Genomic DNA, 72,089 nt, shown 5'->3' with positions numbered 1-72,089 from the left:
CATATAGGAGGAGCAAGGTACAGAGCATACACCCTCTTCAGAGGAGGAGCATTGCTGTCTGGAAGGCCAGGGATGGCCTCATCATGGACAGATTTACTTAAATTCCTGCATTACACCCATATGGCTGCCACATGCTGTGACAGGTTCTTTTCTCCACCGCCCCGCCACCAGCAACACCATAAAGCATCCCTGCAATCACCAAGCCATTCCTTTCACACTGACCCCCATTCCTGGAGGTAACGTTATGTCTCTCACCATTCACTTCAACTCACTAAGCCAATTCCAAAGTAGCAGACAAAAATGGGCATGAACGGAAAGTGGTGAAAATAAATAGTTTTATATATGTCATTAACGGAACCTTACGGATAACACCCGTGTGCTTCCCCATGTGCTTCTACGTCTGTGTCATTTTTTGTTTATGCGTGCTTCTACGAGGTGCAACCCCTGTGGCTTCAGCAGAGGTAGAGGCAGGCTGCTCACTTCCCTGCTGCGACTGTATAGACACTTTTGGTGGACATCCTCTGGGTTTTGGAGCCTGTGATGGCCCTGCCAAAGTCTGTTGCTCCTGCAACTGTGCAGGGGCAGACTTGGCCATCACGATCCCAGGAGGCATCTGGGGCTCTGACTGGGGTGGGGGGCCAATGTAAGCGCTTTGAGAGAAGCCCCACTTCAATGTCCTCTCTTACCATCATCCCTCTCATAGGCCACTCGCACTTCCCTGCTAGCAAGGAGAGCACCTTGCTGCACAGCAGTGGGGCCATGAGGACTCCAATTAATGTTTACATTTCTCTTAGAGAGGTCTATGAGCCTCTACCATCTGCTCTCCATAGATAGCATAAGCTCATGTGAGTGGCGCATTCGCTGCTCCATGCAAGTGGCCACCTTTTACCTGGAAGAGCATACCATCGCCATCGTCTGTGAAAATGGTGGTGCTCATGTTCGAGGTGAACTCCTCCATTCTCTGCACATTTGCAGACATCGCAGCTGAAAAACCTGACAGAGCATCCTGCACTACTTCCTGCACCTCCAGGATCGCCCTTTTTCTCGATGGCGCCTGATACTCAGTGCCTGCATGTAGCTAAGCAGAGATGGTGCTTTTCCCTTTTGAGTGTCCGACAGGCGAAGCCTAAGGAAAGGAAAGTGGGAAGCCGGGAATGCTCCTCCCACCTCATTTGCATTTGTACATTCTGTGCCTACTCCAGATGCCAGCTCAGTTACTTGAAATTAAGGAAGTCCTGGAAATCCCAGGGCTACTTTGTGAGGCTGGCAACCTCACACAATGGACCTCCACCCCATCTCCTCTTTGCTGCATCAAGCACAACAAAGAGGAAATTCTGGCACCCATCACCCCTGTGCTCGCTGACCTACATTGGCTCCCAGTTAAGCAACACCTCGATTTTTGAAATTCTCTTCCTTATTTTCAAATCCTTCCAAGGCCTCGCCCCTTCCTATCTTTGTAATATCCTCTAGCCCTACAACCCTCTGAGATATCTGCGCCGCTCCAATTCTGGCCTCTTGATCATCCCCGATTTTAATCGCTCCACCATTGGCGGCCGTGTCTTCAGCTGCAAAGGCCCTAAGCTCTGGAATTCCCTCCCTAAACCTCTCCACCTCTCTCTTCTCCTTTAAGACGCTCCTTAAAACCTACCTCTTTGACCAAGTCTGCCCTCATTTCTCCTCATGCGCATTGGTGTCAAATTTTGTTTTATAACGCTCCTTGGGACGTTTTACTACTTTAAAGGCGCTATATAAATATAAGTTGTCGTCGTTTCAGAGCTGAATTACCCTTTCTTCTTCTATTTGCAGTTGTAATCTTGTAATAATGTAAACAGTAATAGAAAATTGATGAAGTACCCATCATGCAGTTAACACATTCCTTATATGCATCCTTGAAGAAAAGTTATTTATTTTTTATTCTGCTTTGCCAGTGGCGTTAAAAATATGGCACCAAAAAAGACTCTCTGTCCATGTGACCAGTCCCAGAGCTCTCTCTAATTGTTCTCCTTCTGGGTTATGAGAGTAGAACAAGTAGGATTTGAACCTGGAATATCCTGGTTGCCAAGCCACTGCTTTAGCCCACTCTGCCCCACATCAAGCCTGTATGATATTGTTGAAATTATTAGTCTCCCACAGTTTTTTCAGCTTCTTGCTCCCTGGTGTGATAGAGAACAAATTTCAATTGATTACCTTTTTCTGCTCCTCTTCCCATATGTCAACTTGTTTTCCATTTGCTTATCTGTTTTGTCACACCAATAACATTGCAGCTTGTGCCTGGAAGGCATAGGTCTTTAATGTGATCTTGAAAAATTCAAATGGTTCAGAGAGATATTATTTTATACATTTCAATATATAAACTTTTGACAACTGTATTTCCAAGTAATATTGTGTAGAGAATTCTGCTCATTAAAATTGATGTGTATTACATACACAAACACCATTGCATTCACTACGATACAAATCAAAACAATCCAAACTTAGTCCAGCTAAAATGTGCTTTTGTTGCTGAAGCATAAAGTTAAAATGATCAACTCGGGCTTGCACTTCAGCTGCACAGTTTGTTTGTAGCTTGTGGAAAGTGGCATTTTGCCAAGATGTCTTGAGTCTTCAGAGAAAGAGTATATCATGCTTAAGCTCCGATTATGATAGTGTGTCTTTTAAACGATTCCCTCCCCCCATTCTCCAGCATGGTCTTTGAAAACCTTACATTATAGAGATGATGATTGGGTAGATCCACAGCTCTCCAATTTATTCAGTTTTCATTATTGTGGTTTTAATCTGCTTTACAGAATAACACAGAAAAGCTAAACATGCTTCAATGTTCTTTCAGTTTAACAATTCCGAAAGGGTACTATTCTGCAACCTGCCAATAACCAGTTCTGAGTTACAGAGATTGTTATGAATTTTTTTAACTTGTTTTAGCAGCCTAGTCTAGTTTCCTTTCTACTTGCATTTTACCCAGTGGGAGTAAGAATTGTCTGAATGGTGCGTTCATGTATCATTCACAGCATCAAGTGTCCTAGACCTTGTGAAACATGAGCTTTTGAATTATTCACAAGATCATTACGGATGAGAAGGATATTCAGTTCGTTCATCCCGAAGCCCCCTACAGTACCCTATTGCCGAATCTCGTCGTTTCTTAAATCCATCCAGGAATTTTGCCTTCACCACTCTACCGCAAAGTCCATTCCAAGTGTTGATCACTCTGTATGAAGAACTTCCTGATGTCAATCCTAAAGAATATTAATCTGAGTAATTTTGTATTTTAGTAATATTTTTGTTTGAAGTGAGGAGTGTTATAATATGGCTAGTTGACAGGTTACATTTAAAAGCAGGGAATTGGCAAAAATAGGATCTGTAGTGGAAATAATGTAGCAGTATAATGAAGAATCAGTCACAAGAGTATATCGGAGTTTGAAAGAAAAGAGATTGCCCATTCCATGGCAATTGGATTTGAGAGCAGTGAACTGTAGTTGAAGACCTGATTGAGTTACTGACGCTATTCAAAAAATCCCCTGAGAAGATGAGCGACAGAGCCATTTCCTCATCCAAGTCAACCTCATTCTACAGATAATGCAGTCTTGGATTAAAACTGCCTATATCTCAGCCAGCTCTTCTTATAAATCCTTCTGGGCCATTTTAAGAGTATTTAAAAAGTGCAGGCTCACAAAAATTGAGTTTTTGAGCTATACCCTTCCATCCACCAATTTCTGATTTCAAATGTTAATTTTAAACAAGTATTTTTTTTTATATAGTTTTTGTTTTAAAACTTACCAATAGTAGTCATGGGTATCAAGGTGATTATGCCAATCCCCCAGTCCCATTCTTATGTTTTAAGTATTGTAAAATAGTACAGAATGTCAAAGGGTGTGAAACATATTACTGAGTGACCCTCATATTTCAGCACTGGTTGAGCCAGGTGCTGACTAAGTAAAATGTTATTTTTATCAATAAAGAGCTATCCCAGTAGTCATTCTTTTTATTATATTCATGAAATACATGCTTCATGACCATTACAATTGGTATTTCTAAACCATGTCTATTTATAGCTAAATCTCCATCTATCATGCTATAAAAACTGTATCACTGCATGCATTTCTTGTGGCAAACTTTGGATTGGCCTATGAAAATTTCATCCGCTTGGCCAAGTTACCTCCCAGGTGGTGAGGTTGAAAATGATTCCCTATTTTTTTTTAAAAGCAGTGAGGAAAATCTACCAATAAATAAAGCAGAACTAAACCAATGGAAGCACTCAATTCTCGCAAGTAATCTGTGCAACACCCTGAAACGTGTCTTTCCTCAGGCAAATGAGACCCTTGGTATGTTTGCCAGTAAGATAAATTAGCTTTACCCTGTGGATACTAGTGATAATTTTGCACATCTCAGCAGCCCCTTTGCAGCAGTATAGCCTCTGACTCTCCATGATCTGTGTCAAAGGATATCTGGTATTCATGAAATATTGGGGGAGAAAGCAGTATATTGCAAGATATGAGATATTGAGGCCACTTTTCAACATGGTGATCAGATTTATTTGGAGTGTGTTCATGTACAGAGTAATTTCAGTCGAGTCACGCTTGTACTTTGTAAACTTGCATGCTTGTCACCACTCTATGATCTACCTGTATTCAGTGGTGACAAATGTAGACCATATAATTATATGCCAAAAGGTTCTATTGATTTAAGTTGACAATGTACTGTTATTGCCTGACTCACCCAATTCTTATGTGCACATAATAGGTTGTCGCCTTACTGAAGGAAAAGTGAAATCCAGTGTAAGCTCCAAACTCTATTGAGACAGGAGTTTGGCAAGGGAGCAAGGGCTAAAAGCTTTTTTTCTTAGATAAATTTGACCTTTTGTCAACCATTGTAATATGAGAATTGATCCATGCTTCCCTTTTACTGCCAAAAGTGATCAGTAATCACACTCCAATATTTAATTATATGAGTGATTAATATACATCTGGTGGCTCTTGCCATCCAACAGGAAAATTATTGTTTTAGCTACAGCCCATTGATCCAGATCTTTGCATCTATGTATACTTGCGTCGCCTCGGGGAGGGAGGGACAGAAATTGCCAAGTTAGCTATTGATAAAATAAACTGAATGCAAATTAAAGATAAAACTATATTTTTGAGAGTATCCATCTAATTACAATTCAGGATTCAAAGTACAAAAAACCCATCAATAGTTCATGCTCTTTTGTGCACGTTTAGAGGTTAAGAAAAAATGTCAAATTTATATCTGTGTTTCAAGAACGTTTTTGATTGCTCTAGTAAACATGCCTATGGCAATGACTGTTATCAGTTATTGTAATATATCCAAAATTAATTGCAGTTAATTACTTGCCAGCAGTCCCAGGGGATGGATGGGGGGAAGATGGTACAAACATAATTACTCTTTGCAAGGCTTGAATTTGTGAAAATGCTTTGAAGGAACATTTTTTTATAGTGTGATCAATATTTAAATCACACCTTCAGCATTTGTGTAGATTCAGATTTGTTCTACATTTTAAAAAGCTCTCTAAGGTGCATTTTTTCTACAGGTTTAGTGTCTGTATAAAGTGGTTTTGCCTTTGTGCCAATACTAAGCTTGTGTAGAGCAAATCCAGTATTAAAGAGCAACCTGATGCTAGAGTGATGCAGAATGAGACTCTCTCCTGCAGGAGTGAGAGTCCACTTTTCTCGATGTCTGATTGGGCCTTGACTCTGGATTTAGGCTACATGTACTGATTAGATACATTTTACAAATGCAAGTTCCCAGCACAGGGTCTTGTGCATGCATATTGGGAAATTGCGTGCGTCCCCCCCACCCCCCCAGGATTTTTATTATGTTAAAAATAATGGTGCAAAAATCATGGGGCGTGTCTGCACAAATTCCCATTATCACCTCCCAGCAGACTTGGCCTGGGATAAAGATCTGTAAAACTTGCCCTTATAAATGTAATACTGATGCACCGTGAAACTGTAGCGTCAGTGCAAAACAATTGTAGTGTGAATGCACACCGTGCACTACATTATATATCGGAAGCATGTGTGTATTGCTTTATAGTAAACATATGATTCTATGGAATACTGCATTGCACTATGGAATGCTGATGGTCTACTTGGGCTCAAAAAGCAGAAATGTTTTTGCATGCTTGTGCAGCATTATATTTCAAAATAAAATACAGGACAGTTATTTGAATATTAAATGAAATTGGGGCTGTCAACTGATTGCACAAAATAAATCTCGTAATTAAATTTTTAATCTCAATTAATCTTGGTTTTAATTGCATGTTTAATTGATACCGTTGTCACCGCCGTTACTTAGTATGTACGTGCTACATTTACGATTATGGTTTCTGTTGGCTGTCTGTTCTGGCCTGTGTGCAAATATGTCCATCTTGTCTTTACTGTTAGCAGGGGATGATTTGTCTGCCAAGAAAAAGGTTGATTATAAGCTGGATAAATTTGTCCAAGGAGTACTGGGGGTTATACAGAGACAGTCGGAAGTACAGAAAATCTCTTGCCTAAAAATGAAAGAACAAGTACAGTAATAGCAAATTACTTTTCAAGTCATTCCCAGTCTTTGGTAAAGGTAATGACTTCCTGAGTTGAATGATTGATGTAACTGAGTGGATGGCATCTGCTCAACCCTGGACTCCATTATGTTTGAAACATTACAACAGTTTCTACGCTTCAAAAGTACTTCATTGACTGTAAAGCGTTTTGGGTTGTCCTGAGGTCGTGAGAGGCACTATATAAATGAAAATCTTTCTTTCTCCTCTTCCAAATGGCACAGGCTTTCCTGTCCCTGCCCTCGCCCTGCTGCCCCCCTCTCTCGGGGTTTCTTTCCCTCCCCGTATCCTCGCCCTGCTGCCCCCTCTCTCTCAGGGTTTCTTTCCCTCCCCGTACCCTGTCCCTGCCCTCTCTCAGGGTTTCTTTCCCTTCCCATACCCTGTCCCTGCCCTCGCCCTGCTGCCCCCCCTCTCTCAGGGTTTCTTTCCCTCCCCGTATCCTGTCCCTGCCCTCGCCCTGCTGCCCACCTCTCTCAGGGTTTCTTTCCCTCCCAGTATCCTGTCCCTGCCCTCGCCCTGCTGCCCACCTCTCTCAGGGTTTCTTTCCCTCCCCGTACCCTGTCCCTGCCCTCGCTCTGCTGCCCCTCTCTCTCGGGGTTTCTTTCCCTCCCAGTATCCTCGCTCTGCTGCCCCTCTCTCGGGGTTTCTTTCCCTCCCCGTATCCTGTCCCTGCTTACTGCCTGCTCCCCACATAACTTCCGTCAATGACATGCTAAAGAAATGAATCACCATTAAACTTAACGAGTTAATTGCAGAAGTTAACTGATTAATTGACAGCCCTAAATTGAATCCTACGTTATTTATTCATATAGTTACAGAATGCTGTCTGTTTGGGGAGGCTGTGAAGGATCTTTAACATCTGATGCTTTAATCAGCCTTTCTGACCCTGATTTCTGACAGCTTGCTACTCATTTTGTTAAATGCAAGTTGAATTTTGACAGCACGACTCACTCAATGACCTTCTGGATAACGTGCATTGTTATGTTTAAGTTCTAATTTTGATTTTTTTTTTAGAATCTTTCCATTTTGAGTGATGAAAATTGTTCTGGCAACAATTTAATGATCAAAGTCTGAGGCTTCAAAAGGTGTGCTTGCCAATAAAAGAAATGACCTTTACCCTGTGAATTCCAGTGATCATTTTTCAGCTGTTGGAAGTGTTTGAAGAAACCAGCTTGGAGTTGTTAGTCAGGCCAGAGATGGCGTCATCAGGATATGACTCTGTAAATTAAATTAAGCCCTTGCTTCTCTGGGGTGGGCGGCCTTCCCACATCTGACTTCAAGCTAGTTAAAATGGTCAGGAGGGAGGCGGGAATGCATCAGGAAGAATCCCCCACCATGTTAAGCCCCACCTACATCATTCCCGCCAAGCAGGCTGGGTCAAAGTTGACCCTGTTGTCTCTGTGCCAGATATCAGAATTCTAGACGCAGAGTCCATCGCTTATAGATTTATTAGAAGAAATGATACCTGCAGACCTCCGTTACAGTTGCTGAGCTTAGTAGCAGCATAGCTCACCCTCAATCTTCTTTCCTTCACAATACAATGGTATGGTTATATCATCTGCTGCAGGCCATTACATCATACACTTCATGACCTTAGTTTACATTAACTTCCATAAGCTCAGCAGTCCAGAGAATGGCTGTCTCTAAGGTAGAGATCCACAACCTTCACTCATAAGTTGCCTCTATAACTATATCTAGGGGAAAGTTAAAAGCAACTCCTTATCTACCAGAAGGTCAGAACTACACAAAGAACAAACAACTACCTTTATGTACCAGCCACAAAAGGTTCTTGAGGGTCTGAGCTGTTCTGGACATTTTCCAAATACTACCTGCTGCAACAGGTTTCTCAAGACTATGGGCTAGTAATTCAGCTCCGTAGCACTCGATTTTTTGGCACTATGGGTGAAGTTTTGTGCCGAAAATGGCGTCTGGGCCGCGCATGCACACTTCTGGTGTGTGCCGCGCTGGGCACCATCTTGGTCAGGGTGGTCGGGTGGGCGTTAGGAGCATGTGCCAGAAGAATGCAGAGTGCACAGATCATGACGTCAATTAGCGTGCAACACTGATTTGATGCCAGCACTGCCATTTTCATTGTCAACGCTGGAGCTAATGCCCCGTCTTAACCTTGCACAGCTGAACATGCATTAGCATCAGCAGGGACCCCCCCCACCGGCATTATTTAGAGATCAGCAACCACTCTAAGGTTAGTTGCTGATTGATCTCTCCTGGCTCTGTGTAAGTTTGTGGAACTGTTTGGAGCTTTCTAGAGTTGTTTAAAGTTGGTGAGATGACAGGGAGTGGTGCTGCAAGTGGGGAAGGCCTAACTTCTGACTTCTGGTCAGACTACTTGCTCCAAGTCATGGGTGCTCTAATTGTCATCCCCCTTGGTCTGCAGCATGATGGGGAGATGGAGCAGAGGCAGCGAAGAGGAGGACAAGCTGCTCGCAGAGGAAGGAGGGGTCTGAGCAGGAGGCCTTGCCCACCTAGGGTCTTCCGAGAGCAATTCTCTTAGCTCAGCCTGAGCCAGGAGCAGTGTGTACGGTGCCTGAACTTTACGAAGGAGGTGCTCACTGAACTCTGCCACCTCACAGAAATCACAGAAACCCCACAGTGCAGATAGAGGCCATTTCGGCCCATCGAGCCTGCACCGACACATATCCCACCCGATCCCCGTAACCCCTACACCAACACATGTCCCACGCTATCCCCACGTCTTTAATCCCCCTAACACTAAGGGTCAATTTATCATAGCCAATCAACCTAACCCGCACATCTTTGGACTGTGGGAGGAAACCGGAGCACCCGGAGGAAACCCATGCAAACACGGGGAGAATGTGCAAACTCCACACAGACGGTCACCCGAGGCCGGATTCGAACCCGGGTCCCTGGCGCTGTGAGGCAACAGTGCTAACCACTATGCCACCGTGCTGACCTCTTGCAATTAGACTTGCAGTCTCACACCAGGGCAAGGACAGCACTGCCAATGACTGCGAAGGTGACTGTGGCCCTGAGTTCTTTGTGTCGGGATCCTTCCAGGGTGGAACAGGCGACATCTGTAACATTTCCTAGTTCGTTGTCCACTGCTGCATAAGAGAGGTGACAGACGCTCTTTATGCCAGGAGAGGGGACTCCATTATCTTCCCTCTGAACAGGGAGAAGCAGGTGGAGTGTGCATGTGGCATTGCCAGGATCACAGACTCCCCCATGGTGCAGGTGCCATTGACTGCACGCACGGGGCTTTGCGGACGCCGCATCTAAATGCTGAGACATAGCGCAGCCACAAAGGTTTCCGCGTGTTGAAAATGCAGTTGGTGTGTGACCATGCTCCGCATATCATGATGGTGAAATAACAACAGAAAGTGCTGGAAGCACTCAGCAAGTCAGGCAGCATCGAGGAGAGGAGAAACAGCGTCAACATTTCGGGTCAAACCCTTTGTCAGATGAAGGGTTCGACCCAACACGTTGACGCTGTTTCTCCTCTCCTCGATGCTGTCTGACTTGCTGAGTGCTTCCAGCACTTTCTGTTGTTATTTCAGATTTCCAGCATCCCGCAGTATTTTGCTATTGTATCATGATGGTGAATGCCTGGTGTCCTGGCAGCAGTTATGATGCTTTTATTCTGCGCCAGTCCACTGTTCCCTCAGTCTTTAAGCCACCACGTCAAACCAGAGGCTGGTTGCTGGGTGACGAGGACTATCCCTTGGCCACCTGGCTCATGACTTTGCTCCAAAATCCAACCACACGTGACCAGCATGCGTACAATGAGAGTCATGCTGCCACACGAGACATCATAGAGCAGACCATTGGGGTGCTGAAGCAATGGTCTGCTGCCTGGACTGCACTGGATAAGTCCTGCAGTACTCACCCGAATGAATCTCAAGATTCGTAGTGGTCTGCTGCATGCTGCATCACCTCGCCATCCTGAGGAAACAACCCTTGCCACCAGGCACATGGCGACCAGCTGAGGAGGTGGAAGAGGACCAAATGGAAGGGAGAAGGCAACCCAGATAGCCCCTTTCTGCCCAGGCTGTCCATGATCGACTCATCCGACTGCGGTTCCAGTGAACGCAACCCCAATTCCAAATTCAACAATAATCCCACCCCTTACCATCCCTCTGATACGGACCATCACAGCGTCCTCTTGTCCACAATGCTGAAATGAAGACCACCACAAAACAAACATTCCAATTCAACTTTATACATCAATCCATCCAATATTACATAAAAAAGTCAACTAATCACCCTTGTGCTTTCCCTTAGCGCCTGTCTTCAGTGTGGTTTTGCCTGTCCTAGTGCTCCTACGCAGTGGTGCCCCAGTGGCTGCACCAGGGCTGGTGGAAGGCTGCTGACTTTCAGTGGGGGAGACTGCAGATGGCCTCGCAGGATGACCTCGAGCAGCTCTGGGCTTAGAAGGCCCGGCTGTAGACTGCACCACCTCGGCATGGGCAGCAGCAGTCTGGGCTGTCTGGCTTACGGACAACAGCAAGGGCACTGGCGGAGTGGCAGTGGTGGAAGCACGAATGCTGTCATCCTGAGAGAGGACAGCAGATTCGTGCTCCATGGAGCCACTGCCACTCCCCCGGGGCAGCGCCTCAGCAATCCTAGTTGGACAGATTGCTGGACTGATGTAACACACTGCAAGCTCCTTTCCACACTGGTAAACGCAGCCACGATGGCAGCAAGCTGAGCCTGCATGAGAGCAATCTGAGCTTCCACGTCAGCACTCAGACATTGGGTCACATCTGCCTGTGCGGCAATGGAAGCTGAGACATCGGTCATCAGATCCTGCATCATGGTTGGGTCCACAAGTGCGGTAATAGAGCTGGCCATCAATTCCATGCTGGAAATCATGGTCTCTAAGCTCTGTACCAAGGTTGGTGCCGGACTCCTCCATGCTCCTTGACATTGCACGCAGGTTTTCTGGCAGGCCTGCCAATGCACCAAGCATTTCATTGTGCATACCCATCAGCCTTCTTCTGTAGGCTGCCCCATTGAAGTCCTCATCTGAGTCCTTTGCAGCAGAACTCGTGCAACCTTGCCCTATGGGGAGCTGGCACCTGCGCTACCTTTTTCCTCTTCCCTGGCTGCAGGCCACTTGTGCACACTGTCACACCATGTGCAGATCCCACACCGAACCTAATCTCTAAAGTACCGTGGAGTGTCAGTACCTGAGCTAGTGGCTGGGAGTGTGATATCTAGTGTCTTCCTGCTCTTCCACCAGTGCCTGGCCAGGTGGCAGTTCTTAGCTATCTGAAAGGAGACAGGCACAAGGGTAAGGTTATGGTGTGGGGAGTATCGGGGTGGGGGAGGGAGGGGAGCAAGAGGTGCATGTTTACACCTTCTGCAGCTTGCAAGTCAGAAGAGATAGTGGGATGAGGGGGAAGGAAGTGGGATGGGAGAAGGAGGATTAGGTATGAGGATACCGTCATCTTTGACTGCTTCAGCCCTGCTGCTGGCCACAGGTTCAGCAATTGCCCTCTCGAATGGCCAGCACCATCTCCATGGGGGTGAGATTATGCAGGTGTGCCTGTGCCCCTTCACTCTGATTGTGAACCACCCTGTTCTGCAAGAGAAAGGACAGTGTGCCAGTGAGTGTGGTGCAATGTGTTTGGGTGATGTGCCTGTCATGGTTGAATAGGTGACAGTGTGCGCAAGCTGAGAGTTGTGGTTGAGAGTCTTGCAACAATGATAAGTGTGTGAGGGTGAGGTGAAGCTATGAATGTTAGGTATGAGTCATTTTTGGTAAGTGAGTGATGGGGGTGTGGTGCATTGAACAGTGTGTGAGGCTGGTGGTGCAGATGGTGGCATATGGCATTTGAAGATTAATTTACTGACCTTTATCTCTCTCTTCCTTTCCACCTCTGCACCAAGGCCTCCAGTGCTGCATCAGAGAACCATGGTGCACACATTCTTCCTTGTTGTGACATCAGTAGTTGTCTTCCCCAGCCGGTTGAATGAGCTGCTGCAGAATGCACCTCCCCTTTAAGAGGTGCAGACTATCTTTAAGAAGTGCAGGCTAGCTTTCATTGGTGCTAGCCTTGCACGAACTTGGCCCCCCTGCTGAGCATTCAGCCACTCAGCAGCGCATACAGCGTTGGGCTGAACGCAACAATCTTTAATTAGGCAGCATGAAGGTCGCGTGCTGCCTGCATTCCTTTCAACGGGCGTGGGGTGATTGCACATCACGATTCCTGCGCCCATTTTCAGGGGCAATCCAATCTTTAGCCCACTGTCTTTCAATCACAAAATGGAGTTCCAAGCACAAAATGGAACTCGAACACAATCTCACTTAACACAAAAGCAAAATACTGCGGATGCTGGAAATCTGAAATAAAAACAGAAAATGCTGGAAATACTCAGCAGGCCAGGCAGCATCTTTGGAGAGAGAAACAGAGTTGAAGTTTCAGGTCGATGAACCTTAATCAGAACTGGAAATAGACAAACGGAAATCCCGTCGGAAAGAAGAGAACTTCTTCAAGGTGGGCAATCTCACTTAATGTAGCTTCTCTAACACAGCCCATGAATGTGAGAATTAATTGAAGTGAAATAGTAAAATGTAACTACAGCTAGTTTTTACCCTTCACTTTCCACTGTATAATGGGTTTCAGAACCGGTTTTTAAAAAAAACTATTGAACAAATACAATATAGTTTAATAACTTGTATATGTCTTGGGTGTCTCGCTTAAAAAATACTTTCTATCCTATGATTAAGTGACTGTGCCTGCGGCTTCAGTGTTTAATTAGCCTGGGAGCTATTCATAGGTATCTTAAGCTCCTGACAAACACAAAGAAATCTTAAAAGACTGCCTTATGTCTCTCTGTGCTACTCATAATTTATCTGGTCTTTTGAACTCGTGAATAAAATATCAATAATGTACCACCGCTGGTGCAATACCTTTATCACCAATGGAATATCTTATTTTTCTATAAATATGAAAATACTTTTGTTAGTTTATTTACATATAAACTGCAGTTACTACAACTTTTAAGTCTGGTAAGAGAAAGTTACATACTATGAAATACAGTTGATTCCTTTTAAATTGATTATTTCTGTTGTCACATGTTAGGGCCTATTTTGTCTTTGTTACCAATCTCTGCTCAGTCCCAGGATGTTACCAACCTCTGCTCAGTCCCAGGATGTATCAACAGATCTTCTTCCATTTTTTTTGCACCATTCAAGTTTCTAGTGGGGTTTGTGGCAGGCAGCGGAAACTTCATAATCATATTAAGATGAGCAAGTACTGACAACTTTTAAATATTGATGTGATGTTTACGACGAGGTAACACTCGTCCCTTATCATGCCCAAATAACTTGAGCATCCACAAATCCAAGGCTTACCATTTGAGGGCAAAAGCATTTAAAGGGTCATGGTGCTATTGGAACTGGACTTTTGTTCTGATGAAATTTTAGTTATTGTGTGCGAAGGGGTTTATTGGAGGGATTTTGGTGACCCCACTTTTGAAAGCCATTGTAGCCCTTTGGGCTGTGAGTGGCCCTATGGGAACCCTTCTTTATTTCGTTTACTTCGAGAAAGGGAGGAGGAAGAAGAATGCAAGGATGCTGGTAAAAGAAGTTCATGTAGTAGGATTGCTCCTATTTGCCATTACCCTCCCAGCATTCTGTACAGGCCAAGGTGCACATCTCGGGATTAGCTCCAACAATGATGCACACATAAGCTACGCTTCCCCCGGGAGGCAATAATAGAATTCTGTTGCTTGTTACAAGGAGACCTCTGTCAATCTCCGGGGCAAATTCAGCACTGCCTGCTGCAGTGAATTTACTGTAGCCCTTAATTATTTTTGTCTCCAGTTGATTCCAGACTGTCTCGGTAACATCAGCCTGTCTACAGCCTGTACAAGTATAAAGCAGGTTGTTAACACGTTGTTTGCCAGAGAAAATAACCATCAGCTTTCCAACGGGTGACCGGAAACACAGGGGACTGCCTTTGGTTTCCCCAAATTGCAGTATTTCCCAAGGTTCAGGGTATCATAGATTGCGCAAATGTTTCCTTGCAATCTCCTGCTACAATAGTGGATTCTTCCTGAACTGCAAGGGCTTCCATTCAGTGTGGAGCTCGGTGGTGACTACTTACGCAAGAACTTGCTTCCCTGGCTGCAGTCATGATGCCTCCATTTTACAATAATTTACCACTGCTCCATTATTTGATTCTGGACAAAAAAATGTATTCTTAGATCCTTGGGAACCAAGGCCTTCTGCAGGCCATCTGACACCTGTGTGGCATCCACAAACACTTGCCAAACATGGGTATAATGAGGTCCATAAACAGGAACCATCATGAAACACACCATAGGAATGCTGCAGTAGAGATTCCATTGCCTTGACAAGTCTAAAGGCTTCCTCCAGCTACAGCGTCATGCAACATTGTGGTTTCCTGTATTCTGAACAACTCTTCTGCATAATATAGAATAACATTCATAGCTGACTGAAAGAGAGTCCTCAGCCTTCTGAGGGTGAATATACATATGAGATTGAGGATGCCACTGGTGAGCCACAGTTGTTAACTGCCGGGATATGATTCAGGAGTCCTTTACATGATGACACTTGAGACCCCTTGCATGAACAGCCTTCCCTAGATCTTCACCATTCACCAGGCATGTGACATAACTTCCCCCCTGAAGCGAGTGGGAATGCCGTCATCGCTGGTGGGCAGGAGATAAAATTTGTGGGGGTTAGGCCACCGCTGATGTCATATGGGGGAGGAAGGGTGGCAAATACGCCAATGCGGTGGAGGAAACCTGGGGCAGGAGCGACCCCAGGCGTTCTTGTGAGGCGAGGAGGACCACTCCTGCTCCTCCTGGCCCACAAGGAACCTTTTATTAAAAAAAAACTTAAGAATCACTTACCTGGGCTTTCTGTGGCCAGGATCCCTGCTGCCGTCAGCTTTCGCTGACAGGTCAGAGACTGTGGTCAGGCCTGCGGTTAAAATGGGGTGTGTGTGTCTTGATAACATCATTAGGACAGGACACGATATTTAAATTAAGCCTCTGTTCCTCTGGGGCAAGCAGCCTTCCCGTGCCTGAAATCAGGCAGGTAAATATGGTGGGGAGCGTGAACTCGTTGGGAATGCGGCACGCACCCCCCTCAGGCATTTTAACCATGCGCTGGCACAGTTCTCGCTGGGCAGGGTGTTTCAAATTGGCTGCAAAGTTTGTACAATTCTCCAGTTTGGCTGAAAGTCTTTTTAGAAAAAGTAATACTGTCAAATTCTCACTGGATGAGCAGACATGCTCTTCTACAGTTTTAACTCTTGGATGCACAGATCGCATGCTGTGAAATTCTGAAAACTACATGTGCTCACAAAGCATAAATATGGTTGGAAGTTCTATTGTGAGGTAAAAATATCCAGTCAAAGCCCAGCCTCTGAGATGGGCTGAAGCTTTGAAGTAAAAACTTCAACAAACTTTAAAATGCAGGTAGGACAATTCAATGGGTAAATTGAATTTCTAGAGTGAATATGATTTTATAATTGTTTTACTTTGTTGAGAACCCAATTTTAGACTTTGGAAGTTTCAGTTACTGAAAAAAATGGCAGATTAATTAATTATTTTTCCAAAAAACATTTTGAATTATTCAATTAGTTCATCAATAAATCATAACAGATTCACGTTTAAATACAATTTTCCTGTTGTAAATATTTAGAATGTTTTTCCATTGTGAGATGTTAATTGACGGATTTTCTATTATAAGAGCATGACACAGAGGTAAGCGTAATGTGTAGAGAAAGTGCACAAATATTGCAATATTTTAAAATATTGGTGTGTGTGTATATATATGTCTGTCCAAGACCAAGATTGGACTTTATTGTAAATAGGTTCTCCAGATGATAAAGTGGGAGGCAGAGCAAATGCAATTGTGTATCCAGATTTAGAAGATTTGCATATTTAGGTAACTGGGCCAGTCGATAAATGGATGGATAAGTGTAAAGCAATTAGCTTGGGAATCAGAAACTAAGGCCTGGAAATTCGGGTGGTTTGTGCCACCCGTTACCACCATGAAATGTTGAAAAAACATGGCCGTCGCTCTTCCACCAGCTGGTGGCAGGTCCCGTGGCGACCGCCATTTTTGGCAGGTCTGCAGCACTGCCATAGCCTGCCATTGGCGAGAGTATTTTAATGAGGTGGAGCGTGACATCAATCGGCGTGTAACGTCGAGTTGTCGCCAGCTCATCCATTTTGGAGTTCTCCGCTCGCGCTAAATCACGCCAGTGAGTGCTGCCACTAAAAGGTGTTTCAGCAGCGTTAACGGCCATGAGGAGTCTGCCAGGACGCTGACAAGTGGAAAACCCCTCAGATTGATGCCGGAACTTCAAACGCCTCTTTTGCCACGGTTCATCTTTTAAACTTTAATGTTTTGCCCATCAGTGGCGGGCGGGTTTGCATTTTCTGGTAGCTTTCCGGGAGGCCTACAGTGATTGAGGGTCAGGAAATAATTTCACCTCAACAAAAACACACCCATTTCTCGACGCAACAACTGAACCTAAACAGTAGTTGTTGTTCAACGTCCGCAAAAAACGTAACACTCCGTTGATGCAGCTCTTGGTAATTAAATGTTATTCCATTTATTGGTGTGGGTCAATAGTATAATTCCATCTGCCTAAACCAAACGTGATTGAAATACATTCGAGACCTGTGGTGGTGGATTCAGACTGTATTATATGACAAGGCTCTCAGTTGGATTTCAGATGGATAGGCCCAGATAATCAATGGGCCCCGTTGGGTACAGAAGAATAACTAAACCTAATGAGGAGACTCTACTGGACATGTTCCCAGATTAAATACTTATACAAGTATTTTTCATAAACCCTTTAATAAATGAACCGACACCACAGGACTCACTGTTGGGAAATACATTTGCAGTCAGGACAAAAACAGATTATCTGGTTATTATCACATTGCTGTTTGTGGGACCTTGCTGTGTGCAAATTGGCTGCCGCGTTTCCCACATTACAACAGTGACTCCACTTCAAAAGTACTTCATTGACTCTAAAGTGCTTTGAGATGTCCGGTGGTCGTGAAAGGCGCCATATAAATGCAAGTCTTTCTTTCTTTCATGCACACCTCAGTCTTTGCAACACAACAGGGAATATAGACATTTCAGTTACTCGTTTATTATATGGAGAAATAGATGTAATGAGCCCATATTATAAGTTCCAGGATATGTATTATCTAAGAATAATTTCATGTAATTATTGAGACTTCATGAATTAGACAATGTGAATCGACCGTATGTTTTTACCAATCAATCAATCAATGGGTGAACGCCATTGCAACGATTGAAGATGATCTGTGGCAAGATCTCTTTTATCTGCATTCATATCACAAACAAATAAAAAATTGGCAAACATCGGGTGGCAGCTAATACTTTTGGAGCACGTACGGCAACTGTTCGGGTCGTTCCTTTCTTCCCCGTTTCCCTACATTGCAAGTGGGAGACAGAGGTGACCTTTGGCCTCCTTCTGAGATTAGTGCTGCAAGGAGCACGTTACACTAGAAAATCATCACCACACTGATGATCATGAGCAGGCAGTACCAAAATGCTGGTACTGCCTGCGCTCTCTCGGCCGGCGGCCGTTATCCTTGGCCGCCAATGTTACTGGCAGGTTTCCAGCATTCCTCAATTTCTAGGCCTAAGAGTTTACAGGTTTTTAATGCATAAATTGTAGAGCGTGCTGATCAGCATAGAGATTTCAGGGTTACTGTGGATAAATCTATGAATCTGTCAGCCCAGTGCTTGGCTGTTGTAACCCAGTAATGTATTTGCCTTTTTACGTTAGCAGAGAAATGGGCTGCAAATCACAATCACTGTTGCTGCATTGCAGATTGGTCAGACCCCATCTTCAATTACTATGTGCCTAATTGTGGTTATCTAATTGCAATAAGGATATTCTTATTCTGGAGAAGTTACAGAGGCAACTAAATAAGATAATTACAGGTCTCAGACATTTAAATTTAGGGGAAAAGGTTCAGAAATTAGGCTTATTCTCATTGGAAAATAGGAGACTTCAAGGTGATCTAATTGAACCATTCAAGATTCTGAAGGGAACTGATGAAGTTAATCCTGGAAAATCGTTCTTTGTAAAAAAGGGTTCAAATACTCGTTATACAAGTTGGAAGTTAAAATAGGCTTAGGGTGATAGGTCAGACTGAACTTTTTTTTGCACAAAGTGTAATAGACTTCTGGAATAAGTCATCAGAGAAGGCCATTCAAGTCAATTGAATAAATGGGTTGAAATAGATGTCTTACTGAAGAGGTGGGGTAATGAGAGAGGGTGAGAAGGTGGGTTCGGTGGAATTGGGATTAGCCAAAAATGGATGGGTTTGTTGGTCCTAAAGGCCTTTCCTGTTCCTAAAATTCCTTGCATTCTTTTAGGATCTTTAAATATCCTAAACGCTAAGAACTGGAATTTCAAGTATGCCGTTGAAGGTAACTAGTTTTGGAAAAGTTAGGGTTGAAAAGGTTAAAGTGGTGGAAATTGGGTAGTGTGGTTGCTTTGTATTGCATGTTAATGGACTTGGATGTATTTTTGTTGATTGCTTCCTAACGGCTTTCTCTGCCCTACTGTCAGCCATATAGCAGGGAGTTATAATGACGTTTTCTCTCTTACTCTGCACATTTGATGTTTATGTGCTATGTAACCTTAATAAATAATGAAGCCAATTGGAATATCTTGGTTCTATTTTTCTCAAGGTCTGCATTATTTGTTCATGTTTAATTTCTGACCTTGAGCTCAGGGAAATAGGAGACCTTTTGTGACCCGTGTGTGGATGGGAAACTGCCATAACCAAGTTAATAGGACATGTAGCAAGTATATTTATTATAGCATGGGTTCTCTTATTAAAACATTAACTTATGGTTGTCAGCAGTTTTCAAGGCAATAAACAGTTTCAGGGCTAATTAAATGTTGAAGCTGCTGTAAAAGGTTGTTTAAAGTAATAATGTGGAAACCACTTATTGCTGAGGGTATTCTCAATAAATGGAAGCTATATAAAATACTGAATACATTTGTCTTAAGTTTCTAACCTTAAGATTATGGCTACTATGAGGAAATCATTGGCCCATTGCAACCAGATCATGCTACACTACTCACTGCCTTATGTACATGGAAATCTAGGAATTCAGGACATTTTCATCCTGCTAGTCCTTTCTAACTAGGATGGGTAATAATATAGATGCTCCTCTTCTATGTGGTCACCAACATAAACCTATTTGTTCAATATCTTGCAATTAAAAAAAAACCTTCTAGGTTGAAATTTCTCTTTTGATCAAAGCAAGTTTTCCCTACGGTAAAGGATTCAAGTGCTGGGCACAAGTTTAAAAAAATTGTTTAAAAAAGGGATGGCAGGCAGAAATCCTTTTATAGAAAGGGTGATGGACTTGTGGAACAAATTACTGGAAAAGGGCATTGAAAAAGACAATACAAATTACTTCAACTACATGTGTGTGTGGAGATGGAAGGGTAAGATGTATAGGTTGGATTGAGTTCTATCAAGAAAGGATGTTAAACAGCAGAGCAACAAATGGGCTTGTTAGTCCGAATCACCTTTTCTTGTTCTTAACAATACTCAAGGGACTTAAGCCAGCAGAAACAGTAAGTATGACAAAGGAACAATTGTCCCAAGGCAGTTAGTGATGCTATCAAGAAGTGTGATGAACAGAAAATCTGCACTAAATTTACCAGCATTATACTATTAAACTAGCAGATCTCTTGTGATGTTGCCCATAGTGTCAGAGGATACATTGTTTTAGACCAGGGTATCAAACGCATTTTATATAGTGGGCCTGATCCAATATCCTGGCACCTGACATGGGCCCCATTCAGCAAAAGTTATTAAAATAGAAATCTGTGTCCTGTGGCTGTTCTAGTCTATGTAATGTACACTGTATTATCAGGGCCACTGATTTCCGGTAATTGAATAAATCAACTCATTTTTAGAGTACTGTAGGTGTGTGAGTAATATTTTCAAGTGCAAATCTAAAAGAAAATATATATTTGCATGGAAACTGTAAATTGGTGGCCTTGATGCTATCAAAAGTTAACTTAACTACGTAGTTAATTTTACCGCTTGCCTTTTTCAAAGTCCAGGATACAGAGAAAGATGGTAGGGAAGATGTTCCAGCTTGCAGGAACATTGGGAATGAGGTCTGGTAGCTGTGGGAGAGGGGTGTTGGGATGCGACAACAGTAGAGAGAGTCCTGAGATGTGAGGGAAGAGTCCCAAGGTGTGGAAGCATTGAGAAAAGGAGTTGCTGAGTGTGGGAAACTGGAGAGGGGGGTGGTGGGGGGGTTGCAGACTGCTGCTGATTTAAAAAAAAATAGTGTAGGGTTTAGTTGGGGGCAGATTAGCAGTGGGAGTAAAGGCATGAGTCATCAGAATTGCAGGAGAGGAGGGGTGGGTGGAATCTGCTCATGGTGGAGGGCCAGCAGTAATGGGGGGTGTCTGATTCTGGTAGGTGCGGGGAATTATAGAAAAGTTTTCCCACTAGTAAATTGGGGAAAGATGTTGGTATGATAGATTTGAAAAAGCTACAAATGTATTCACTAGAACAGAAAACGGGGTGGATTTGAATAGGTGTTCAAAGGGTTTGAGTGAGTAAGTTGCGAAAGATTATTTCTATTGGACATTGATTAGGGGACATAATTAGTATGAGAAACATAAAAAGGAAGATTAAAAGATTTTTAAAGTTATGTCGAGAGTTATTGGAATATGAAATATGTTAAATGTCATGATTTAACCACTTCTAAGAGGCAATTAGGAAAAACACTTGAAGACAAACACTACAAGATATGAGGAAAAAGCAGGGAAATGCGATTAGAATAGATCGCTCCGGTGTGGAACTAGCGCTGGCACAGGCATGATGGACTGAAATCTACTGTACTGAAATTTCTGAGCGTCTGTGTGCATAAGCACAATGTTGTGTGCATAAGCACAATGTTGTGAGCATGTGTCTGATCAGAATATGTCCATGTGTCTAAGACTGTTCACACTCCCACTGCTACTGCCATTGTTAAATTTACTGGGCTTAACAGAGCTAACTTTGGATTCTGGTGTGCAGGTTTGTAGTGCAGCAGCAGACTTGTTTGGAGGAAAAGCATAATTGATGATGGTAGCTTGGCTGCAAGCAAAACTGTTCCGATATGCTTCATTGTTCTCACTGCTGAGGGTAGAAATGTTCTGATGGAATTCAAAGAGCTGAACATGAAATACAGTTTTTTTTCCACCCACAATGTTGGCATTGCACTGCTGCTTTCCAATTCTCACTCCACTGTGTTCTGCTGATTAAATGTGAAGCAGGATGGAGAGCCCGGTGAATTAGCTTTCTCGCCCTGTTTCACAGCAAGTGTGGAGTACGTAAATTGGGCTTCTACTTCAACCAGCTTAATAAGGCTGGGTTGACTTTTAGCAAGTATGCAATTTTCTGTCCAGTTTGTCAAGTGGATTTGTAGTAAGCTGATCAGAATAAGTCAGACTTTTGTTAGAAGCCTGTTGGTGGCTGAAAGGACTGGCAGCAATAATCTCCAGGGTTGCAACTCTGGAAATGTCACATGTCCCTTTTGATAGCATCCAATTATTAATTTGTGAGCAACTCAAAGTGGTTTGCTTTGGGCACCTAGCTCACTGACCTCTTAAGTGTGTGTAGAAATCAGAAAGGCTAGACAACTGAATTCAAAACAATTATGGTGAGATACAATAATTGGTTGTATTGATTAGGGTGAAGGCTGCTGTAATCAAATGTCTCAAAGGTACCTCCAATCAACTTAGTATGTGTTTTTTTATTTGAAGTTATTACAAATCACAGTATATGAAAAGTTAGCAAAGCAGCAGATGGCCCGATGGGTAATGTCACCACCATGTCATATGGGAGTACTAAGCCATACAGAGCAGGTTCGGTTGGAAAGACTATAGATATAGAAAATGTGCTTTTTAAAGTAAAGCTTGCTTTAAAGGTATTAAATTCAGAGATCAGCAGGTGCATGTCTGTTTCAGGTCAGGCATCTGAAACCAGCATCCTGGAGACAACGAAAGAGGCATTATTCCAGCTGTGACCGCCCTATTCAGGTGAACACAGCAAGGGCTATTACCAAGTTAGGCTGGTGGACTCCACTCTTGGGGTCGGTAAGGGGTCGTCAGTTTTGACTAAAAGCTGACACTGCAGACATGCCTTTTTTTTATAAAAAGAGACCAACAACAAAAATCTGTCTGGCTTTTGGACACAGGATACTGCACAGTGAGGCAGCAAATCCAGAGAGTGGTTAGAATGTGGAACTCGCTGCCACAAAGAGTAGTTGAGGCGAATAGTATAGATGCGTTTAAAGGGAAGCTAGATAAATACATGAGAGAGAAAGAAATAGAAGGTTATGCTGATGTTGGATGAAGAGGGGTTGGGAGGAGGCTCGTGTGGAGCATAAACACTGGCATAGACATGTTGGGCCGAATGGCCTGTTTCTGTGCTGTGCATTCTATGTAATATGTGTTTAATGCCTTGCACAAGAATTCAATGTTAATGTGAAGTCCTAACTCATTCTGAATATATTTTTATTTCATATGTTTAACAGTTGCCCAGCGGCTTTTAAAGAATAATGAATGTGCTGAAGAAAAGCAGAAATGCAGTCACATTTAATGATTAACTATTAATTTATACGAACAATAAAATCACTTTGTATCTGCACCATCTCTCATTATTTGTGTCCAAAGCATTAAGTCTGTAACACCTCTATTTTGAAGTAGTACAACACTCCCATTCAGTCATTAATACAGACACACATCCTCTCTCAGACTTGCTCTATCGCCCACTGGAAAGTTACTGTCTACCATTCATTCATCCACTGACAGAATCACTCTGCTTATTCATGTGCAACTGACTTACTTCGATTTTTTTTGTTGATACTATTTTAGACACTGGCATGGAAGCACCCACTTACATTACTGCTTGTTTTCACACTCAAGCTTGTATATGCGAACTGCCTTGCCCATTCTCGTTAGCCCTAGAATATTGGAGTTGCAAAAAAAAAACTTAGACCATTGCTTGAAACTCAAAGCTGAAAGCTTTGGCCTCTAAAAGATGCTTCAGTGCTTGTCTTGGTAGCATAGCAAGGTAAATCTTTTGCAGCATGGGGTCCAAATGACCAGATGAAATGTGACAACAGTGCTGCATTATGCACGTACCAACATTGTGGTCAACAAGATCAGTCATTTAAAAAAATATACTTTTTGTCAATTTTAATGCCTTATTGATTATCACTGGTTGCAATATAGTAGCCTATTAAATTTTAAATGCATGGAAGTAGTATCAGATGTTCTCAAGTTTGGTAATGTTCCCACTGAGAAACACTCAATTGTCCATTCATCATTTCTGAAACAAGTGTGGTCAGGCATGTGTGGAGTAATATTGGCATCGACTGTGTAATGGATTACACAGATGAAATGTTATGGCTTTTAAAAATATTTGCTAGGTTACCTCTGTAATGTGGGCCGCTTAGTGTACCATGTTGATTTATGGGAAACAGTATATTACATAGAACCTGCATTCGTTAAAAAATTAAGCGACAGCTACTTTTGAGGGAATAAAACCTGACACCTATTAGTAATGATTCTGTGTTTGAGTTCCTGGCTTTTGGCCCTGTAGATTTACTGTTAATGAGATTGAAATCAGCTTATAAAAGTTATTTGTAGTTCAAGGCAGCATACTGTGTTTGCTGTGGTCCTGTCGATATTTTCAGTTATTGTATAGTCATTACTCGTCTATAAATGCCGGCAGTTGTATAATGGCTTCACTAAATTATCTCTACTCATCCAGAATGGTTGGAAATTTCTCGGACCTTCTGTCGTGCACCTGCCTTACTTTGGCAGGAGTGTGGCATAAGATTAGGGTGGTACCCAGATACAGTAGCTGCCGCCCTTCGCCTGCAGTATCCCGATGGCCTTGTCAAGGGGTACAGCTTCTGCCCACCCCAAACAAAGTCATCAATAATGCAGGGGTGAGCTGGGTTGGGAGCAGGGACCCTGAACGTCAGAACTCCCATATCCCTAGCCTCTCACAGGCCTGATGGATATTCAGAGGCATGTATCCAGAGAAGAAAGAAAGATTACTGGCCTCTTTAATGCTGGTTGTGGGGATCACATTTGGTGAGAAATAGACACAAAAGGCATCAAGGGGTATGGGGAGAGCGTGGGACTATGGTATTGAGATAGAGGATCAGCCATGAATCATATTGAATGGTGGAGCAGGCTCGAAGGGCCGAATGGCTTACTCCTGCTCCTATTTTTCTATGTTTCTATGTGGGGCCCCAGGCCTGGGTACTGCTCCAAAAAGCTCTCCCCAGTCCTACTGGAGCCCAGAATCCCAATCAGTCTCCTCCTTCCCCACTCCCAGATCCTAGAAACCCCCACCCACTTAGAAGCACCTAGACTGTATTCCCACTGCTCCCTGATACCAGGACCATCTCAATGCTCCATGACCTTGGGAGCTGCCTCTCTAATGCTTCAAAATCTCAGGACCCCTCTCCATAAATTTGCTTTTACAATAACTGAAATTTCTAATGTCCAAAATAATATTTTAAACAAAATTTTAAAAATTGCATATTTCACAGCATGATTAAATTTATCTATCAAATTGTCTTCTGTATCATTTAAAACCTTTATTAAAGTTTTTAGTTAAAGGTCTCCGCTTATCCTAAAAGCTTGGGTTTGATCTTGATCATTTTTCCCAGAGTGGTGATGCTGATAGCTGATGCTGAGTTGAGATCCTGCAGACTGAGCATGTGCAGTGTGCACAATTTCCTGTAATGTTTCAGGAGCATTTAAGATCACCAAATTATAGAATGATTTTCTTTCAGTCTCTATTTGATTGACATTCAAAGTGATTTAAAGAAAAGCTAGAGGACAAATTTCAAAAGCTTTATTCAGATAAAAATGATCACAGAGTGGGTGTCTGTGTGTATGTTTGTGTGTGAGAGAAAGAAAGAAACATGACAGACTGTACTGATTACACACTTGTTGCAGATTTTGTGGGTTTCCAATTGTAAAGTCTCTCACTACGAAGGCCACCTCCATCAACTTGGCCTGACCCAGTCCCTACAGGGGCCTCATTCCTTCTCTGCCAAGAAGCTGGGTTTCCCTTTGCTGAATTTCAGCCCATAACACCACAATTGAAGAGTCTGTAAATTTGAGGGCCTGTTGCCCCGATGAACCACCAACCTCAGACATTGTAGTGTCTCCAAATTGTTTCCGACAGAAAATGGCTGTTAGGTTCTTTATGCTGCTGCAGCCATTTTAAATGCTGCAACAGCACCGGATTTCCCTCCCGTCACAGGGCGCAAACAGTGCCTGCCCACAGTATTCAAATAAGGTTGATGGGGTCATGGCAGAGTCACACTGGCAGATGATGATTGCCCCTCATGCTCTCAGAAGAAAAGGTTACATTATTGTTCAGGAATTGACCAGAGGGATTGGTATGAAAAGAAATGCATTGTTTGGAACCAAGAGAGGGTAACCGAGGATATGATTGGAAGCTGAAGAAGTCATGAGCGGAACATCATTTGAGTAAAACATGCAGGTTTCTTAGTTTATAGACTAGACTTTCATTTGGCATGGGGCAGTGCTGACTCAGTTGTAACATTCAGAAAGAAATGGGCAGATTCATGATTCAGCAGGGTAGAGAAAAGTTGCATTGGTGCCTGGACAAGGAGGTTAAAATGAGCTGCATGGGTCCCAAGACAGAATGTAACAAATAGAAGGTTGAATGGCTTTTTTCATATCTCCTTACAATGTTATATTGAACATGTGCCAAGAATCACACCGCGCCTGTTGTCCTGAGTTCCCATTTCTAATCAACTCCTTTCCTACATGTCAGGAGTGTGATATTGATCATTGTAAAGTCTGTAAGTTGTGCAGTAAATAACTTCAGAGACTTTAGAAGTACAAACAAAACAGGTCTTTACTATTCAGAGGTCTGGGCGATTTCTGCCCTAGTTAACGTATCACAACCCTTATATACTGGTGTGGTCACTATCGGTATTACAGTATACATGAGCCAATAAATAGTGCCACCCTGAAGTAGTGCTCTTAAAGGCGAACGGTCACATTCTATAGTTCCCTTAAAGGTAAACGGTTACATACACAACACTCCTCCCTTCCTAGCTTATTACTTACAGAATCCCGTTAAACATACAATCTTCAATTTTATATAAACAGGTTGCAGATATACTCTCGATGGAGTCAACGTCATATAACTTCATGTTTAACATAACATAATAACATATATATCTTCATGTCAAAACAGATCACAGATTCAGTCTCTGTGGAAAACAGTTCATAGATTCAGTCTCTGTGGTGTAGTCGGTTCACATTGCTGGAGTGACTCATTCAATAGTCCTTCCATTGGTTTAACAGTTTGAACTTCCGAACTGAATTGGCTCCGTTCGGAGGGACGACCACGTGTGTGATCTGGTAGAGGTAATCATGGTTCAGATGGGTCATCTTCTGTTTTGACTTTTCCTTTTCTGCTTCTTGGAGACTCTCTGGGCTCCACTGTCAGCTGCCAGCTGTATGCGCAGTTCCTCCTTCTCTTCCTCCTTTTTCCGTAGTAGAGCCACCTTCTCCCGATGTTCCGTAGACTTTCGGTGCTCCTCCATGATTTCTGTATGGTGGGAGTCGAAGTTACAAGTTGGGCAGGACAGGACATAGTAATATTCGGAGTCGTCCTGAGCTAGGCCAGCGAGAGGGTCTTCTATATCCTCCCTACCCAGCTGGACGTCAGCCAATTTTTGTTCCAAATCCAGACATCTTTCCTGAAGAGACTTCTTCACGTGTTCCGCTTCCTCTAACTTTTTCTGGGCTTTCAGCAAGTTGTTTACTAATGACCTCATTTGTGATTTTAATACTTCAACTTCCTTTGGAGATTGATTGATCGGACTATTCAATCCCTCTACCGGAGCAGTTGTTTCAGCGTTCTGTTGTTCAACCTTGACATGAGTCAGCGTACTTTTGGTATCTAAGGGTTGCTCTGCTGCCATCTTCTCCGTCTGTGTTGCAACCTCGGCTATTTCAATAACTTTTGAGAGCTCCAAACCCTTCTCCTCTGACGATTTAAGCTCATGTTCATGGCCCATTCTTACGGTCTCTGTGTTTCTTACAGTTCCCTTTTCTTCCACTGAAAAGATTTCCAGTTGCATCTGTTCTTCAAGTCGTTGGACCTCGGCCATTGCCGCTTCATATTTATTTTGTGTTTCCTTTAATAATTTAACGAGTTCTTGGACATCCTGAATTCCCTGTTCTGGTATGTCTTCCACCACTAATTTTTTTCCTATGGATTGAATCCCTAACGATGAGTCAGCCTTGGCCTGAAGCTCATCAAACATTTCCTGCAGACTTTGTAATTCTTGCTTATGGTCAACCTTTAGTCGTTCATGTTCTTTCACTAACACGAGCTTTTCGGAAGTTGCCAAGTTAACCCCTTCCAGGATTGTAGTCCGAGCCTGTTCATACTGTTCTTTCAACTCGTTACACTCTGCTTGCAACAAGTCGTAGAGGTGAACTGGAATACCATCCTGACTTCCTGAAGATTCCTCTTCCTTTGGATCGTTCTGTGTATATTCTAGTTCCTGAACAGCCTCAGGGAGATGTGATTGGTACTTGACCACGATGGCTCTATGGTCGCTCTCTGCTTGAGCGGGCTGTCTCTGTTGTCTTTCCAGGGACTCCCATTCGGTGTCCCAGAACTTTTTCACCTTTTCCATCTCTTGTAGGAGACGGGCACTCAACTGTTCTAATTGTCGTTGTACTTTGACATAACGTTGAGTTCTAGCCCGGTGTTCCTCCGTAATGCATCTGTCTGTAGCTTGAACAGACTCAGAATTCTCTGTCTTTATGCACGCCATCGATTTCCCAACCTTAGTCCGTGAGTTCATGTTAATCTTGTTTTTCATACATAAGCTGGACTTATCGTCTTCCGGCTCGGAGTCTGAGCTGCTTGTCTGCACCGAGTCCTCACTCGTCATTGCTTGTCGGTAGTGCCATTCCATGTCTATTTTCTTGATCCACTCCCGTCCCAGAAGTGGTGGTCCTCCCTCAGGTAGTACGTACAGATACATTCGTGGGTGTTCTTTACCCCTATCTCTCACCTTGACTCGTATTTTTCCCAGGGGGTATACATGATGCCCCGTGTATGTCTGTAATACGAATTTTGTATTTCTTAAGGGTATGTGAGAGAATAGCCGGTGATAGTCCTTTTGGTTGATGACGGATACAGCTGATCCCGTGTCCAGCTCCATTCGTACTTGGACTCCCGCTATTTTTAGTGTGACCCAGATCAACTGTAGATCAGTTACTTTACCCACATGGTGGATTCTCAGACTATCCAGCTCCTGGCTGTTTGGGTCTGAGTCTGAATTTTGTTCGTCTGAACTCTTTTCAGCCACCTGATGCACCTTGTTGTACTTTCCTTGTGGTGGTGGCTTCCTTTGCTTGTTGGTCTTCTTTCCGGACCTGCATACCTTCGCGATGTGACCCAGTTTGCCACATTTCCTGCACTCTTGGTTCTTAAACCAGCACTGATTCTGGTCGTGCGTTGTCTTTCCACAACGGTAGCATTTGGGAGTGCTTGTTGTAATTTGGTCCACCCCGAGTGCCGCCGCCTTTAGCTGCATTTCCGCCGTCCCTTTCGCTGCGGCTTCGTGCGATGAAGCTATGAGGACAGCCCTGTCCAGTGTGAGGTCGTTTTCTTCCAGAAGTCGCTTCTGCGTTCCTTCTTTGGCCAAGCCGCATACGAACTTGTCCCGCAGCGCCTCTGTCAAATTCCCTCCAAACTGGCAGTATTTCGCTAGCTTACGCAGTTCGACTAAGTATTCCGCATTGCTTTCATCTTGCCTCTGGGTTCTGGCGTAAAATTTAAATCGTTCAGCCAGCATCAACGGTGTGGGGTTCAAGTGATCCTTCAACACTGTTACGATCTCTTCGAAAGTCTGGTCCACTGGTTTAACTGGTGCTATTAGATGTTTCAAAAGCCCGTATGTTTTTGCTCCCATCGAATTTAACAAAGTTATTGCCTTGTTGTCATCCTCAATTTCGTTGGCTACGCAATATATTTCTATGCGTTCCACATACGTGGCCCAGTCTTCTATTTCTGCATTAAAGTCATTAATATTTCCTCACTTAGGCATCTTCTTCTCTTTTTGAGAACAGTACAAGTATTACTTTACTTATTATTAATTTTCTTCTCTCTTCTTGAGAACACACCAGCCTTTCTGAAAAATCTTATTACTTTTCTGAAATTCTTAATAATTTCCAAGATGGCGGTTTCCCGCTTCTTCCTTCTTCTTCGGCGGTTTTCCCGCGAAAAATGGCGGCTTTCCCGCGCTTCTCGGCTCTCCCCGCCCACTTTAATGGCGGTTTTCCCCGCGCTTTTCTGTTCTCCCCGCCCACGGCAATGGCGGTTTCCCGCTTCTTCCCCTGGCGGGAGGGGTACACTTTCCCCCGCGGGCGACGGCCGCTGGCTACCGGTCCCCAGCCTGTGCGTCGGCTTCAGCGCTCTCCGCTGGCTTTCAGACCCCCAGCCCGCGCGTCGGCTTCAGCGCTCTCCGCTGGTTTTCAGATCCCCAGCCCGCGCGTCGGCTTCAGCGCTCTCCGCTGGCTTTCAGATCCCCAGCCCGCGCGTCGGCTTCAGCGCTCTCCTTCCCGCGGCAGGCAACCGGCTCCGGGTACCCCCGATGACGGCGGACAGTTACAGCCTCTGAACTGGCTCTCGGCCAATTCCCGATTTCTCGGCTCTGTCTCACCCGGCCTGCTCCCGGTCTCAGCGCCTCTGGACCCGACTTTGTCTGGCTCCTTTCCCCCTCGACCGTGGTCGAGTGTACCGCCCTTATCCTCTGGTTTTACTCCTTCCTTATTTTCTTTTACTGTTCCCTTACTCACAGTCCGTGGCAGCCTTGCCTCTCTTGTCGATCGGCTCGCTCCTCACTGTGGCAGAAGGGACCGTCAGTGCCTGTTGCAGATGGAAGTTTTCAATGCCAAAATCTTCCTCTTTGCTATCGCTGCAGCCTCGAGTTTTCACCCAGCAGAACGACGAGGGCGGGTGCCTCACTTCGACGCTCCTTAGTTGCTTAGGAACTACTGTTGCCGCAGGGTACGATCGGCCTCGTCGCCATTGTAAAGTCTGTAAGTTGTGCAGTAAATAACTTCAGAGACTTTAGAAGTACAAACAAAACAGGTCTTTACTATTCAGAGGTCTGGGCGATTTCTGCCCTAGTTAACGTATCACAACCCTTATATACTGGTGTGGTCACTATCGGTACTACAGTATACATGAGCCAATAAATAGTGCCACCCTGAAGTAGTGCTCTTAAAGGCGAACGGTCACATTCTATAGTTCCCTTAAAGGTAAACGGTTACATACACAACAATCATCTTGTATTCCCAGTGGAACGTAAATCAACATGAAACATCCAATGAAAAGCTGATTTTATCTGTATGGAAAACCCCCTTGAAATGAACTGCTACAGATATTTTATTTCTGACCTACAGTGAACTCAAAGTTGTGCTGCTTTTCCTGATGTATGATTTATGCAAATGAATGCTGTCCAACAACTGATTAAAATGATACATTCAACAGGCTTGTTGAGATTGATTTTTGAGACCTTCATTATGATTTTTTTAAATTATGTTTTGAAAACTAATGAGAATATTTGAATGCAAATGCATAATTTTACATTTGGCTGGAAATGCATTCAAACTACATAATTAAAGTCACTAGGCCAGAGGCATCTCTGTGGCACAGGCAATCATTGTTTCAATGGTCATTTAAAAATATGTATGCATTCATCAACATAAAAATTCTAATTTGCACTGAGACAAGTACTTTCCGAACAATTTGAGATGTTATCATTTGAAAATAGCTGGAAAAACTTGTCCTTAAGTGGGAAAATTTTGCTTTCCAAATCACTAAAAGTGGTCTCGCATATATCACCGCAGAGATGGACTGCAAAGATGCAGGTGATTGCAAGAGTGTTGCACGCATAAGCATTGGTAAATCAGTTGCATATGTAAGTGGCTTTATTTCAGCACAGTAAGGAGGATTTAGGGACATACCTGCTTTGTACCAGATCCTGTCCCATATCAGATATTTGTATCATAGGAGGTAATTATTGTGTTATTTAGCTTGAAGAAAGGAGTGACCCAGGGAGGGATTTGTCTTGAGCAGTAGCACAAAGCTGGTGAATCAGAAGCCCATTTTACACTCTAGGTTTTTCTTTTGCAGTTCCTTCTATTTTCTCCCGCTGGAAATGGATGCACAGAGAAAATACATCTGTTATCACAGTTAGGCTGTTGAATTTACTGCAGAATGAATTAGTGTTGCTGAAAAACATTTGCAATCTTCAAAATGTCGTTGGATGCTAAAATAGGAAAGCTAACGCACTAGATGGAAAAGCTTTGATAGATTGAATAGCCTTTTTGATCATTGACTTTTCTTATGTTAACATTATGAAGCATTTCATGAAAGGGTGGTTTGAAATGGGGAAACTCATTTTGAAGGGAAGTTGGAGAAAGCAGGCAATGGCCTGGAGTTTCCGCTTCCTGGCGTTTTTTTAACGCAATTTTCCCGAAATCGGCCAAACCAGCGCAAAAGATTGTGGCATTTCAAGCGCAAGTTATGTCCAGCGCAAATTGAATTTCCATGATCAATTGCGCTAGAACCTGGCTCCGCCCACATAACTATCCACACCACCCAGATCGAATTAATCACCATCGAGAGTTTCTGCTAATTGTGCTCGTTTGTGGGCCTTTGAGGAAGCTCTTAAAATTAAGTTTTTTTTTCAGGCACAAGGACACTAATAGTCACATCTTAAAAGCTTTCGATTGTAATTTAAAAAAATGTACTAAGGAACTGACTACTCTACAGCAATGTAACTAGCGAATGGTTCTGTATAGTTTTATAAAGTCATTTTCAGTTATTTAAAATTGGGTTACTCACAGGTGGTGGACTACACACTCTAATTAAAAATGCTTATTTTTTTGTGATTAAACCTATTTTTCAGCTGTATTAATCAAACTGCACCAATATTGGAATGTTTTATAAAGCAAATTAAAAAAGAAATTACATTCTAAAATGTGGCCTGATTGCAGTGGTTCATGGCAGATTTTACATTCTGCAATATGCAAATGAGTGAGTGTAAACTTGAGAACAAAAACAGTTATCAAAATTAGCGCAATTTCGGGCATATTTTGCACCCGGATCGCCAATCACACCCAAAGCGGAAACTTCAGGCCATATGTGTTTAGATGGGATTAATAATTGTCATATTTTAATGTGCAAGATTGAGAAATAATAATAATCTATATATATATATAAAGGAGTCGATCTGTCTGTCCTTCTGTCTGTCCTCGGGTGTGCGTCTGTCCGGCTATGCGCTCGAAAGTTATACGGCGTACCTACGCGCGCGTTGCTTCCGAAGAAAGCTTACGTTTCCGGGACGCTTGTAAGCATATTTACTTTTCGGTCGGACGAAAATTGTTCGTGCCTTATGCAAAAAACCTTCAAAATTAAACTCATTATCTGCTAGCATTGATTGACTGATGTCAAGGTTCGACCAATCCTGTGCCGTCACGATTGACCAATCCTATAGTACGGTCCCCTGATGGTTGGCCAATCGGTGTGTGTGTGTGTGTGTGTGTGTGTGTGTGTGTGTGGGCGGGACTAATCGTTTTCATCTCGGGGATCTGGCAGCCATTGTTTCACTGCCATGAATTCAGCTTCCAGCTCAAACTACTTTGAAAAAGTTAGTATCTCTTTTAAAAATAACATAAGATTTACCAAAAACGTTTTATAAGTACTTTCACTTTCATCTTTCAAGGTATTAAAAGGTAGAAATGTTGCCCGGCAGCAGATTCACAAAGGGACACAGACAGGGCCCAAAAGCCTGGGACTCGATTTAAAATGTTGCCCGGCACCAGATTCACAGAGGGACACAGAGAGGCCCCAAAGCCTGGCACTCGATTTAAACCACCCAGCCCAAAACAGCCCTGGCAAAGCCGGGCTCCCCCCAGCTAGTTAAGTATAACTGTGTAAATTTTTTGTACAAATCTCCTGAAACTAGTCATTTTGAAATGCAGCTTTTGTGTACCTTTACCTAGAGACATTTTCTTATTAATTCATCATGTTGCCTTTTTATTTTTCTCTCCTCTTGTGTCATTCCCCAACCAAACATGAGAAAAGACCCCTGCCAATGTTGCTCTGGTTGCCGGTCATTATGCACAATTTACTTGGTGGAATCACACATTGGTCATTTATTCTTTTGAGTAAATGCCGGACAACCATTCAACCCTTCCCTCTGATGGGCATATCTGATATTGGAACGCCTTCTGATGGGCACGTGTGAAATTGTGATCCCTTGTCCAACCATTCCTTGGGAGTGTGTTGCAATGCCAATTTCCATATCATATACTGGAATATACCCACAGTGTTCCCTTCTTCCTACAGTTTGTAGGTTTAAAAAAAAACTAGCATATTCCTTCCTTTTATTAACCTTTGTGGTGTCTTGTATTATAAGCTAATCACCTTGATGTTTCAGTAAGTAATGGTATATAGATAGGTAGTTTGTTATATCAAACTATACTTGGCACGATGCTGTGCTAGTCCAGTGAAAAATCACTTCAATAATTATCACATGCAGTGTTCTTATTTCATAAATCTGTTTCTGTTAAACTCCACAGTATAATTTAAATACTTTAATTGCCATTCATATTTGCTTTGTGCTTGAACGTTCTTCAGGTCAAAATTAAATTTGTTGTATTATTACATAGATACATAGAAGATAGGAGCAGGAGTAGGCCATTCGGCCCCTCGAGCCTGCTCCGCCATTCAATGAGATCATGGCTGATCATCCAAATTCAGTACCCTGTCCCTGCCTTCTCCCCATATCCCTTGATCCCTTTAGCCTTAAGAAATATATCCAACTCTTTCTTGAATATATTTAATGAACTGGCCTCCACTGCCCTCTGTGGCAGAGAATTCCACAGGTTCACCACTCTCTGGGTGAAGAAATTCCTCCTCATTTCAGTCCTAAATGGCTTACCCCTTATCCTTAGACTATGACCCCTGGTTCTGGACTGCCCGGCCATCAGGAACATCCTTCCTGCATCTAGTCTGTCCAGGCCTGACAGAATTTTATACTTATTTAGTATTTGAACAGCTGCTTAGCTGCCTGCATGAAGAGGTTTTATTGTAAACTAATTCAGCTCTGCAAAGGTTAAATTGTGGTGGGCTTCTGAAGCTGGTTCCACCTTCCGCTGTACATGGCCTTCTTTGATCTCACAAAAGCCTTCGACACTGTCAACCGTGAGGGATTATGGAGTGCCCTCCTCAAATTAGGCTGCCCTCAAAAGTTTGTCACCATCCTCCGCCTGCTTCACGATGACATCCAAGCCGTGATCCTGACCAATTCACGTATGAACCAGGGTCAAGCAAGGCTGTGTCATCGCACCAACGCTCTTCTTGATCTTCCTTGCTACAATGCTCCATCTTGCCTTCAGTAAGTTCCCTGCTGGAGTGGAGCTAATTTACAGAACAAATGGGAAACTGTTCAACCTCCGTCGCCTCCAGTCCAGATCCAAGGTTGTTCCATCCTCTGTCGTCGAATGACAGTATGCAGACGATGCTTGTGTCCGCGCTCACTCGGAGGTCGAACTCCAAACCATCGTCAACACCTTCACCGAAGCGTACGAGAGCATGGGCCTTATACTAAACATCCGTAAGACAAAGGTCCTCTACCAATCTGCCCCCGCCACACAGTACTGCCCCCAGATTATCAAAATCCATGACAAGGCCTTGGACAACGTCGACCACTTTCCATACCTTGGGAGCCTACTGTCAACAAGGGCAGACATCGATGACGAACCCCAACACTGCCTTCAGTGTGCCAGTGCAGCCTTCGGTCGCCTGAGGAAGAGAGTGTTTGAAGACCAGGACCTCAAACCTGGCACTAAGCTCATGGTCTACAGAACAGCAGTGATACCCGCCCTGCTGTATGCCTCAGAGACATGGACCATGTACAGCAGGCACCTCAAAGCACTGGAGAGGTACCACTAACGCTGCCTCCGCAAGATCCTGCAAATCCATTGGCAGGATAGGCGCACCAACATCTGTGTTCTTGCTCAGGCCAACATCCCCAGCATCGAAGCTTTGACCACGCTCGATCAGCTCCGTGGGCGGGTCACGTTGTCTGCATGCCCGATACGAGACTCCCAAAACAAGCGCTCTACTCGGAGCTCCGGCATGGCAAGAGAGCCACAGGTGGGCAGAGGAAACGCTTCAAGGACACCCTCAAAGCCTCCTTGAAAAAGTGTAACATCCCCACCGACACCTGGGAATCCCTGGCCCAAGACCACACAAAGTGGAGGAGAAGCATTCGGGAAGGCGCCGGACACCTTGAGTCTCTTCGCTGGGAGCCAGCAGAAGCCAAGCGCAGGCAGCGCACGTCAACCCAAGCACCCCACCCACCCGCCCCTTCAACCACCCTCTGCCCCACCTGTGACAGAGACTGTAGGTCCCGCATTGGACTCGTCAGTCACCTGAGAACTCATTTTTAATGTGGAAGCAAGTCATCCTCGGTTCCGAGGGACTGCCTAAGAAGAGAAACATCAGTTGGTTTGTTGTATGCATTCTCGGGGACTTTCTCAAGTGTTTGTATTGCTGTAGGTGACAATTAACGAGTTAAGCAAAATGTTGAGGTAATAGGCTTGTTTGTATAGTGCTATTTGTTTACTCCATCTCATATATTAGGTAGGCTGGAAACAAGACGACAATCTGCATTCGAGCATTACGGATATTGGTTCTGAATGCTATAGTTAATTATGTGCCTTTGCTTTGAATTTGTTTAAAACAGTCAAAATTCCTGAAGAATTAGCCTTGTGCAGCATAAAAAGTAAAGTTACATTTTTTCCTATAAGTAGGAGAAAAAGATCGATGGCTCCAACATCTACCTTCAATGTAGATGTGGAGAACTTGGTCTGACATTTTCAAATTCAAACTTTGCCTTGGTCAAAACTCAAAAAAAAGATTGAAGTTGCTATTCCTTTTACTGATAGCTGTAAAAAGAGAGAATTGCCCTGAGCTTCTGGTTTTCAACAACTCCGCTCACCTACATACTAGCAAAACAATAGAATGTGATCATTATTGATTTCCTAAGTAGGTGAGTAGTAGAAGTGTTGAACTGACCCCTATTGGGCATTAATTGTAGGGTTTTTTTTGCACAGCTTCTGCCATAATTTTCCATTGCTGTAGCAGTCACAAAGAGCACTGCAGCCTTTAAAAATTTAACGCCACATGAAAAAGTAGAATAAGAGCATTAGATAATATACAAACCCTTATCGGGATACAACTCATTCTTAGTTTCTCTTTTAGTTATTTTGTTTTTCCATTTCTTTTTGTTTAGTCTGTTTCTTACACTCTGTCTCCATTCCTCTTCATGCAATCACTTTTACTTCATTTTCATTCCTCTATTCTTTGCTACTCTTCTCCATCTTCCAGTCTATGATCATTTTTGCCACGATATCAGCATGATATTTAATAGCGCCATTACAGAGCCCTGAAGAGGGTGGAAAAGAAGAAAGTTTTTAAAAAATATCTTGACATAACAATCTTTGTGGAGAATTACAGCTCCAGGGTTTTCTGTGAATATATGTCTGTTGCTTTGTGATAAGCCAGTGGGATGCATGACTGAAATGTGGTGAATTCGGTTACCACAGTTTTGCCTTTTCTTGAGCCTATTCATCTAAGGAAAGTGAATGGAACTGACAGAAAACCCCAGGTTGGCAATAACATAATCATCGCACTTGAGCTACTAGTCTTCCCTTCAATTCTATGGTATTTCAAATGTATTTGCCTTGTCTGTTCTGTCCAATACGTACATACAATTGGAAATGGTGCCTCAAAGTTCAGGCACCAAAAATCTCAAAGTCTTGTGTACATCAGCAGAAAGCTGCCTCGAATCCAAAATCTATTAACATTTTCAAAATGATGCCACTAAAAGGTTTTCCCCCACTAAGTTGATCCCCCTTTGATCCATTGCTTATACCAGTGTTAAGTGGCAATGCCAGTCAGAAACGGTATGACTGTTTTCATTGATATTGTACTATATTACTTTTAAGAGTGCCAGTGATATCAGATGCCTTCCAAAAGATCAACATTAATGGCTTTAATTTGATCTGTGCACTATTTTAGAGCATCCATTAATGTGCTTGCTTAAATGTCTATCTGCTCTATCCTAACACAGATGTTAACCCATTTAAAATAAACAGGTTAACGTTCAGCTTAAGATAAGCAGACAGGAATATAGGTAGATGTGTAATGGGTGTATTAAACCCATAAATGTCTATCAAGTATAATTACTGCAGTCCTTTTGTACTTGAAAGCAAGAAATCAAAAGACAATATCATAAACTGGAAGGGATGACCATAATAAAGACATAATTTTTAATTGTATGTACATATTGGACAGAACAGGCAAGACAAATGACCAACATCCATTTAACAGCAACATTGAACGCTACCTGACAGATTCATATATTTTCTCTTTTTCTTTTGTCAATTTTCTCCAAATTTCTGATTTCCCCACTGAAAGAGGCCACTCAGAATAATCATTTTGGAATCTATGCCTGAATTTAGAACCACAGCCAAAGGAGACTCCACTATAAGAGGGCTCTGCAGTGGCCATGCTCTCCATGGTAGCGCGACCAGGTGGTAATGTAGCACTGCGCAGATGTGAGTTGTGGACTCCTGCATAGATGCCACCAAAGTTTGCAGGCTACTTCATGTGTTGTCAAATGAATTTAAGAAATGTTGATACTGAGCTATTAAATTACATTTTTGTGCACTGGCCCTTTGAAGTTAGAATCCCTGGACTTAGTGGCTGAAGGAGCATTGAAACTGGCCAGCAAGTTCAGACTCATTCTCCACTTTCTCCAGCTCACTCAGCATGAGTGATTTTAAAAAGTGCTTCCTCCTCAACTTACCAGCTGAATCCCCCTGGAATGCATGCATGTGTGCTGGTGCTTGCCAATGTAGGAGTGAATATTGGATGGTTTTGTGAGGTGCTCACTTCAGGGCAGACATTGGGCTTCTGTCACCTCCTCCTCTTAGGCACCTATAAAATATTGAAGAATAACTTACTGTAGACCTCTTTACCCAGAGAGTGGTTATAATATGGAACTTGCTACCACATGGAGTAGTTGAGGCAACTAGCATAGATGTCTATAAGAGGAATCTAGATAAGAAACATGAGAGATAAAGGAATAGAAGGATATGCAGATAGGGTTAGATGAAGTAAGGTGGGAGGAGGCTTGTGTGAAGCATAAACACAGTCATAGACCAGTTGGGCCAAATGGCCTGTTTCTCTGCTGTAAATTTTATGTAATTCTATGTAACGACTAGCAGTAGGACTCCACTTCAAAATGAGCATACATGACAAGACATGTGCCTGTTTGAAGGAGTGAATGAGTAAGTAGGAAGATAAAAAATAAAAAGCAAAGGCTGGTAGCCACGAGCTTCTGGGAAGACAATAAGCTAGTGGGCATTTGGAAGGCCCTATCCACGGAAAGAGTCAATGGGCCAGATTTTCCCCTCAGCGATGAAAGAATGGCGTTCATCTCATGTACAACTGCCCACAGGCGCCTTGCGGGCTTGTCAGCTAATCCAGCGTCTTTTCCAGCACGGTGCCATCTACAGGGGATCTGTGGCATCTGTAAACAGGGAAAGCAACAACAAGGCTCTTCAACCAATCAGATTGAAGTATCCTCACTGAGACATGCTGAATCCAAACCAGGAAGTATAAAGCAGGAAATATAAATTAGATTTAAATGATGTACAGGAAGCAAAATAAAGATTGGGAAATACAGATGTGATTAAGGGAGATAAAAGAGACAAACAGAAAAAGTAAAAATATATATTTTTAAAATCTGGAACAATCATTTTCTTAGAGAATAAGACTCCACAATTGTAAAATTAATTTTTCAGGGCCAGAGAGGTTGATCAGCAGTAATTATCACTTAGTACGCCATTAAAAACTCACTTATTCCTATATGCACCCGCCCTAACTTTTTCAGCCATCCTTAGTGTGGAACTAATGGCCAAGTAACCCAAGTTCATGCTGTTATAGTGATTTTAGTGCCGTGTCTATCAGCGAGGACTGCCACAGCGCACCCTGTTTAACTGCGCATGCGCGTACTCCAGAAGTTGCTGTCAGATTTTCTCAATTATAATGGCGATGCTATTATAGCAAAAGCTGGGCCACAGTGCCCCGATTTGGAGGACCCCATCTGATATGCATCTGGTTACATCTGTTATTTGTGGCTGCCTTCTGTAAGCAGATAGAAATGTGACATATGTTGGATTGGGAATAGCAGAGACTGTGTCACCCAAGTACCCAACCTAACATTCATCTTGTATGAATCGATGAGCATGCAGCACTCTGGTAGCTTGTGTTGGCATGTATTTGGTGTTCATAGCTTGCAAGATTTATGTGTGACAGTGCAAGTTCATTTGTATTGCCGCAGTACAGAGTTCCTTGCAGAAACATGGGCATGCCTGTGCATTTGAAAAGTAGGTGAATTATTGGAAGAGTGCTGGACATGTTTCCTCTGTGATGCTCCAATAATCTTATAGGGAAGTGTTGTTAGCATGATTGTAGGGCACTATCGTAAAAGTGGACAAACTGTGAGCACGCTTAACTTGGAAACCTTTAGGAGTCAGGCAAATTTTTTCCTCATCAGCTCCCTGGATCAATTCACATATAATAGTTAATTCATTTTTTACAGCAACTTTAGTGCAGGTTTCTCTGAGGCTGCTCTCTACTCTAAATAGGAGCACCCTTCTATAGAGGACCTCCAATAGCAGGATCTCCAAAGTTGCATCCTCAAATACTGCAGTTCACCATCTTAGAGTGTCTACCATGATTTCATCCTTCTCAGCATCGAGACAGCTTTAAGGGTAACCAGTGGCCCTTGAAGAGCTGCCAATGCTGGATACTTCACCCCTTGATGTTGGTGTGCTCCCAAGCATCATCATCCATGTGCCAGAGCGCCACAACATCATGTAAACTAGCTGATCTCTCTATACCGGGAATTCAGTTTGTAGTGCTGCAGGTGGGCACAACCCTCAAAGAGCAATGGTCCCGTCATAATTGTGAGTGGCCAAGTAATCCGACCCTGAATTCTCACGAAAACTGTAAATAAATCTCAATCCCTTCATTCTTATCTGAACTGGATTCTGTAAATTCCTGTAGTTTTTTTCCAAGAAGCTATCTTGCCGAGGAAACCCTCCCAAATTAGTGTTGAGCTGTGAGTATGCCTCATTGAACTCTGATCCTGTTCAAGCACAGTAAACAGTTTTATTTGTAAAGTAGAAATGTAATTTTAACTGCTCCAGATGATTCACGCAATTGGAAATATGGTTAATTGGATAAGTAGGAAATTTCAGACCTGTCAAAATGTGCATTTAATACTTTTTCATTACGATTGTGAAACATACAAATTGGAATTTAGTTATAGGCAGTCAACTGATTATTTTTTGAATAATTATTTTCTTATTATTAGGTGAAAATGGAAAGATTTGTGATTAACTGAAAGATTTCACTGATTTCAGGATGTTTCAAAGACTACAGGAGTAAATGATTAGGTAATACATGTAGACTATCCTTTATCCGAACTTCCGAAAACCGAAACCCTCTAAAAACCGAAGGTTTTTTCGTTCAGCGTAAGTCGTGCGCACGACACGACCAGAGTGGTGCACGACTTACGCTGAGCAGGGCAGAGGGTCACTGAGTTCCCTCCTGGGTAGGAGATTGCAGGCCGAGCCGGGCAGTGTGAAGGAGGTATACCGGGAGAGTGAACCCAACAATACAGCGGCCCGTCCGATAGCTGCAGTGGCCTGTCCGATATTCTTTTCTCCCCCCCCCGACCCCCACCCTTTCGGATAAGGGATAGTGTATCCTTTATCCGCACTTCCGAAAACCGAAATCCTCTGAAAACCAAAAGTGTTTTCGTTCAGCGTAAGTCGTGCGCACGACCCCGACCGACGACCCCCCCGCCGACCCCAACCCCCCGCCGACCCCCACCCCCGACAAATTTCCCAGTCTTATAAAATACCTTCTGAAATCCGAAATTTTCCGAAAACCAAAACACGGCTGGTCCCGAGGTTTTCGGATAAAGGATAGTCTACCTGTACTGTTGGAGTAAATGTTAAGTAATACTTTATTGTGCATTATTTGTGATTTTCATTTCAGATACTGAAAAGGTGAGGGTCAATGTGTTGAAAAGTAAACCTGAATAATTTGCATGCCATAAAGCTCCTATTGTAAAGACATTGAGCTGGCTGGAGGAATTGCATTTCCACATGCTGAATTGCCTCAAATTAACCTTCCTCTGACATACACAACATCTTCATATATCAGCATTGTCCATCATAATAGCTGTAACTTTGGTTAATTTTAGCAATGAACGTTTGGAAAATTAACACTTTGGATTTAGATTCAGAGGGGTCCAACACAGAGGGGATGTTCTGATTAAAAGATTTTTAGAAGTATTTCAGCTTCAAGTACAATAGAATATAACAAAACTCTCTTTACTATGGCTTAACAATAGATACATCCAAACCAACATCTCGTGTCAGCTTGTTAGCATTTCACAAGAAACATCAACTTTTTCACTGAGACTGGAAACGTCAATTACGAGCTAATCAGATTTGTTGTAAGGCAGGCTTGAAGACTGCCAGAATCAATCAGTGATAGACCTTAATCAACCAATCACACATTACTTTCGCCCATGGTTTTCACAGCATTGGAGGCAGAAAGGTTTTAAGATGGACTGATGGTTTCTGAGAACTGCAGTTATAGGTGTGTTTATTTCATATTGGTCCCCGAAGAAATTCTGTATGACAAATAATCTGCTATGGTGCAACTCTTAAAAACTTTATTTTCCTCAAAGGAACTTTTTTGGGAATGACTAGCTGGTGTCTTATGTGATGTTTATTTTTTACAAGACTAGTTACCGACACTTTTTGAAATTAGGAGCATATTTCCTGGTGTGTGCATTAATTAACTTTATTTGAGCATTCCGGTCACTACACTTGCAAACAAAATAGAGAGTGGGGTTGAAGTAGTGATAGATTTTATTTAACATTTTTAAAAATACACTGATATTCTCCTATTTGGAATGTTACCATTGTGATGTGTAATGTGGTCAATTGGCTTGATTGTGTGTGAGTGGATTTCCTGTTCTTGTTTTGTAACTTTGAACATTGTTTTCAGCTTATTTGAACATGTGTGATGTAGATCCTACACTCCACGACTTTATCTGAAAGTCTATTCCCTTTGTTGATCAGTCTCTGTGTGAAGAATACCTTCCTGATATCAGTCTATAATTTACCTTTTACTAGTTTGAATCTGTGTTCCATTTCCTATATGCAGTATTTGAAACTCATTAGCATTAAATTTCATCCACCACTGCTCTGCATGTCGAAGGTCTTTCTGAAGTAAACGGAAAATAAAATTGACTCTGGTGTAAAACGGGCTGCCGATTCGCTGAGCCCCTAGCATAGACCAATTTCACCCCTATGCTGTCTGTATCTAAATCTAAATCCCCATTCTTTTAACCTTACAATTCATCACTACTGTTACTTGTGAGTTACACATTCAAACAGAATACATAAACATAATGGCCCGTATTTTCCGATCGGAGGTTTCCTGCGTGCAGAGGCCTCCGATCTGGAAAAAATCTACACCCTTACCTGAGGGCTCCGGAGGTCTGGACACTTCCGCTCCTGGGCCTCTGCTCTACGAAATGTGCAGGGCCCAGGTATCCCAGGGGCACATGCGGTTCGCAAGCGTCCCTGGGATCACATGGGCCATGGGGAACCAATGAAAGAAGGGAATCCCCCTTCACAGTTTTGACAGCTTAGACCTGTCAAAAGTATGAATGGGGATCACTCAAAAAACACATCAAAACATTAAATAATTTTTTTAAATCATGTTTTTAAAATGAGTTAAAATTGCATTAAATTAGATATTTTAAACAAAAATTTAATTTGAAAGAAAAATTAAAGTTTTTTATGAGGCTAAAAATAAACTTTTTTAAAAGTATTTTTAAATTATAAATGAGTGAAAAAAAATTTTTTTTTACTTTTTTAAACTCTTATGCTGGTAAAAGCAGGCCTTACGCCTACTTTTACCAGGCATAAGATTTTTAAGGGCTTTCAGCGGGCGGAGGTTCTGCAGAAAGTGGAACTCTCTGCCTGCAGAGGCCCTTCTCCAGGGCAGGCGGATGATCTGTCAAGAGGATTCTTGACAGATCGGAAGTGTCGGCTTTCAGCACGTGCGCTTCGCATGCCTGAAGCTGGCACTGGTGAGGCCCCTACGGGTGTGTACACAGCTCGTACACACCCATGGGGGTCGGAAAATATGGGCCAATATTTATAAAGAAAGAAAACACACACACTATTCTACAACTCAGCGGGCAGCAGAAGGTGGTTATAATCTTGCTATATTGGCCCAGTAATTCCGGGCACAACGCATGAGTAAGGACGGGGTACTTACGCGTGTGCCCGGAGGAATTGCCGGTTTACAGCATGCACAGCGCATGCGCTGAAAACCGGCATTTCCTGTCCTCTGACCCAAGGGGTTAAGAGGCAGTACACGCGCGACTGCACAGGCAGCGCATGCGCAGTGAAATTCCTTTTTTTTTTTCACAGTTGCCCGAGTGTAAAGGCCTCCGGTCTTTACGCGTGGAAAAACCAGACGTAAGTATTTAGTTTTACAGGTAAGTGGGCTTTTAGTACAATGTAGAATTTTTTTTTCCACAGGTTTGTTATTTTTAAAGAATTTACAGTAAGGTAAGTTTAGTTTTAGACCCTATTTAAAAAAAAAAAAAAAAAAAAAAAAAAATTTTTTTTACAAAAAATGGATTAATTGTTTAAAACATTTAAAAAAACTTATTTATAGTTAATATAATCAGTGGGATGTTTTTTAAAATGTTATTTAAAGTTAAAGTAGTGTTTTGGCAGCCCATACTTTTCATGAGTTTGACAGCTCTTACTGTCAAACTCATGAATGAGTTTCCCCTCCCCTGATTGGCTGCACAGTGCTCACCTGATCCCAGCCGGCACATCGCACTAACTACGCCGCTGGATCAGGTAAGCACATCGCGCCGACTTCTGAACCGGGCCAGTGACAGGAAATGCGAGCAGGCCCGGGCTTCAGATGTCGGCGCGCAGGGTGAGTGCAGAGCGGGGGCTTGCATGCGCGGCAAGCTCCCGATCCTAATTTCAGGGCCAATGTGTTCAGGAGCCAGAGTGCTATTTTGATTCTGAAAATGTACTTTGGCGCTTCTAAGAAGTGTAAACTACGTTGAACATATATAAAAACATTTTATGTTGCACTGAATTTCAACATTTATAAAGGTATAAAATAAGTTAAAGGTATCATGCTAAAACTGTGCAGTACTCTAACCAGACTGCAACTTCAGTCGTGTGTCCAATTTTGGCCGCTGAGCTACAAGGGAAGTGTGGAAGAGGTGCAAATAAGAGCTACGTGGCTGATCCCCATCACCAGAAGGTTGAGTTTTGAGGAAAGACTTGGGCTCCTCGGCCTTGAAAGGAGATGACAAACCTCATAGCAGTATATCAAATAATAAACAGTATAAAAAGATAAATCCCCAACATTACTTCAAATTAAACCATGACAGTAGGACAGGAAGAACAGATTCAAGCTGGGAAAAGACAACTTTAGGAATGATAACAGGAAATTCTTCTTCACACAAATAATGTAATCAATACACAAAATGAACCTTCTCATAGGATAGTGGAGGCAGAAGCCTTCAGTTGGTTGCTGTGATGAAGGGACTCTTTCTGGGTGTATGAGCTGGGGTGGGCTGAATAGTCTTCCTTATCTATCTTGTGAAAAACAATCGTGATAATTGGATATAGTCTAAAAACCAACAGACTTAAATTGCAGTATGAAAGCAAAGCACCAGGACTCTACTTTAGAATAAGAAAGAACCTTGGAAAACCAGTGTGGTAAACCACTGTATTGTATATTGCCACCTCTGGGTGGCGCTGTGTATGGAGGCATGCCTCAGCTGACTCCACCCACCACTGTGTGGGTTTCGTTCAGACTTGTTCAGTCACTCACGAAGAAGCATGGTCTCTTCTTAGCTAATAAAAGCCTTATTCATCTCTTCTTTCGACTCATCATCTCTTCTTCGACTCATCACCTTTTATGAAGTAATTGATAAGCGTATCAATTTTATTAGCTAAAAGTTAAATGGCGACACCTGAGGAGCAACAACAGCAACGGATACAGCAGACATTGCTGAGAGCCCTCAGACCACCACGCCTGGACCTCGACCCTCAAGATGTGGGTGCATCAGCCAAGTTTGAACACTGGCTGAGCTGCTTTGAATCCTTCCTCGCAATCTCACAGGTTACAGAGGAGGATCACAAACTGAAAATTTTGACCGCCCAGGTGAGCCATCAAGTATATATGCTAATCCGGGACTCTAATACGTACGTGGCGGCCCTCGAGCTACTAAAAGGGCAATATACGCGCCCAGTGAACACAATTTACGCCCGACACCTCTTGGGATCCCGCAGGCAGCAACCGGGAGAATCGGTAGGGGCATTTGCACGGGCGCTACTGGCACTCTGCAGAGACTGCGATTGTAAAGCGGTAACGGCTGTGGAGCACGCGCAGGGACTCGCCTGTGATGCCTTCGTCAGGGGCCTCCAGTCAGACCACACCCGGCAGAGACTGCTAGAAAGCAAGGAACCCGACCTGAAGACGGCCATTGCCCTTGCGCTCTCGTTAGAGGAGGCCCACCGAAACCTCGAGGCATACCCCCGTAACGGCGCCGAGACATGGCAATCGAAACCGTGGGACACGGGACCGCCGCCCCCGGCACCAACCGCTGCAGCGACCCAACCGAGACAGCAGCCTCCGGTAAGAACTGCTTCGATGCCCAGTAACCAGGCCCAAAAATGCTATTTCTGTGGCCAGTTAAAACATCCCAGAGCGCACTGCCCAGCTAAGACAGCTACCTGCTCGGGCTGCGGGAAGAAAGGCCATTACGCTAACGCCTGCAAGGGGAAGCCAGCCAGCAGCGCAGCGTGCGGGCCGTGGGAGCAGCCATCTTATCCGCCATTTTGTGTACCCCCGGCCGCATGGCATCCGCCGCCATCGTATCCAACGCACTCAACCGCCATTTCGTCACCGGAACCGACCACCGTCTTGGCGGATGACTATAGTGACTCACTAAGCCACATACTGGCCTCCGTGACGCTGGATCAAGCCCTCCCTCACCATCTATCCAGCTCCATGATGGATATCGCGGTAAACGGCCGCGCCACCAGTTGCCTGATCGACAGCGGGAGCACAGAGAGTTTCGTCCACCCCGACACGGTACGTAGCCACTCCCTCACGATTCTGCCAACGCACCATCGCATTTCTATGGCGTCCAAGTCCCAGTCAATGGACATCAGCGGCTACTGTGTGGTGACCCTGTCAGTAGGGGGCACTGAATATAAAAAATTTAAACTGCTAGTCCTGCCCCGTCTTTGCGCTGCCGTCCTGCTAGGGTTGGATTTTCAGTGCCACCTTAAGAGTGTCACACTAGCATACGGTGGACCCCTCCCCCCACTCACAGTCTGCAACCAACAACTTTTAAATCGCCCGCTGCAAACCACCTGCAGCCTTTCCACATTAAAAGTCCCCCCCCCTCCCCTGTTCGCTAACCTCACCCGCGACTGTAAACCCATCGCTACCAAAAGCAGGCGGTACAGTGCCGGGGACAGAGCTTTTATCAGCTCTGAGGTGGAGCGGCTCTTGAAGGAGGGCATTATCGAAGGTAGCACTAGCCCCTGGCGAGCCCAGGTTGTAGTCGTTAAAACCACTGCAAAACGCCGCATGGTAATCGACTACAGCCAAACCATAAACCGGTACACCCAGCTGGACGCGTACCCCCTCCCTCGCATATCTGATATGGTCAATCAGATTGCGCAATACAAAGTATTCTCCACCATCGACCTTAAGTCAGCGTACCACCAGCTGCCCATCCGCCATGAGGACCGCCAGTATACTGCCTTCGAGGCAAACGGCCGCCTCTACCACTTCCTTAGGGTCCCCTTCGGCGTCACCAACGGGGTTTCGGTCTTCCAAAGGGAGATGGACCGAATGGTTGACCAGAACGCGCTGCGGGCAACCTTCCCCTATTTGGATAACGTCACCATCTGCGGCCACGACCAGCAGGACCACGACGTTAATCTAGCAAATTTCCTCCGTACGGCCCAACGGCTGAACCTAACGTACAATAAGGAAAAATGTATGTTTCACACCAAGCGCCTGGCCATCCTCGGCTGCGTGGTGGAGAACGGAGTCATCGGGCCCGACCCCGACAGAATGCGCCCCCTAATGGAGCTACCCCTTCCCCACTGCCAAAAAGCACTGAAGAGATGCCTGGGGTTTTTCTCCTACTACGCCCAGTGGGTGCCCCTCTATGCAGACAAAGCCAGGCCCCTCATCAAAGCCACCTCCTTCCCCCTGACACCAGAGGCGTGTGCAGCCTTCACTCTTATCAAGAACGATATCGCGAAGGCCGCAATGCACGCGGTGGATGAGTCCATCCCCTTCCAAGTGGAGAGCGATGCCTCCGACTTCGCCCTAGCCGCGACCCTTAACCAGGCGGGCAGACCCGTGGCCTTTTTCTCAAGGACCCTCCAGGGCCCCGAGACGAGACACTCCTCCGTCGAAAAGGAGGCCCAGGCTATTGTAGAAGCGGTGCGTCACTGGAGGCATTACCTGGCCGGGAAACGATTTACCCTGCTCACTGACCAGCGTTCAGTAGCTTTTATGTTTAATAATAAGCAGAGGGGTAAAATCAAGAACGACAAGATCTTGAGGTGGAGAATCGAACTCTCCACCTACAATTATGATATCTTGTATCGGCCAGGGAAACTCAATGAGCCCCCAGATGCCCTATCACGTGGTACATGCGCCAACGCGCAGAGTGATAGGCTGCAGTCCCTCCACAATGACCTCTGCCACCCGGGGGTCACCAGGTTTTTCCATTTTATCAAATCCCGTAACCTGCCCTACTCCATCGAGGAGGTCAGGACCATGACCAAGAGCTGCCAAATCTGCGCCGAGTGCAAACCGCACTTCTATAGGCCGGACAGAGCAAGCCTGATCAAGGCCACCCGCCCCTTCGAACGCCTGAGCGTCGATTTTAAAGGGCCCCTCCCCTCCGCTGACCGCAATGTGTACTTCCTCAACATAGTTGATGAGTACTCCCGTTTCCCCTTTGCCATCCCTTGCCCAGACATGACCAGTACCACGGTCATCAAGTGTCTGAATGACATCTTCGCTCTGTTCGGGTTCCCCAGCTATATACATAGCGACAGGGGCTCATCGTTCATGAGCGACGAACTTCGGCAGTACCTGCTAACAAGAGGTATCGCCACGAGCAGGACCACCAGTTACAACCCCCGGGGGAACGGCCAGGTGGAAAGGGAGAACGCGACGGTTTGGAAGGCAGTCCTCTTAGCACTAAAATCTAAGGGCCTTCCGACCTCCCGCTGGCAGGAGGTCCTCCCTGCAGCGCTTCACTCCATTCGGTCACTGCTTTGTACTGCCACTAATGCGACCCCTCATGAGAAAATGTTCGTTTTCCCCCGGAAGTCTACATCGGGAACCTCGCTACCGGCATGGTTGACTTCTCCTGGGCCCGTCCTACTGCGGAGGCACGTGAGGACGCATAAAACGGACCCCCTGGTCGAGCAGGTGCACCTCCTACACGCCAACCCCCAGTATGCCTGGGTGACATACCCAGACGGGCGGGAGGACACGGTCTCCATACGAGATCTCGCACCCTCGGGTACCCCTGAATTACCACCGTTATCCCCCTTACCACCGTTATCCCCCTTACCACTGTTATCCCCCACCACCCCTCCCAACCCAACCCCTGCAGACGGCATGCCAAAGCCCCAGGAATCTTCGCCAACCACCCAGACACCAGACCCGACGTCGGATGCTGCAACACCACCGCCGCCACCACGACGATCAGGACGTCAGACAAGGCCTCCTGATAGACTTAACTTGTAGTACCCTTCACCCCGCCGGACTTCACATTAAACAAGGGGTGAATGTGGTAAACCACTGTATTGTATATTGCCACCTCTGGGTGGCGCTGTGTATGGAGGCATGCCTCAGCTGACTCCACCCACCACTGTGTGGGTTTCGTTCAGACTTGTTCAGTCACTCACGAAGAAGCATGGTCTCTTCTTAGCTAATAAAAGCCTTATTCATCTCTTCTTTCGACTCATCATCTCTTCTTCGACTCATCACCTTTTATGAAGTAATTGATAAGCGTATCAACCAGTAGCCATAAAATACAAGATTACTTTTTAGATGGTGCATACTGTGACTTCAATGCCACACACTCTTTTAGTACTTTTCCACAGCATGCTGGTATTATCATCACACCCTCAGCATGTGAATCTTGAAGCTTTTGCTTTCCATTCATATCAACAGGAAGCAAGGGGTCATAAAAACAGTATGTCTGGCTCTTTGCAGCATTTGTGGTTTGTCTTACACGCTTGAAATGTGAAATTAACAGACAACAGATAGCTTCATTTAAAATTAAAGAACTTCCTGATCCTGTTAAAAAGGGAAGGTGAAATTTGCTACATGCTGGCACATGGGTTGCTATTGCCAGTACACGTGTAGGTTAGATCTGAGTCATAAGACAAACATGATAAGAATACAATCTTTGCAAACAAGCTTAGTATGGCTTGTTCCATGAATTACCTTTGTAACATATGTTGTTTTCCTCTTGAGCCTGAATAGAGTGCTGAATGGTAGCTATATCTGGTGTTCAACCTGACAATGGCCTGGATTTTGCTGTGAGCGGCAAAAGAACAGCTTTCGCCATTCACCTCGCGTACAATTGCCCACAGACTTTTAACAGGCTTGTCAGCGCAGATTTCCAGTCTTCCGGCGTCTGTTTGAATTTGGTGCCCTCTCCAGGGGACCTGTGGTGTCTGAGGAGGTTAAGCAGTAGGGAGACTGTTCAACCAATCAGATTGAAGAATCCTCACAGACACGCAGAGTCCAAACCAGGAAGTAACAAACTGTTAAATCCGTGAATCTTGATGTATGGTGTCCTTCAACAAATAGACAGAGACTGCAGAGGAACAATCAACAGGTGTTTACTGGATGAGGGTCACTCCAAAAACTAACAGTACAGATCCCTACTCAGGGTTTATATACAGGTGTGGTCACTGCCGGTACTACAGTATACAGGAGCTGTAAAAAGTAGTTCTCCCCTTAAAGGTACATACACTACACAAACAGGAACTACAAATTGTATTTAAAACATTGTACAGGAAGCAAAATAAAGATTGGGACATGCAAATGGGATTAAGGGAAAGACATACAGGGACAGCAAGGTTGTTCAGCAGTAATTATCACTTACTACGCTGTTAAAAACTCAAGTTACTCCTGATTGAACAAGCCCTAACTTTTTCCAGCCATTTTTAGAGCGAGATTAAGTTCTCGCTATGACAGTGATCTCTGTGCAGATTCCATTGGTAAAGACTGCAACAGCGCAGCCTGTGGAGGAGCAGGGTATCACTGACGGCTATTTCCAGATTTCCGTATTAAACTGCGCATGTGCGGACGCCAGACGCTGCTGTCAGTCTTACCTAGTAATAACGGCGAGTGCTGAGAGCCTCACCGTTATTAGTACAGCAAAATCCAGGCAAATGTGACACTTTCCAATTGTTTAGTCAATATGATAATTGCAGAATGAGTTCTGGCTCCCATATCGGAGACTCAGTGGTTAGAATCTGTTGTTTCCTTGCATAATAGGAGCCAAAAGGTGTTGCATCATGGATCGTTAAGTATGAAGTTAACCGTTTGACTCTTCCATGGCCAATAATTCGATTATCTATCCCATCACTGAAGTCAGACAGAAGAAGGTTTTATATTTGTAAAAAGTTTCAAGAAAGTAGTCTGAAAATTGTCATTTCTGTCCCTCCTAACTTATGTTTGGAGACCTTAAAATATGGGTCTTTGTGAAGCTGGAGTTGAAACATGACCTGAATAACCTGTGCTTGAGCATCCCTTCACTGTGTCAGGGAATACCAACACATCCCTCTAGTGGGCCACCAGAGAATATAAACACAGACACTTCTCCCTTCAGAAAGGAACATCTGCATCTGAAAGTGGTATTAATGAGGTTAAATCGGAGTCATGTTGGATTTCCAATTCAGCCTGTACTCTTTAAAATGCTTGCATAAATAATAAACAATGGAAGTTCAGAGATGACTAGTCAATGATATGAGCTATAGAGGCCATCTGTATGAAAGCTGCTTTTCAGAGGCGGACTAAAGAAAATTATTAGAAGGGGCTGTGTTAAGGATAAGGTATTTTATTATGGTTTCTATATAGCTTCACTTGTGCGATTGTTGTGGCTCTGAAATTCACCATAAACAGACCTCTAATGTGCCGTATGACCCACCTGAATTACATGTACTGATGTAGCACGGCCTCATTTTGGCTCCAATTCAAACAAATACATTACTTAGCAAATGTAATTGGGCCAGCTTCGGTTGTCTGCGTGGAGCTTTTACACATGCAGAGCTTGGATTGTGGCACCAGGTCAGCATGTAACTGAGCCAGTACAGCCCCTTTGATGCATTAGTCTCTTCAATCATTGCAACGTTATGTAATGCAATTAGTCAGTTTAGGATGATGCTGGGTTCAATCCTGGTCTGTTTTGAACTAAGCAATTCTGGGGCAGCATTATTGGAGGTTCTGCAACTGGTCAGTCTCCAAGTAAATAAAAATCAGCCTGGGTTCCTGCTTTTAATAACCATCCAGGGAACAATGTTGAAGTACAATTTGTAGATGCCAATTGAGAAGAAAGCTGGGCTTGACTGACAGCCCATCAGCACTCACTGGTGAATGGGCATTTGTCTGAGATACCATAGGGCCCCTGCAAGTGCTGTCTCATTCGAAGAGTCTGTAACAGGCCCTGGTGCTAATTTGAGCTTTTAATTTTGTTTTTTTACCTATCAATGGTCTGACATGATCTTATCACCTCTGTAAGGAATGCCATCCGTTTCTAAAAACACGATGGAAAGACAATTTTACAAGCAATAATATAAGTTGTCAATAAGTATCTTGGTACTTTGTCAAATAATTCTAGCAAAGCTATGTGACCTGGAGAATCAAATGCTTCACTAATGCTTGCTACATATCTAGGCACTGTTGCTATGCTAATGTCATTTAATTAGTAGGTGAGTTCACTTTATCTCACATTTTTGGGGAATTCTGTTAAATAGTTTGTGAATTGTCCAGTTACTAATTAGTGACAAAGAGAGCATATTTTTGTTGCCGCAATGGCAAAAGTGCTCTTATTTTACAAAGGCAATAGATCTGAGTTTTAATATTTATAATATAACTCATTGGGCTAGAAATTGTGATCGGAGGCATACTTCCGGAGTACGCCTCCGACCCGTGAAACCTGTACGAACCTACCTCCAGGCACCCAAGCTGCGTAGAGTTGCAATCTTCGGGCCTCCATCGTACGGCAGCATAAAGGCCCACGGATCCCAGGGATGCAGGTGGTTCAGAAGCATCCCTGGGATCACTTGGGCCCGGTCCTCCAATCACAAAGGAAGATTCCATTGCAATCATTTACGACGTGAATCCACTAATGAGATGCAGTGGAATTTCCAAATAATTATACAATGTACATAATTCTAATAAATATAAATATACTGAATTTAAATGTTATTCATAAGTCCCTTCATTGCTCCAACCTCAATAAAATTTTAATTTTTTGATAAATAACTTTAAACATCTTAATCCAGGCCAATATTTGCATAAACTAATTTAAAGTGTATCTGCATTATTTTTGATTTTTAAATGTTTAATTTAATTCTTATATATACCCTTACGCTCATGAAAGCAGACCCTATGCTTGCTTTTACCAGCTGTAAGAGTTTCACGGGCAATTGCTGGGCAGTTGTTGAGCAAATAGCCCAACTCCTCGCCAGCAATACTAATTATCCATGTGGTCCAGATAATCTGTAAAGGCGTACCTTGACAGATCGCAAGTTCCGGATTTCGCGCATGTGCAAGCGCCTGCGGAAACCCGGAAGTTGCGGGGCCTTTCAAGTGGATGAGGATGGCGTACGCCGTCAGGGGGGGCCAATATATCTCCTGTGCCATCCCACATGGACCATGGAATAGAGGCCTGGGAACAAGGGGGTGGTCGGGTTGGGATTAGGACGGGGAGCAACTGACATCCATGGGCTAAGGCCTCTAAGTGTAGGACTCTGAGCAAGTGAGCAACAGGTTACAGCTAAGGCAGTGCTAGTAGTGATATGGTTAGGAAGATGGAGTGGCATGAGTAAATCAGCTTGATATAAGTTAGATTTAACACCGCCTCCCTCCCCACCCCCACAAGTTTTCCTGTGCTTGTTGTGGACAGGAAAACTGAGAATTGTAATGGAGATGGAAAGGGAGTGGAATTATTTTCTCCCAATGTCTGGTTCAATGTTTCTATTGTGAAAGTAACCAACTGGGGCCTACACTGAACCAGTTAGAAAGCTCAGACGTGACATTATACTCAGGCAGACACTATAGCCACAAAAGATTTTATTGGAAAAGCAGATATCCTATTACATTAAAAATAAACTTATACAGCAAAGCATGGGGGTCTAAGGAGCATGGTAGAGAGAACACTAGGGGTGGGTAGAAGGGGTAAGTGGGATGGAACAGCAGGGGATGGGGTGAGGAGGTTGAGGTAAGTGAAAGCATAGAGAGCTAACATGATAGGAGCAGCAAATTGCATCTGACAGGAGAGGTGCTTGGGAGGGGATGAGAGGGCGAGAGATAAATTAGGTAACAGGACATTGAGGGTGATGAGATGATATGGGGGGGGGGGGGTAAGGGAAGCCAGTGTTGCAGTGGGAAAGGGGATGGGCTAGTGGGAAGGGGTTGGAGAAACAATGGCAGTGAGGCTGTTGCAGGAAGCAGGAGGGGCCGAGAAAGCAATTGCAGGGGTCGGAGGGGGGGGGAAGTGGAGCGAAGAGAATAAGAGAGTGATGTAGGGGATGATCGGACCGAGGGGCTGAGTGAAAGGGGTAGACGTTGATATGGAATACTGCACAAGCAGACCTATGAGTTCTTTAGAGTCATCGAGTTATACAGCACAGAAAGAGGCCCTTCGGCCCATCGTGTCTGCGTCGGCCATCAAGCCCTGTCTATTCTAATCCCATTTTCCAGCACTTGGTCCGTAGCCTTGTATGCTATGGCGTTTCAAGTGCTCATTTAAATGCTTCTTGAATGTTGTGAGGGTTCCTGCCTCTACCACCCTTTCAGGCAGTGAATTCCAGATTCCAACCACCCTCTGGGTGAAAAAGTTTTCCCTCAAATCCCCTCTGAACCTCCTGCCCCTTACCTTGAAACTATGCCCCCTGGTTATTGACCCCTCTACTAAGGGGAAAAGTTCCTTTCTATCTACCATATCTATGCCCCTCATAATTTTGTACACCTCAAGCAGGTCCCCATTCAGCCTTCTCTGCTTTAAGGAAAACAACCCCAGCCTGTCCAGTCTCTATTCACAGCTGAAACGCTCCAGCCCAGGTAACCTCCTGGTGAATCTCCTCTGCACCCTCTCCAATGCAATCACAGCCTTTCTATCTCCTCCTTTCTCGATGGTCAGACTGTTGCATTAGTTATTTGTACCACTCCAGTAGAAAAGGTTGAGGGTAGCAGTTTCTTGGTTGTTGGCTGTCATTTGCTTTTTGCACCTAGGCACAACAGAAATCATTCTGACACGAGTCTGCAAGTTTGCATATGTGCACATTTAGAAGCCGAGTAGTTTTACCACAAGGAGTAGTTGAGGCGAATAGCATCGATGCATTTAAGGGGAGGGTGGATAAACACATGAGGGAGAAGGATATGTTGATCGGGTTTGATGAAAAGGGACTGGAGGGGATTTGTGTGGAGCATAAACGCTGGCATAGACGAGTTGGGCCGAATGTTTCTGTGCTGTGAATACTATGTAATTCCATGTAAGAGGCAATAGTCAGACAATTGACCTGAATAGTTTCTGACCATGTAGTAATATGAAAACAATGGCTGGCTGCCTTCCCACAAAAAATGTTATAGTTCCATGAAACCATTGTATCACTCTATGGGCAAAAACTGAGAACTACAATGCGGTCCAGGCTTCCACCAGGGTCATAGTGGAACGTACACTCAGCATCCTCAAGCAACAGTTCCATTGCTTGGACAGAATACTGTAGATATATCTGTGATGTTGCTTCCAGTTTAGGATTAAACTTGGCACCTCCTCAGTTTGGGCAACTGGAGAAGCAGAAGAATAATATACTCTACAATGCTGCAATAAGACACTCATTGACCTCCAGTTTGTGCAAGGTCAGCTTCTTGTCTCCCGCCCCCCCTCCCCACCCCGTATGCACAATACCTGATGCACGGTGGTTCCATCAGGACTACATAATCGGCCGAATAATAGTGTTTTCTGTATCTACTGAAAAGAATGGTTAATGTTGCCAATATTATACATTATTATGTTATTTAAAAATATCTGCATTTCAGTAAACAGTTCCAGCCCTGGAAAATTGGTCATTTTTACCCCAGTTTTCCATCTGGAAAACGAGCACACGATGATCAATTTCTACTCCATAGTCTTTGAAATCAACAATTACTAATGAATTGATTGATCTCATTCATTCATAATTTGTACTGGAAATCTGTTTAAAGCACTAACTACTTCATCAAACTAACACCTTTCGGATTCTGTTCATATAGAATGTTCTTCACTAAAAATCCAACATTGAATGCTCTGTCCTCCTGTTGTGACATCCAGTAGATGACGGAGCAGTTCAAAGTACAGTATTTACTGTGTACAGAAGCCATTATCTACTTTGAATGGTGTGGCTCTCCGTGTAAATAGTGACTCCTGATTTTATAAGCAGGGACTTTTTTTCCCCTGAACTCTTCCACAAACAAATTTAGAATGGCTTATAGGCTTGTATTCCACACACATACTATTTCATTAAAATAACAGAACATAAGAATTTTTAAGAATGGCAGCTGGATCGTTAGGCCAACAAGCCCAACCCTTGTTCAGAGATGTACTTTGTCCACCAACAATCATAATATTAATGAGCCCTAGTTGGAGCCATTGATATTTCCAAATAGTTTGGATAGAATGTGACCTGCTGAAAAGCTAGCCCTGTGTTTAGTCTGTTAGTCAGTGGCAACAGTATAGATCAATTATCAATGCGGTGACATATTACCTCTTGGTTGTTTTTCACCATTAAGCTTTCAAGAACAAATACATTGGCCCGTAAGTTCTGATAGGAGGGTTCCTGCGTGCAGATGCCTCCTATCGGAAAAAAATCTACGAACTTACCTGAGGGCTCCCGAAGTCCGTACATTTCTGCTCCTGGGCCTCTCCAAACTCGCAATGTGCAGGGCCCCCGTATCCCAGGGGCGCATGCAGTTCGCAAGCATCCCTGACATTACATGGGCCAGGCCAGCCAATAGGAGAAGGGAATCTCCCTTCATACTTTTGACAGATAGACCTGTCAAATATATGAATGGGGATCACCCCAAAAAGACAGTAAAACATTAAATAATTTTTTTTTTAAAAACTGTCACTTTTTAAAATGAGTTAAAATTACATTAAATTAAATATTTTAAACAAATTAAATTTTTTGAAAAAAAAATTAAGTTTTTTACAGGGCTAAAAATAAACTTTTTAAGAAAGTTTTTAAAATTATAAATGAAATTTTTAAAAAACTTTTTTTTTAACTCTTATGCTGGTAAAAGCAGGCCTTATGCATTCTTGACAGATCGAAAATGCCAGTTTTCAGTGCATGTGCTTCGCATGCCTGAAATCGGCATTGCCGATGTCTCTACGGGTGTGTACACAGCTCGTACACACCCATAGGCATCGGAAAATACGGGCCATTGTTTGTGCCATTTACAACATTTTGTATTTTAATTAATCATTATCTCTTGTAAATAATCGTGCACATACCTCAGACACCCCATCACTCAACCAGGCAATGTAAGACACAGACCTTCAAATGGGCTGGGGGTGGGGGCAGCAGATCACCCAATAAAGTACCCCTTTTTTTGACTATACATTGAACCTTATTTAAATATTGGGCCGGAATTTGCAGAGGGTAATAACAGCAAACTAACAGCGTTTGCCGTTATTACCCCTTTGAAACTGACCGCTACTTCAGTATGTAGCCCATGCGCAGCTAAATGCGAGAATCCTGAAGTTGCGGTCAGTCATTCACTGCTCCAACACAGCTGTGGCCCTTGCCCCCCCCCCCCCTCCTCCCCCAAACATAGCTGGCAATCAGTGAAACTGAACTGCAGTAATATCACTGTTAAACATCCCATTAAATGTTTATACAATAGCAAAATACTACGGATGCTGGAAATCTGAAATAACAACAGAAAACGCTCAGCAGGCCAGGCAGCATCCGTGGAGAGTGAAACAAAGTTAACGTTTCAGGTCGAAGACCTTTCGTCAGAACTGGAAAAAAGCAGGAAATGGAACAGATTTTAAAGCAAGTTCAGGGGCTGGGAAATGGGGGAGGGGATGAAAGAACAAAAGGGAAGGTCTGTGACAGGATGGAAGGCAGGAGAAGAAAAGAGACATTAAGAGATATTCAAGGCAAGAGGAGATGGTAATAGGACAGGTTAAGTGTAATGTTAAGCCTGCTTGGATTAGGTGTAACTGGGGTTTTAATAGCGTAAAGACTGCTAAACAAATGTATTGCCCCTGAAAAACTAATTTTAATTTTGTGGAGTATCAAATTTCTCCACTATGGAAAAAAAAATTAGAATTTTTAAGAAACTTAAAAAAAAAAAATTACTTTAAAAAAAAAAGCTTGTTCATGATATTTCAGGTTCTAACTTATCCCCGTGTGAGAGCTCCAAACTTCGTTTTGCCCCTCTAACATTTTTAAAAAGACGGGATAAAAGCAGCTTCTCATTTTCTGGTTCCCTGCCTGTGAGAATTCTGCAATGTGATTGGCTGCTGAGACAGCTTGTTGACGTCACAGCAGCATCGGGTTAGGGGTTGCCCACTACAGAGAGCTGAAATCAATTGCACGTCAAAAAAGGCAAACTTCTCATCACAGAGAATCGCGAGATCTCTGAGCAGCTTTCTTCGGGGCCAGCCGCGAATTCCAGGCCATTATTTGCAGGCCTCTGCTCCAATAAAATGAACTTTTTATTGATACAAACGGAATTATTCAATTCCAGCACAGTGTGCGAATGTATCTTAATAGATTCTGCTAAATATGGGACAGTACAAAGGCAGATAATCTGAATGTGCAATACTCCACTAAATGTGAAACCGTTCAGAGACAGAGATCCTGAATGTTTGATAACCCAAAATACCTAAGGCATGAAAGAAGCAGAGAGCCTGTGTGTGTAACATCACATTAAATGTGCAACAATTGAGAAGTGTAATTAGGTAATGATCTGAGTTGGAACACTTCCCGGCTGCCACTTTTTGTCTATGTTCAAATCTAGCCCACCCAGGATGAAAGCCTTTCTCTTTTATGACCGTCATGATGTTGTGCATTAACAAAACCCATTTCCAAGGAAGACATTCCCACAGTACAAGGGGACCTGCACAGTCACAGCTGGCATAGAGAGTACCAGGGAACCAATTCAAAGGTTGTTGAATTTGCAAATTAATTTCGAAGAGGTAGAGTAGTAGAGACAGAGGATGCAGGTACAGATTTTCAGAAGGATTTAGATGAGTTATGTAGCTGGACAACCAATGAAATGTAATACTGACAATGTATTGCACAGTGATTGAAACACACATGGCTTAGAATTAGCAAGGTAGGGCTTAGGAAGGGACCTGGTAGTAGACTTGTTGCTTTCACTATCTAGACACTATGTAGCAAAGCAATTAAAAAAACAAATATAATGTTGATCAGCATCTCATAAAAAGGACATGGAGAATGTACACAGCAAAACAACAAGGAAGATCCCAAATCAAAGTTAATGGATAATAGGAGTAGTTCAAGTTGTACAGTCCAGAGAAGAAAATTAAAGAGGGACCTCACTGAAGCATATAAATATTAAATGCTATAAATCCTGTACGGTAAGCCCAGAATATTACTTCAAAGTAACTCAGGGTAATAGGACCCGATGTCATGAATTTAAGTCAGCGAGAAATACATTATAAAATCGAAAATAATTTTTTTTTTAGACTCCAAGAATGATTAATCTGCCAGACAAGATCGTAGAGACATAAAAACATTAGGGGTGTTCAAAATGCCTGCTGGTAGGGGTAGGCGGGCAGTTAGTAGATCTGGAAGAGGGTGCACAATAAGTGAAGTCTGGGAACCTCTGTTCTAAAGGGATGAGCTTCAATGAACCAGTTGGCTTTTTTTTTTTATCCTTGATTGTTCTTATGTGTGTGAAAATAAAAGCTGACCATTTTAATAAGCTCCTGAACAAGTACAGAGGGAATGAAAGACTGCGCAAATTGAATTGCTTGACTCGGGGTTTTCTTTTCCAGCATCTACCTGGAAACTTAATTTCTGTTTTTCAAGACCTGATAACTCCAGAGGTAAACCAACTGCCGTCTGTTCCCTCGAAAACAGCAAACAGCATCAGTGTCTGATCTTTGTGCCGAGCCACTGATCGATTCATGGGGAATTCAGAAGGGGCAGACTGGTGTTAGCAGGAAATGATGACTGCATTCAGCTGCTCACAAATATTTAGAGCAGTAACAGCTTGTGACATTGAACTACAGGAGCAATGAGCTGCAAATACATTAGAATACACGTCTGCTTGAACAAGACAGTACGACTTAGCCTGTTGCACTTGGGCTGAATTTTATATTCATAATCACTTCATATTTATATTCACATTCATTACCATCATTTTGAAGTTTTTGGATGAGAAATTTCACATGTGAAGCTAATGCAATAAAGGATGTTTCTGATTTAAAATCTTAAATTAAGGATCAATGGCTTTTTTCTCAATACAATAGCAAAATACCGTGGATGCTGGAAATCTGAAATAACAACAGAAAACGCTGGGAAAACTCAGCAGGCCAGGCAGCATCTGTGGAGAGAGAAACAGAGTTAACGTTTCAGGTCTGGGACCCTTCATCAGAACTGAGAAAAAGCTGGAGATGTATCGTGAGCAGCGAATACAGTATACTAAATTGCAAGAAGTACAAGTAAATCGCTGTTTCACCTGGAAGGGGTGTTTGGGGCCCTGGACAGTGGGAAGGGAGGAGGTAAAAGGGCATGTGTTGCATCTCCTGTGCCTGCACGGGAAGGTGCCGGACGAAGCGGAAGGGCTGTTAGGGGTGATTGAGGAGTGGACCAGGGTGTCGCGGAGGGAGCGGTCCCTTCGGAATGCTGAAAGGGGAGGTGAGGGGAAGATGCGTTTGGTGGTGGGATCACGTTGGAGGTGGCGGAAATGGCGGAGGATGATCCGTTGAATGTGGAGGCTGGTGGGGTGAAAGGTGAGGACAAGGGGAACCCTATCATGGTTCTGGGAGGGAGGGGAAGGGGTGAGAGCAGAAGTGCGGGAAATGGAACGGACACGGTCAAGGGCCATGTCAACCACAGTAGAGGGGAATCCTCGGTTGAGGAAAAAGGAAGACATGTCGGAAGCACTGGTATGGAAGGTGGCATCGTCAGAACAGACGCGGCGGAGACAGAGAAACTGAGAGAATGTTTCAGCCAAATTTTCTTAATGTTTCAGTCAAGTTTTACTGTCGCAATTCAAAGAGAGGGCATTAATAACATTTGTTTGAGTTGGTGGTTCTTGACTAAAAACCAAGTCACATTATTTACCAACACAAGTTTGATGTTTCTGAACTTTATTGTAGAAAACCTTAATTCTATGTAAGGCTGGTTTATGGTCATACTCTGGATATGCTGTGTGTACAATCGGTGGCGGAAATTCTTTTTGGACCTATGTATTCTTAAATAGTGTTTAAAATTCTAAATTTTTACAAAATAAATATTAAACATTTTGATCTTATGTATGTAGTGCACATTTTAAAGGACTACATTTTAATAGAAAATGGTCCAACTTTAGTAATTATTAAGTCATTTAATGCACCACACTAAAGATTAATATAAACTATATACAATGCTGGGTTTACTGATCTAACCTCTGCTTAATAATGAAAGAATAATAATGATGTCACCAAGCCCTCAGTTACCCGAGACCCTGAAGCCGTAACCCAGGCTTGGTATGTGGAGTTAGTGGGGTAGAAATTGGCATGCATTGTGCCCTTTTTTCAGGCATAAAATGGGCGCAGAGCATGCCAACTTAGCAGTGGGACGGCCTGCGCCCAGTCAGCAGAGGCGTTGGTCCCACTGCTAAATTTGTGGAGCCCGATTTTCAGGCAGTCTGGGTGGATGTCTAAAACAGGAGTTAGGCTCCTGATTTACATATTCAAGATGCCCAACGCCTGCTGAGGACCCCTTTTAGAAATTTGTCACCAATGAGTGGGGCAGGTGTCGAGGCCTGTCCCACTCGGGAATCTTCAACGATAGATTTTTAGGTGGGTGGGGGAAGGAAATTATTAAAAGTAAAACATGTTCCCGTGGAGCCAGAGGAGGAGCAGGAGTGCTTCGCAAGAATCGCGACCGCCCCTTACCGTAGCCCGGTCCAATCCCTACCACCCCCCGGGAATTACCCGAGGGTCGCTGCTGGCGAGGCAGGGGCCCGAAAATGAAGATTTACATCAGGCGCGCTGCCTATAGCATCGCAACCAGCACTGGCAGCTCGCACCGAGTATGCTGATGATACCCGAGGATCAATTTATAGCAATCCTCGGTTCTCTTGCTTCGGGCGTGTGCTGATTGCGCAGTGTCGAGTCTCAAGCCTGTGTAAGAAAAAAAATTTGAAATGTAACCTAACTTTATTGATAATTCTCAGAAGCATCCACGGTACAGATCAGCATCTCATTGTGACAACATGTAAGGGCACAGTCCCCCAGGGCAGTAGTGTAAGAGTGGAGCAGGCACTGGGGAGTTGGAAAATATTTGCAGCTTTAGGGAATGCTGGAACAAATTTTATCCCCAAAAGCAAATGTTTAAATGACTGCATTTATTTAAATCTTCTCAACAGAAGGTTGCTGATTCAGCAATTCTCCACCCACTCACTTTGGTGAATTGCCAGGGTCAATACTCATGTCTGATCATCCCTGAAGAAATATTCAAAGAAAATCTCATGCACTTGGCCCGGTTTCAAGTTCTTGAGCCTTAGCTTGCTGCTCTGTTTAACACCATTTTTTTGCTCATTTTGGAAAATATACCCTGGAATGTACTGCAGCGGTTTGTTTTGGGAATGCTATGGGTTAATATCATTTATATGTGCCATTAATTTTCATAGAAGTAGAAAATATGCCTTTAAAACATTCCCAAAAATAAATGAGTGTAAATAATGTATTATTTCTACTATGGGAGTATAACCTGAAATTTCAGACCTCACTTATGACTGTTACTTGCAAATGATGATGATGATACAATCACGTTTATTTCGCAAGGAATATTTTGGACATTTTTCTCCCCTTCATTTTTCAATCCTATATTTTTCCTGCTGACTATTGCTGTTCCACTAGTTCTTTTGACTTCGATCAAACAGTTTTGTTCAGATGATAACACTAGCTAGTTATGTCAGAGGCCATTCTGTACTGTTGCTGTCTGATGTTTTCTTGGCCACCTTTTCAACTAACATTAAGTTTTGGTTACACGGCAGTAGCCTGTAAATGGCACCAGCTCCTGGGCAGCAGCCATGTCCCATTCATCCACACATTCCCTTGAAGCAGCAAACCTGATTAGTTTTTCAAACGTACCGGCGATGTTATATTCTGGAATATTTCAACGTGTTCTGAATCTCTCAGGTTGGATAATTCCTTTTGAAGTTCTGTTTCTTTAAAGCTATAACTGCTTGTGACAGATTTTAAATCCTCTTGCACTTTCTACAATAAAGTTTGATTGATTGCAATAAAATAAATCCCCCTTTTCTTAAAATTTTTATCATTGAAACATGTGGCGGCTGTGATGAAATATTCCATTCATCACTGCCTGTGACTGTGGTTGGTTTCAGTTTCATTTCCCTTACCTCTGTTCCATTTCCTCACCATTGTATTGTACTATGTGTAGGGCTCCGCCCATACCTGGCCCATTGTATTGTACTATGTGTAGGGCTCCGCCCATACCTGGCCCCTATGTAAGCTGGCCCAGCCTGCAGCACATCCAGTACGGCAGAGCTCTGGATGGAAGATACCTCTCTCCTGTGTGTTACCTTCTAAGTCAATAAAAGCCTTGTTTTGTTTCGCTAACATCGAGTCTCGGATTTATTGAGGCACATCAGCGGCTATTCAAAATTAACAATGCAATCTACATTGCATTTAACATTGGTTTTCTAAGGCACCTCCTAGAAGTGCACCAGTCTGGAGTAATCTTTTGATGTTCAACTGCCCACCATCAGTAACTTTTTGAAATTTTTTTTTTTTAGAATATTGCTTTGAATTATGTACTAGTGCAGTTATGCATTTTGTATACACAGCATTTAGATCACTTGAGAATCGAGATGTTTTGTTGGCATTGCACACGGTTGATTATGATCTGCAGCTCCTACGGATTCAGTCCAATTTCAGTTGCTGTGTACAACTTTTGCCATCCTGAGTTCCCAATTTGAGGTAAACTGGAACAAAGGAAATCTGTGATGTACGTTGTTCTGTTTGCTAGTTTGCATTCTGTGGGGTCTAATAAGTGTGTAGCCAAAGAGTGCATAAAAGAGTTGATATCTTGTGAAGCTGACCCAGTGGAGTTTGCATTAAACTATAGGAACTCTATGACTTGTATCTAAGACTAATATCACAATACAATTTCCCTGTGATTCAGTGTACTGGGATACCAGTCTGTATTCAAATTATAGTTTGATGCAAGCTTCAACCATCTTGCTTCATCTGGTGTTTATTGTTGTGTATTTTTTAATATATGCATACAGAGGACAAAGTTCCATGTGACACTACCATTTGGAGAAAGTTCCACAGGCCCAAGAGAAATGATCTTCAAAGTATTAGCACTTTACCATTCTGTGTGGCCCTTTTGTAGGGTTGCAGATTGTTGAAATGCAGAACAACTCTTGTTTATAGAATAAACATGGAGCTAAGTGATTATAACAGAAGAAAGTTTTCAACCTTTGTAGTATAGAGGTTATCAACTTGATCTTCTCAGCACAGCATTTGTCTATCCATTATTTATACAAACGTGCAAATAACGGGCAGGGAAAGACTATCTGATTCATCAAGTCTGCCCCACACAGTCATGATGCCTGAAGTCTCATGATTAGACTTGCCCTAACCCATCGGCAGCCATGTAATCTCCTGGGAGAGACAAAAAAACAAATTAAAAACCCAAGGCTAATTAGGGGGAAAAAAATCTGGAAAATTCCTCTCCGACCCCCGTTAGGCAGTCGAACACTCGTCTAGGAAACCGCATTGACCATGCTTATATTACCTTGTATTTCACCTACCTTTTATAAGACATGATCTCCGCCCAGCCAAGGATTGGTCCAACACTCTTTTGAAGGTTTGTAGAGAGTCAGCACTCGCCACACAAGCCGGCAACGTCCTCCAAAGGTGGTCTATCCACAGGAAAAAAGAAGAACTGCTTAACATTTAAACTAACTCTACACTTACCTAACTTATACGCATGACCTTTCAATTTAATGCACACAATACTCTTCCAATGCCTCGTTTCTGGCTCCAATATGCTTCAACTAGTTCATTTGCAACTGTGATGTAGGGAAGCATGGCAGGTCATTTAAAAGCGAATGTTTTCCACATATCCCCATCCTATCAATAGGAGCACAATCTAGTCCCCTAACTATTTTATTAACAAATCATCCCGAGGTCTATGGATCTCTAAAGTGAATATTACAAAAAGGATATAGAGGTACTGGAGAAGGTGCAAAAAAAGATGGACTAGAACGATACCAGAACCGAGAGGTTATACCTATCGGGAAAGATTGAACAGGTTGGGGCTCTTTTTTTCTCTAGTAAAGAGAAAACTGAGGGAATGACCTGCTAGAGGTCTTTAAGATTATGAAAATCTTTGACAGGGTAGACATAGAGAAGATGATTCCACCTGCGGGTGAAACCAGAACTAGGGACCATAAATATAAGATAGTCACTAATAAATCAAATAGGGAATTCAGAAGCAAATTCTTTACACAGAGTGGTTAGAATGTGGAACTCACTACCACGAGGAGTAGTTGAAGTGAATAACATAGATGCATTCAAGTGGAAGGTAAATAAGCACATGAGAGAGAAAGGAATAAAAGGATATATTGATGGGGTTAGATGAGGGCTTGGAGGAGGCTCATGTGGAGCGTAAACACTATTATGAACCTGTTGGGCTGAATGGCTTGTTTCTATGCTGTAAATACTTTGTAAACTCAGTTTTTTTAAGTCTCTCCAAGTAACTAAGGTTTTGTAAACTGGGCTTCATTCTTGTGGCCCTCCTCTGAGCCTTTTAAATAGCATTTATATGATCCAGTATATGAGGGGACCAAAACTGGACGCGATATTCTAAATACGGTCTAGCCAAGGTCTTATACAAGGACAAAATGGTGTGTATTGTTTTATATTGAATAGTTATATTAATACAAAATACCCTATTCGCTTTGGCTATGTCTCCTCAACGTTGTTTATGAATCTTTAGAGAATTATGGACTATAATACCAAGATCCTTTCCCCTCTCAACCAATTCTATGTGAAGTGCAATTATACTTGCTGTTGCTCCTGCCCAGATGCATAATACTGCACTTATCTAAATTAAGTATCATTTGGCCCATTCCCCCAGCACACCTAAATCTACTTGTAGCGATTTGTTCTCTTCCACAGTCCTAACGCACAAATTTTCATATCATTCACGAACTTGAGGGTCATTCCTCCAACGCCAATATGTAGGTCATTTATGAAAATAGTAAAAAGCAGTGGCTCTAACACTGATCCCAGTGGGACACCACTGGTAACCGGCCTTTAAACAGAGCAACAGCCATCAATAACAAATTTCTGCCTAGGGGAATGTAACTAATTCTTAATCCATTGCCGCAACTTCCCACTAATTCCACAAGAGTCTGTCTTGTAGAGTAAACTGTTGTGCGGCACCTTATCAAAGACTTTCTAAAAATCCAAGTCTACAATGTCTACTGGGATACCCTCATTCATGAACCTAGTAACTTCTTCAAACAATTCTAGCAAATTATTAACATACGACCATGTTTTACAGAAGCCGTGTTGAATAGCACTGATGGCTCATAAAGAGCGTATCTTATGATCCCTTTAAGCGTTTTACCTATAACTGATGTCAGACTAATGGGCCTATAGTTCCCTGGATCTGGCTTGTCATTCTTTTTGAAAATTGTAACTGCATGAGTATCCTTTAATTCCAAGGGAACAATCCCAGACTCTAGTGAGTTGTCAAAGGTATGGGCAAGGGGAGCACATGTCTCAAGTCTTTAATCACCCTCGGATGGATGTTATCTGGATCAGTAGCCCTATCCACTTTGAGGTTCCTTATCCTCAGCTATTTTAATATTTACTGTTTACTTATCTACACTGCGATCCATATCTGGTGGTTGAGCATCATCCACAGGAGTGGAAACTGATGTGAAGTAACCATTTAATACCACTGACATACCTTGAGAGTCCATTTGAATGTGTCCTAATGTGTCTTTCAATGGCCTTATACATTCTTTAATGGTCCTCTGACTCCTAACATAGCTTAAAAAAAAAAGCTTTTACCATCGCTACCACAATTGTCTACTATTTTCTTCTCCATTACTCGCTCAGCTGTTCTGACAGCTACTGTCATTTTTTCTTAATTTCCCACAACACTTATCTATATTCCCCTGTGAATTATATTCCTTTAATCTGTAAAAGTGTTTTTGCTTAAGTCTAATTTGTCATTGCACATATCTAGTTAACCATTTTGGTTTGGTTTTACCATGTGTCCATTTTAACCCTTGGGACATGGATGGCTTCTGTTTGCTTTAGAATGGTTTTAATGACATTTCTTCTCAGCATTAATTTCCCTGGCTAATAGGGATGCCCAATCAACTTTTTCCAAATCATCAACCATTTTTATAAAATTATCCCTCAATCCTGTTAACTGTCTGCAATGATTCAGTCATCTGAGCTGTTCCTAGTCTAATAACAAACTGAAACATCGAAAATGAAAGTTCCTTGGTTATTACTTTCTTATGTTATTTTTTTGCTTGATTTGTATATTCAGATATGGAGTTAATAATTCTGTCAAGGGTTTGTGTCATCAGCAATAATTGCACATTGCTTTTCATGGCATACTGCAGGTTATTGGAGATGATAATGAAAAACATGAGTTGAGTCACATTCACTTGTCTGAGGACATTTGCAGAACTGTTGTGATGAGAGGATGAGCAGACATTTACCATGATTCTAAGTTAAATCCACCATCCTCAAAAGAAAGCATTGGTCAGAGAATCAGCGTTGTAGGTTTATCTCCAACTTTGCTTCTTCTCTGGGCAGAATTTATCTTTACTGTTTTGAGTTATGAGAAATCAATTATCCAGTTCAGTGGAGATTGTTACAGAAGACAGGCTTCTCAGAGGTTGCGATGCCATTCCCCATTGAAAGTTCTATAAATGCCAAGACCTACTACTTCAACATGGTGATTGAGAGCTAAAATATATACTTTGCCTCTGGTACAACTGGAACTAAACTGAACTGTTCTGATTTTGGGTACCAAAACCCAATATGACCATGGTTCGTACAGTTGGTACAAAGAGGTCTTCCACAAACATACATCCTTTCATCAGTGTAGTGGAACGAAGTGAAAATGTTTTCTATCTACTAAGCAGTAACATATATTCGTGATTGCTCTTTTAACGACTAGTACACGCCTCCTATTCTAGCATTTATCATTTTTCCATCGTTTTAACCAGTCAGCCGTGTGGCCTCTTCATCTGGTGGCAAGAGGCTGCTAACAGCAGGCATTAAATGTGGAAAACATTTGCTTTTAAATGAAGTGCTGCGTCTCCCTACATTACAACTGCAAATGAACTAGTTAAAACATACTGGAGCCAGAAACGAGACATTGGCCTCGAGGGCAACTAGGGGCAGCCAATAAATGCTGACCTTGCCAGCGACGCCCACATTCCAAGAATGAATTTTAAAAAATTGGAGGAGTATTGTATTGTGTGCATTAAATTGAAGATGTGTGGAGGCTGCAGTTTGGTTTTAAGATGTCACCTCTAATTGCCCTGACTCTCTAATTTGCATAACAGTAATGTAGCTAATTAGAGTTGGCGACTGCAGTTGCTACATTAAGCACGAACAATTTAAGAGTATGAGTATTAATTTTGAGTGGCAGTTATGTACCTTTTAAGTGCCCAAGAACTAATCTCATCAGTCCATCTGTAACAGGTTTATAGTAGATGATGAGTAGGTGTAAAACTGGTTGTTTCAGGCCCTAAGAGCTGGGTCTATTGTGCATCAAAAGCAGGGGATCATGCAAAATATATTCAAACAATCCTGCCCAGTTATAGCTATAGGTCATACAGTTTTGAAAAACCTAATTTGCAAACATCACACTAATTACAGTACACGTTATCGAGATACAAAGAAAACTCGCTTTGTTAGGTGTACCCACATCAAGCTAATGCAATAATGGATCGGTTAAAGTACAACTGTACTTAATAATGCCTATTTACCAGCAAACACGTTCCAAACTGTTATGTAAATCAAAATATGAACATAAAATTATGAAAATGTTGATCAGCATTTGAAAAAAAATACCAGCTAATGTTTCAGTTGTGACCCTTCATCACGGCTTTTAAATGCATTTTTAAAATCTCAGTGATGGTTATAGACACCAGCAGTTTTTTTTCCTTATGGAGAATAATTCTATGCCTGAGTAAATGTTCCTTTTAATCAATTTCCTCCAAAACATGTCCATTAAGAGACTGTTGTGCCATGCATTCGGCAAAATAAAAGATTCCATCCAATTTTGCCATTTTATCAGCAAACTCTCCCCAGTCAGAAGAGAAAATGCTGGAAACTCAGTAGAAATAAGAAAAGGCCAGAAATACACGGCAGGTTTGTTAGTATTTGTAAAGAGAAAAGATGGGTTAAAAATTGCCCCTTTTTTGTCAGTCTTTTTGTGAAGGGTTTACATCTGTAATGTTAACTCATCTTTTCCCACTTTTGATTTAACTGTTCCCTCTGGGTGGGACTTTCCTCTCTCTTAACTGCAATGGAAAGGAAGATCGGGCGGGGTGTAAAATGGGCAGCTGCAGGAGCATGTGAAATCAACCCCAATGTGTAAATGCTGGGCATGTCTGAAGGGCCAGTGGTTCAATGCATCGTGCGGAGTAGTACTGAGACATACAGACCAATTCCTGATCTGTACTGGTTAAGTTGGGCAACAGCGTGTTCACAGCAATTGATTTCTGTGTCTACAGGATAAGGAGGGGGAAAAAAAATCATTGTGTTCCTGCTCATGATCGCCATCCCTTGATGCCTGCTGTCAACACTGTATAAGGGCAGAATCAGATCCTGCTGACAATTTCTAGACTTAGTTGCAAAGAAAAGCGACTTCGATGAGGCACTTAGGCTGCTGCCACTAATTGAACATTACTGCAACAAGAGACACCACCTCGAGGAAAGGAAGAGAGCAAAATGAAGGGGAAAAAACAAATATTTTACTTAACATTATCACTGATAATATTGTACACGGGGGTCCCTTCGGCAGGCTGAAACATTGCCTTTGTTCTTCACTGCCCATGTTCCCCAATGTTGCACTCGATTCAGGATCTTCTGCCTGCTGATCTCCATCAGCAGCTAGAAGGACCCCAATCCTGAAGCCTGTGCATCAGTTTGCTGCTCCACCCTGTTGGCTCGGCCATGCCAAGGGAAGTAGGTCTGTGCCAGGTGGTATCCCCAGGTCATGTAAATAGCCGGGAATAGGAAATCCCAGCAACCTCTCCCCTCGCTATCACCCATTTTACACTATCTCACAAAGTCAGTATCTACCCCAACTATTTTTCCTCTCCATATCTTAGAGGATGGCTGGCTGGCTGAGGAAATCTAGGTTTAGCCTCATTTGTTTGATTTTTATTTTAAAATTCTCAACTTATTAAACTCAGGATTTCTTTACCCATTCCTTACACAGCAAGTAAGGTAAAGGGCTGAAGGGGGTTATAGATACCTCTCCAAGAAGGTAAGTCTTAGAAGGGCAAGACTGGTTGGGTGAAGTTGGTGGCCATATTTTACCCTATTAGACAAGTTTGAAAACCATCCTAGTTTAATTAATGTTTTTTAAACATCAGGTTTACTTATAGATTCTACCAAGTCAGACATCAGTTTATACACACAATGCGATGTAAGAATGCTCTAGACCACAAGTGCCATTCTGCAGAACACGTGGTCCTCAAGCTTTAGCAATCCATCCCTTAAATTTCTGTTAACTTGTTCTATTTGTGCTTATATTTCTTATTTGCTGGTTTGTGCTATTGGATTTTGTGAGCCTGAAGGTTTGAAAAGTGCTTTTCTTAGCACTATTGCTTAATGGGTGGACAAAGTATAAATCATTACACCAAGATTTGTTAGCCTCAGCAGATTGAGATATATGCAAGTTAATGGGAGCATGGATTTAACCATTACACGTGCCCTTCGATGGTACGTACCTATGCAGCTCACAAAGATATTTCAGACATTCTACTGGGACCATCTCTCACTTCTCTCATCTGCCACAAAAGATGTAGGTTAGTAATGGGAAGCTCAGAATGATTCACTTACAATTGGATTAGTATCATGTGGAGTAACAGTAAGGTGTTAAAAAACTAACAGGACGACAGAGAAAGTGCTGGAACTATTTAAGGCTGTGTTAATGAAGTAGACCTGACCGCACGTTACTGAAATGTAAAGTGAGATATAAAGTCACCACCATGACTTACAAAGGGAAGCTTTTGGTGCTGTTTTCAAACAAAGTGTGGTTTTTAAACTGCCTCAATAGTTTGGTGAAATTTGTGTTTGAAAAATGCCTGTTGATTTTATTCTGTTCTGCAGAAGACTGCTGACATCATCATCATAATGATAAAGGGCCAAGCTCTGAAATGTATTTTGATTGAAATGCCAGTTAGATGGACAGTTGACTGTTAGTTAGCTCAAAAGTGCTGCAATGTGCATGTGCTAGCTTTTGATTAACAGGTTTCTGTGTCCCTCCCCATTATTGTTTTGATAGTTTGCTGAACCAATCCCATCTCCCAATATTAAATTATGATACATTATTGAAGCTTAACAGATTTTCTACAATCTTTATTGATGTAAGGTTTACTATTAACATACCATGCTGGCTAAGGCTGTAGTTGCACT

The sequence above is a fragment of the Somniosus microcephalus genome, chromosome 22, assembly GCF_052327205.1.
Source record: "Somniosus microcephalus isolate GS21.2 chromosome 22, FLI_Smic_1.0, whole genome shotgun sequence".
Lineage (NCBI taxonomy): Eukaryota > Metazoa > Chordata > Chondrichthyes > Squaliformes > Somniosidae > Somniosus > Somniosus microcephalus.
The sequence above is the reverse complement of the archived record's forward strand: the minus strand, read 5'-3'. Positions refer to the sequence as shown.